Raw genomic sequence first — 70779 nt, forward strand, 5'->3', positions numbered from 1 at the left:
CATGCTGGTAGACTTGATTTCCGCAAATGGCAAGACGAAATATTCAGAGGATGATCAGGCGAGGCACTACGAACATTCCGAGCTGGCGTGCACCGTACGCTGCTGGCCGCCCGCGTCATGCGACGCCGCAGTCTCCATCGATTCGTTCGGTTCCAGGTATGCGCCATGCTCAGTGCCCTGGAGAACTACTACTGGAGGTACACGTCGGCGTCAGAGCTGGTCAACATGATACTCGCCTTCATCGAGACCAGAGCTGCGCAGGTGACACGCCTTATCATTATCGCCATAGTGACCCACCAGACCTTCATCTCGTGTATTTTCGCCAGAAGCCATTGCCTCTGGTTGAAAGCTGACACCGTTGTAGCATATCCATGTCGTATTCCTCGAAATGCGTTGTCTGTTCACTCAGCGTAGCCTAACCCAACAAACCGGCCTGTTTTGCCTATAGAATGCGCTCAGAATTGCGTGGGTGTCGGCAGCGCCAGTTCGGGCGGCACCCAGATGGAGGACGTGACACGTAGATGGAGTTGCGCCTATTTCCAATCGCCGACAATCCCGGGCCATCTGTGCATCACGTGGGGAACAGACGCACTCCTAATGCTATTCCAGACCGCCCAGATGACCGAGTGTGACTTGCCCGTGGTGATTTGTGCTGACGAGCCGGCCGGCCGTGGTCAGCCACGGCGGGGAACCGCGCCGACGTCAGGCGAGCGTGGGCCCCTTTGAACACCATTTGCATGGATGAAGGCCGCATCAGTCGCCGGAATATGATTGGATTTAGCTGGCGTGGGCCGTGGTAATGTGATGCGGCTGTGACGTCAGAGACAGCGGTCACGTGGCGGTCTGTCGTAGCGCCGTGTGACCCCCGCCCGTCCCGCCAGCAGGTGTTCCAGTCGGGCGACTTCCTCGGCCTCTCGGAGTCCATGGTGCAGATGATCATGTCGCGCAACCTGGAGACGCCCGAGATTCGCAAGTTCGAGGTGATGCTGCAGTGGACCAAGCACAAGGTGCGCACCAAAGCGCCGAGCCGCGTGGACGCGCGCATCGAGTTCAAGTGCACGATGGAACGGCTGACGCGCGACCTCAAGCTGTACCGCATCTCGCCGCAGGAGCTCATCAAGATCGTGCTGCCCAGTAAGGCCATCAAGAACGAGCGCATCCTGGAGACGCTCATGTTCCAGGCCAACTCGGGCATGTACCGCATCCAGGACAGCTACCTGGAGGCGTGCCAGCAGAAGATGAGTCGTCAGGACTCCAAGTTCAGCAGCGAGTGGGGATCTTTCGACAACGGTTTGTAGCGGGCCTTGTCGGCCGCGCAGGTCGTCATACGCTTACGGACAGACAACTGGATGTAGTCCTGATCGTATTTTTCGTAGGGTGTGCGTGCGGCTGAGGGGCGCTGCTTTTGATGTGGTGGGAGCGGCTGTCTGCGCCGCGCGCCGGCGGTTGGCCTTCCGATGCCAGCCGACCCTCCGCCGCGGCGGGGTGCTCAGCGAGGTGCGACCCGGCCTGCGGCGAGGGCTGGCCCGCTGCCGGCGGTGGGCCCCTGCCGCCGCCCGGGCCGGCGCGCCACGCAAGCTCAGTGGTCTTATGTGCACACGGCGGCTTGGTTCTGTGAGCGGCCGGCCACCCGAGGCCTTCGTTTCGTTTTGGTGTACGATTGCGTTGCCGGTATGGTTTTTCGATCACGACATGTGTTTGTTTGCGCGGTCGACCGTGTGTTCTTCCGCGACGGTCTCGTGACGATTCCGCGCGTCTCATTGCCGCCGGCGTGCCGCGCGGCCACGTGAGCACTGGCCAGGCTGTGCCACGCTTTGCTTACCCGTTTGTGCGGCGTGTCCCGCTCGTTTCGCCTCTCGTTTGATGTGGCGCGTGACTCTCGTGCCAGTTCCCGACAGCCTCAACCATACTGCTCTGTGATCAATGTAGTGCTGGTGTAACCGATAGATAGCACTGGTGTGGTCCGCGCGGCGTGGCGGAACTCGTTGCCGGCGTCGGGCCTCGGGTGTCTCGTGGGTGGGGTCCGTCAGGCCGAGGCGGCACCGATTCACATCGCAATCTCGAGCTAAAAACTGCATCAGGAGACTAGGCCCACTGACAAAGTTGTATTTGAGCTAACCGACTGTGTAGAAAGCTGCGTCACACTCTCTGGATCAACTTGGTATCTTTTTTGGGGCTAAGTTTTCTCTTTACGCTCCGGTAATTCTGCAAAATTTTGGTCTTAACACTGGCCCCATGAATGGTGGGTACTTAAGCTTGTATTTTCATCGTGTCCATAGCGTCGCGATAAAAGACAAAGCGCAGAATTGACAGTATCTTCGGATTTCGTTTTCTTGGGAATGAAAAGCTACTTTATGTTTCATGTCCGCCTGTTTCCGGAAATGTGTCATGAAAAAACTTGTGGTGCCGACAGGCCCTTAACCATCATATCTTCGTAAAGTAAGGCTTTTAGTGCTGTTGATGTTCTGATGCCCGATTCACGGTTCAAAGTCTATGTAAATTTCCTGAATAAGGGGGATGGGGAACCTTGAGAGCCCCTTGACTGCGTGTCTGCGTGTCGAAGGCAGGCCCAGCCCTTTTAAACGTTCAGTCGAGTTGGACCCTGCTGGGCGGAATTTTGACGTTCCGTTTCCATTCAATCATGCCAACCTTCTACACATGGCAGTCCTGAGTATGTGCGCGCAGTGCCGACTAGGTTTTGCTCCTAGAGCATGCAGCTACATGGCATAACTCCTATCACTTTGACACCCATCGTCCGCAGATCGGCATCCAAAGGGTAGGTGCAACATTCCCCTCCGGCGAGTTTTCCGATCAACATTTAAAACCTGCGAACGAAAGTTAGCACGCTTTTGCATGGACGGTGTCTATCCTCAGTTTGGTCACTGGCAGCATGTCACGCTTCATTTTTACAACTTCCCTTTCTTCAACATCTTACGGAATACAAAACAAGTCATTAGCTTAAGCGCTCCTTTTAGTAATGCTGGCCTCAGAATTTTCATTGCGATGAGACACTATTTACAAGGTCACCATATCTTACGCTATCTCGTGCAATTATGCTGAAGGTACTCGTAGTCCACCTCGGAAGGCACGTAAATATGCGCATTCTTAAAAAACGTTGGTTCTGAAAACAGATGTTCCCGCAAATCCCGCCGCGTTATTTCACAAATATCAGTCAGTAATATAAATGGCGTGTTTAAAAAGAAGAAACCACTGCGGGGGTCTAAATTAATGGCAACCCGATTTAAAAGACCTGTCTTGCGAGCAGGCATCGGTAGCGTCCAGAGCTTGTAACCCTTAGAAAATGAACTGATAAGTTCATCGCTACGTCACAAATCATCAGTCATGTAGAAAACGATTTTTCGTGGTTTGTAGGTTATGCGCCATGGTGCAGCCCTCCAACGTTTCATTATTTTGCACATGGCATGTTGGCATCGTGCAGAAAACATCGAACTACCCCCCCCCCCCCCTCCCCTCCTCCTGTATCTGAGGAAGCTCCGCCCTTGTCCGCAATATGAACAAATAACAAAGTCGCCCCTGTCGAAAGCAACAATAGTTCTTGCAGATGCGTTCGGCGCGGGGTTCACCGGGTCAGATGTCAGTACTGGATCTCTACTGCCACTCTCCCCGCTTCACTCAGCTCCAGTCTCAGTCACTCTCTGCTCTGGGTATGGTCTTTTAAAGTAGACATTCCGGCCTAGTGAGCGACACATTCGACGCACCCCAGCGCACAGGTCTGAGATAGGCCGGCAAAATCGTACCTACTCTGCCTACGGCACGTCATATCCCGAAGCGACCAGACTCGTCACTCGTAATCAAACCGCTGGCCGAGCCGGCCTCGCCCCGCCCGGTCTCTCACGTCCCGCGGCGAGCCCCGACCGTGACTCGGACGCGTGTCGGGAGCAGAGCGGCGCACGACCCGGCCGAGTCCCCGCACGGCCTCGCCGCCACCAGTGCGCCGTCTGCTCAAGACACGCGTCCGGGACAGCCGCCTCCCAGTGGCGCGGGGGCGCGGGCGCCGCGTCAGTGCCCGTGGGCGGACGCGTGGGCGTGTGGGCACGCCTGAGACGTGGGGTTGGCGTGGCATGTACGTGGACCAGTGTATTGTTATGTCTATTTTTGTAAGTGGTACCGGAAGATGTTAATCCAGCCGGCAAGGACGTGCAATGTTTTTACAGAATAAAACAACTATTAAGGACTGAGTTTGCGGAGATGGCAGTTTCCATTACGGATTTTACGTTGTGCTGATGACGGCTTGTTTGCTGTCGAACATCTCGCGTAACACACTTCCTTCAAATCATACGACGTTGGGAGACTCCAGGACAAAGGGGCCCCAAAATCACAATCATCCATCCTGTATCTGAACTCTGCATATAGACTCGATGGGTGGATGCAAGTCCCAAATACAAGTGGGTAATTTGTATACTTCTTCGACCGACGGCCACCAAGCTTAGTCTCTCGCGTTCCCGGAGATCAAACTGCAGACCTGTCTTTGGCAAGTTTCGGCACATATCAAGCGTTTGGATATTCTGTAAGTGAACTCGGCGTTTCGAGACGGTGTTCATGGCTGCCCGTGACCATGTCTCCTAATGTCAAGCAAACCAGTGCTTGCCTGCTAACGTCGTTTAGCCAACACCTAGCATTTCGCCCGTCAATATTTTTCCCAACGTAAAATTCGAAATGCCGAAGACCAGGCGCTAGTGTTTTTGCTCATACCAAAAAGTACTATGGTTTGAAAACCTATGCATTATGGTTTGCGTTCTAACACCTCTTCGCAACTGGCAAATTTGCAACAGATAAGTACGAGGCAATCGTCATTCTTCGCCGCTCTAAGTCTCATATGACATGGAGCTGACCATCTCGGCCTGAAAATGTATCATATCGCACCAATTCCACGCGCAAATTCGCAGCCCTCAAACGCCATGGATCACAATAGGTAACCTGCTTTCTAATCTATTTAGCATGGGTCGCGGACCAATGCTGCAGCGGGTCTCGGGAAAAGGGGAGATGTAATGTCGCAGGCAGCAGGTCACGCCGGCTAATGTCAGTCCCATGGGGCAGACCAGCTCGCGCCGCATGACGCAGTGGTCGATTTGAACTCAAGTGTTAAACAAGCCCTCCTCTTGCCACGCTAATTCAGAACGGGTGTCCACCACCAGCGGGTGGACAGAGACCAGACGATGGAGCTCCTCATTTAAGACAGACCATCACAGCAGCCAAGGCGGACCGCGACGACAAACCATGTGCACGATGTAGGTAATGTACCGGCTACTTCACGAAGCACCACGGAACCGTCCGACCGACCGGAGCGCCGATAATGGACCGAAAAGAAGCCAATATCACATCCTCCCAAAACCGATCTCGCATATACGAACGGTGTGGCTTGGCGCACGAAACATGCCAATCACGAAACTGCGCGAGCATGTAGCTCTGTATGTAGTGACCAGCTCCCTCACCAAACATGGTCCTCACAATGTTCTGGCTCTTGTTCAAGGCGGTATCATTGCAACTGATTATTTCATTGGCTAAAACTGCCCGGCCAGCCTGGCACAAGTGTGTACTTTTCCAAACAATGCCGTTCGTGACTTAGCGCGCGGAAGCCACGTCAGCGAATCTACGTCTGTTAGCTTCCTACAAACAGCGAAATTTCCAATGCACGAACCAAACCAGATAGCATGCGTCGCCAAATGTATGGCTCCATCTACTTGGTTTTTTGTATCACCTGCATGAGAGTACTAATAACCCTCAAATATTTTGTATAACACCTTGCTCGTCCCACGTTCTACCTTCGACGTCCAACAAGGCATCTTACTGGTTGTTTCGGAATGTAACCGGTCCCCACCAGTTGTTTAACCCGACCCCACTACACACGCCCCACAGGCAAATTAGTAGCCCCCCACCGACGTTAAACACATGAAACGTCTGCAGCGGCAGCAAACTGGGGCTACGTCGTAGATCATTTCAACTTATATATACGAATTATCTTGACCTTGTGTACCTTTCAGGATCACCGCTCTGAACCCATTACGCAGTGTGAGTTTCAAGGGAAATGCAATTTCACCGCAGAGCTCGATTCCAAACCCATCCCCTTTGGCGTTGCAGGTAATTGCACGAGAAACCACCTCCGACTCGCGTCAGCAGGCTTCAGCCAATGCCAAGCGCCGCTCGTCGTAATAAACGTCCCCGTATCCTTGCCAGCCTCTCGCAATGCATGCTTTTCCCCGTTCTCCATTTCCACCGCTGCAGTGAATACCTCCGCCGCGCCGACACGTGATTACATGCGGCCGCCCGTCCCGTCCCGCCGGCCCATCTCCTCCGTCCCTCCTCCCCCTTCCCCCCCCCCCCCCCCCAACCCTGAGCAGCCTCGTCGGCGACGAGTGGACGTTCGGTCCGGCCGGGAGAGCGCCGTCGCTGGCACAAACACCGCCGCTCCTTACACCAAGGCCATGTATTACGAGCGCCACAAGCCCCCGAGCGGATAAATGGGCAGTGGCTGACGCCATCCGCACCGCTCACAGCTTCAAGTGGCTCAGCTTCTCGCTGACTTGGATCTGCGTCTTGGTCAGCTGCGACAGGTACACGACCATCAGCAGGTCCTGCGGGAGGGAGAGCGCGGCGGGTCACTGCCAGTGGTGCGCAGGGCGGATGGAGGGGAAGGCGGGGAGGGGGGGGGGGGGGAGCAACGACTCTCGAGAGGACAAGCACCGATACCAATCACACTTGTGGCTGTGCCGAAACGCCGCCCAGCACGCAGCCCATTGCGACACGCCGACACGTGCAGTGCTATTCGTGCATCTTGTTCGCCCACCATGACCAGAACACTGGAGCGGCGAACGGCGGGGCGGTTTTGTGTTGCTGTGATCGACGCGGTTCCCTGGTGACAACCAGCTCAACGTGTGAACAAAAACCCCGCGCTGCATGACCACAGCAACACGCAACAAGCAGCCCTCCGTAACTGCTGTGCCGCACCAACAAAGCCAGCCGCTGAGTGTGTGGGCTCACCTTGATGTTAGAGTTGAGCATCTCGTCGAACTCTTCCTGGGACATCTTTGGCACCGAGTGGACCATGTCGAGCAGCTGTCGACCGACCGTCGCGTCCGGCGGCGTCTTGCCCGACAGCACGTCGTCCACGTACACTGCGGCCATCAGGGCGCGTCATACAGAGGGCGGATCACGCGTCACACAGCGGACGGACCATGTCACACAGCGGACAAACCGCGCGTCACACAGCGGACGGGTCACGCGTCACACAGCGGACGGACCGCGCTTCACACAGCGGACGGACCGCGTTACACAGCGGACAAACCGCGCGTCACACAGCGGACAGACCACGCGTCACACAGTGGACGGACCGCGCGTCACACAGCGGACGGACCGCGTCACAAAGCGGACAAACCGCGCGTCACACAGCGGACGGACCACGCACCACACAGCGTACAAACCACGCATCACACAGCGGACGAACCACGAGTCACACAGCGGACGAACCACGCGGCGTCACACAGCGGACGAACCACGCGTCACACAGCGGCGGCCACGACAATCCCCGCGCAGACATCTTCCAGGCGGCGGCCAACGCAGGCGCGGCACTGCAAGCGTTCCACAGAATTCCAGCTGCCTACCGAAGTTGAAATAAGACAAATCGTAAGGACGTTCTATGCAGAGTGCTTGAGAGATACCTGTCAGACATGGGGCGATGCAAGCCTGCCACTGAACAGGCCGCACGTCCAGCGCACTTCCGGTCCTGTACTGAAGCTGACGATGACAGTTCAAGAGAAGTCTCACATTCAAATCAGAGGATGGTGTGCGGGCAAGTCCACCCACAAACTGCAGCAGAACATAGTTCGTGGGGCGATTATTGACCTTGTGACCTAAGCTTACTGTTGTTATTCCGTCAGCCAGCGGCCATCCGCAGCCGACAAACGCCCAGAATGTCCTTATTCTGAAAGACCGCCGGCAAAACTACTTTCACGTAGTTTTGCAAATGTCAAGGAGTCGATAGATGATAAGAATAGGATCAACACCGACAGTGTGCGTGCCATTTCCAGGAAGCGTTCTTTTGCCTCGTCGCGTGGAAGTCATTGCCAGGTTATAACTTGAAACAAAAGCCCGGCACCACAGGGTATCGGGCTTTCATTTTTTGCACATACGTTTGCCATTTCAGCTTATTTGATCTTAGGATCTTGGGATGCTGGGTTCGAGTCCCAACGTGTGCTACATATTGATCCCCAGTGCATGTGAACAGGTGGTGTTTTAAGCACACGATGACAGAGCATTATGAATATGTGGCTCTGTTTCGATACACGGCCGAACAAATGCAAGACATCCATGATACCCACGTCCTTCCGTTCTACCTCCATGCCTCGTGACAAAAGAGATTACCAAGAGTGCACCGCATCTCTAGCCCAGACGCGACAGGTTTGGCGGCAGTGTTCGACCGTTCGTAGAAGAGCCCTCAGCTGGTCTCCATCACGTGTTCGGCCGGTCGGGTTTGGAATCAAGTGATTATTCTTTCCACTGCGCTCTTGTCGAGGAACAGAGCGGCTCGACTCTAGAGCGGCCTGTGGTGCCTTCAAGGACAATGTGGAGGAGCTCTGGCGCTTGGTAAATAATAATTTCACCTGGCTCCGGGGCGATAAGGAACATTCTCCAGACTTCCGCAAATAGCTTCTCGGTTTGTTGGATACACTGCGTGCGTTGTGCAAAAGTTGTCTGAAGTACGATGCCAGGTGACTGGTCCGAGGAACAGGATTTCCTTTCCTTTTTGTGATCGATGATACGCCGGCGTCAGCGACCGCGCACCAATCAATACACTTTCTCATCCACGGCAATTACTGAAGCGAGTTACAACACAAAAAAACATGACCTGCAGTGGATTCCTCTCTCTTCCAAGATTCTTCGACTCCTCGGTGGCACTCAAGTCCAGCGAGATGTACGCAATGCCGGTTCTTGTAAACGAACCGAAAAGGCTAAGGCAGATGACGCAGGCCGCGTCAAGTTCCAGCCTCCGTAAATCCACCGCACGGGTGTAACGACCCCAGCGTCGCTTCTCTGGCTGCACTACGTCACACTGGCAGCCGTGGCGAAGAGTCTCCCACGGCCGGCTCTTGAACTCCCGCCACGTCTCCGAAGACCCCGCCGTTCAGACCAGTCGGGCCACGGCGTGAGGGAGTGAACGAAGAAAGGAATAAACTGTCGCGACATGTCGTCCAGAGCCTGCGCCGTAGCCCAGCTGCAGCGGTTCCCCCGCCCATGGTCGAGCCACGCCCGTCACGTCTTTGAAACGAAATATTCCACCGCCCGACGCTTTAAAATATCACCCGTGTTACCGAAGACATGGGCGGGAGAACATCGTTCTGCATATTGCGGGCCAAACATCTACGGGAGGGAGCTATCGAAATTAACGCCCCATACCACTGCATCTTTTGAGGGCTTGCTAGCCAGCTGTGCCGACAACACACCAGGCATGCTAACACCGCAGACCTCAGTGATGTAGAACGGGAGCTGTACGTGTGTTGCGCTCATGTGGTTCATCCAAAACATCTACACAAGGCCTGCAGAATGACAGGCACGCGTTTTCTTATTTTTTTACACTTTATGGGCCGTTACATATTCCTTAATCCTCCAGGGCTCATCTTGAATTCGTCAAACCCTGAAAAACTACTTCGGTCAGTTATTTCTGATGAACAGGCGATTTTTGGAGGAGAGAGGGGGAGGAGAGGCTGTGTAAAAACAGTGCTCTTGATGATGAGCAGACCGTGAGATATTGGGACCCGTCAAAATCATTGTTATTAAGCCCTACAATGTCGTTAAACAAGCACTTCCGGGCATCTTGCGCGCCGCTGACTCAGCAGAGCAGCTGCGATCCCATGTTGCCACGAAGCTGTGACTTGCACGAGAGGACAAATTCCTCTGGGGCATCTGGCGAGCCGCGGCTAACACAGGTCGTGCCGCGATCGAGGTCCTAACGCAGGCGTTTGGTCACGATCAAAACGCAAGTTTTGTAGCTTGAAATGGGGTTGCAAAAACAACCCTGGACATGGCGTCAACATGCCTCCCCCAACGCAAGAAAAGGGCCAATCAACTAAGGAAGAGGGGCGGATTAAGTGATAATGCAACGTTGCACGAAACGGCACCTGATCGAGCAACCTTACAGGATGTTCGAGGAGACTGAAATAACTGAAATATACACCTGAAACGGTTCCAGAAGGCTTAATGAAAAATCATTCCCCTGTTCTTAAAACTTCATGGTACCACGCTCAGTGGCTGAAGATATTTTGTTCATTAGACGTGTCACTCGCCAGGCCGCGCCCGGAAACCGCAGCTCCAAAAAACTCCATAACAACATTATCCGCCCGGCCTGCGGCTTCCCCAAGTACACCGGAGTAGTGACAGCCTTCGGAGGCCGGTCGGACGAGGTCCTGCGCGCCGGCGTTCGGAATCCTGCCTCGCTCCGACACCGGACCACTTCTCGACGGGACCTCCCCCTCCCCGGCGAGACCCCTGCCCCCCTCCCTGGCGAGCCCCATACCCTCCCCGGCGAGACCCCTGCCCCCTCCCTGGCGAGCCCCATACCCTCCCCGGCGAGACCCCATACGTCTCACCGGCCAGGTGGTCGATCATCTCCTCGATGTTGCGGACGGCGTTGGTGAACTGGCTGAGGTCGGTCTGCGGCTCGAACGTCTTGGTCTTGCTGTATTTAGTGTTCTGGGCCGTGTTGATGCCGACCAGCTCGGCGCCGTGGGCCACCAGCTCCACCGGCACCGGGCTGAACATGGTGCCTCCCGTACCGCCCGGCACCCCCATCGGGTTACTGCCCGGCAACGGCGGTCCACAGTCAGCACAGCACTGGCACAGCTGGCAATGTGCGCGAAGGACAGCAGACGATATCAAACATAACTAATGTTCGCGCGGATGTGCTGATATCCGTATATTTTTTTGCGTAGGTCGTACAAACATGCTAGACAAATTACTGACATTTTAAGCTTAAGTTCGTTCCGAATACACGGCATATATATATATATATATATATATATATATATATATATATATATATAAACTGACTAGAACGCCAGTCCAGCCCATCTACGCCGACACTCGACTGTGCAGGGCTGCGGTCCGGGCCCCGATAGCCCGCGCTGTGACGGCCGAGGCCAGCTCGCACCTGATGTACGCCTTCCAGCCCATCCGGCCGTTGCTCATGACAGTGTCGAGCGTGAGGTGGATGGGCGTCGGACACTTGGCCTGCTTCGAGTAGTAGGTGTGAATGAGCACCGAGTGGTCGGTGACCTCCGGCCCGGTGGCGAACCAGCCGACCATCACCTCCAGCGGCGCCACCTGCTGGTGCAGCTCGTACATCTCGCTGGCAAAGTCCATCTTGATGAACAGCTGGTGGCAGACAGGGTGACATGGTGGGGCTGAGGCACGTGTGGTGGATCGGGAGCATGCCACAGTCAGCGGCATAGGATAGTTTAGCAATGACATGACAAAGCATGGTCACTTAGCAGTATAGCATGTCCAGATAGCACCATGACGGGACATGGTGCCCGGCACACCGAGATAGTGGCATGGGCATAATAGCTGAGTAACTAGCATCAAGGGACCCTATGTGGGGGCCCAGGTTTGAATCCTGGTTGCACTACAACCCTTGAGGGCATGATATAGTCCCATGCATGACAATCAAACATATGACCCTGAACAGAACAGCTGAAAGCCTGCTATAGCTTCAAGGTGGAGTGGGGCAAACCAATAGGTTCATCACAACTTATATTATGTACAGAGTCACTACCACTCCATTGTGTACAGAGTAACTATGATCAAATCAAGTCAACCCTGGCATACACATAGAGTCAGCATACTAGGGAATAATGTAGCAAAGCTACACAGTTTAAGCCTGGATCACTCACTTCTTCTGATACTTCAGCATGTGGAACACAGAAGCAGTTTGTGACCTCGATATTGGTCTTCTCATATGTTCCTGAAAATACAAATGTTCATGTTTCACCTGCCAGCAAATAAACAGCATCCAGCACAGTCAACCGAGCAAGTGATGATCTTGATCAGCTTTCAATTAATCCAAATTTAAATACAAAGAGACTGAAGTGGGTTCCCAGGATAACTCAGAAATTATTTAAAACAAACAAAAAATCCGGGATCTTTCATTAGGTCACCAATGCCTCAACCAGTCAGGCTCTCCTAGAATGTAAGATATTCTTTTGGTGCAATGGGTCTAGTTCAATGTGTTTCTAACCAGCTGCATGAAACCCTCTGTACCTCACATGACCTTAAAAATAAGTGTTACAATGAATTTCAATATCTTTAAGTATCCTGCTCCATATTGCTGTTATTTTCTGCAACAATATATGACAGAATCTACTGCATGGTAGTGCCTAACCCATATGTGTGAGGGTTTTACTTAACATTGATCATACTCAACACACCACACAGAATGGTTCTTTACATATTTAACTGTAAATAAACATTTAACCATACATATGGTTCCTTACATATTTAACTAGACAGTAAAGACAGTTACCAAAAATGGTGGGGGTGCAACCAATCTGAAGTATCACAACATACTTCAATACTTACATATTATGCCAAACATGTCTGGGATAACAGTGACATGGAGCCCACAATGCACAAGCATGTACATTGTGAATCTGCACACTCAGAGCTCAGTGCATAGTCAGCACCGGTCAGGGTGTACTTTCTTACCTAACGTTAGAAAAAATCATTGTACACCATTCGTCGTGTTTAAGGCAGGACATATCGTAAATGATCTCAAAACAGGTAGAATCATGCTCCTACCTTCGAATTTCAATAACTTCGATGGCGGGGTCCCGAGCGCCGCGCGCACCGCACCGCCTGGACTCCCCAGCGCCGTTTCTGCGTTGCCGTTGCGTAAATACAATATTTCTGCTTACCAAGAACTCTACAAAATGTAGGGGACCAAGGTAAGCCATTCGTCGTGATAAGGCAGGACATATCGTAAATAATCACAAAACAGGTAGATTCATGATCTTACCTTCAATTTTTTATAATTACGATGGCGAGCTCCCGAGCGCCGCACACACACAGCACCCGCGACACCGGCGCCATTACTGCGCGGGTCACAACATTACTGCGCATCAAGCAGCATCAAGAGCCATAAAAATGTACCGGGCCAAGGTGACAAGAATCCATGAAATTTGATCCTCGAGGCCAACGGGACCATGGGTTGCAGGGGGATTGGGTGGGGAATGTAAAGCAAAATGAGAACATGGCAGCTAAATACAAGCTCACTATATGGCACCTATATATGGCATGGAACATGGACGCCAATGGGATGCTGGGTTCAAGGGGATATAGGGTGGGGAGGTTAGGTTAGGCTAGGTTAGGTTAGGTTAGGTTAGGTTAGGTTAGGTTAGGTTAGGTTAGGTTAGGTAGGTTAGGTTAGGATAGGATAGGATAGGATAGGATAGGTTAGGTTAGGTTAGGTTAGGTTTAGTTAGGTTAGGTTAGGTTAGGGTAGGTTAGGGTAGGTTAAGTCAGGTTAGATTAGCTTATCTTAGCTTAGGTTCTGGTCTATTCTCAGTTAGGTTAGGTTAGGTTAGGTTAGGTTAGGTTAGGTTAGGTTAGGTTAGGCTAGTTTAGGATATGTTCTGGACTATTCTGGCCTGTGTGTTTCATAAATGTACCTAAACTCGATAAGAAACGATTTTGGTTGCTTTACTATTGTTATCTTGGTCCCGTACATGTTTTATGGTTCTTGATAAGCAGAAATATTGTGCTTTTGCAACAACTCAGAAACGGCGCTTGGGAGTCAAGGCGGTGCGGTGCGGTGCGTGCGGCGCTCGGGAGCTCGCTATCGTATTTATCAAAATTCGAGGGTAGGAGCATGATTCTACCTATTTTGAAATTATTTATGATATGTTCCACCTTAAACACGACGAATGGTTTACCTTGGTCCCGTACATTTCGTAGAGTTCCTGGTAAGCAGAAATATTGTATTTACGCAACGGCAACGCAGAAACGGCGCCGGGGAGTCCAGGCGGTGCGGTGCGCGCGGCGCTCGGGAGCCCGCCATCAAAGTTATTGAAATTCGAAGGTAGGAGCATGATTCTACCTGTTTTGAGATTATTTACAATATGTGCCGCCTTAAACACGACGAATGGTGTGCAATGATTTTTTCTAATGTTAGATAGGAAAGTACACCTACACCCCAAAATGCTCCAAACATATTTTTACCCAGCATTGGTCTCATTCAGTTTGATGGGTTTCATGCTAATCAATACAAACAAGGATGCAGCAATGATAATGACTTGAGCATGGCCTACAGATAAAAACAAAGCCCTGTTCTCCACATTGTGAGAATAGTACAACTTCAGCACACCCATTGTCACAGGTAATTCTTATGCAAACTGAGCACCACACACCCCATCAAAACGTTCCCAGCTCGTAAAAGTCAGTGTGCAAATCAAACTCAAGCTCACTGCCAATCTTTGGCTCACAGAGTACTCACTAGATAAGTATCAGGATCGGGACTATATGCAATGGATGTTATGCTCTTAAGTACCGCCGTCTCCATGACTCTTCTTTGATCTCAATCTTTGGTTCACAGAGTACTCACTAGATGAGTATCAGGATTGGGACTATATGCACAGGATGTTATGCTCTTAAGTACCGCCATCTCCACAACTCTTGATTTCAAGAACCAACAAGGTAGAACACAACTAAACACACATTCACGTACCGAGCAGAGTGCCAATAATTCGGGCCTTGTCTTGCGTTCTTCTTTCATACGCATCCACAATCTGGAATAGCACCGTCGGGTGCACCTTGACAGTCAAATCTAGCGACATGACTCCCTTGAAGAAAACCTCAGGTCCAAGGAAAGCCTGTGGGATGGAGGTTAGACTGTCCAGCCGGTAACGCGCACACTAACACTTGATACTCCCACAGCTCCAACCCTTCCCCACGTATATCGCCCCTCAAGCTGGTTCAATCTTCCCACCCGGCCAGATGGCCGTGCGCTAGGGCGTGCGTTTTAAACGCCACAAATGCCGCAAGCATATGAGCAATCCTGGCCTGGTCTCCAAAGAAACGTTGAGCCAAATTGAAGCTAGCTCTCTTATCCATAGGAGTTTACCACTTCGCCCTCGTTCTCTTGTGGTGAACGAACTAAAAAACGGCAATGAGGTCAGAAAAAGCGTTTAGATGATTAATTGCATCAGACGAATGATAATAAAAGCGAACACTAAGTAATGTGACGCCACAAGACCGGGACACCGCAATCCACTCGTTTAACATTTGCATAACACTTCGGACACTGGCTGATGAAGTAGTGTACCTAACCAGGACCAAGGGGCGTCACTTTATGTGTTTTCAGGGGGCCTACACGCCCCCCCCCCCAATGCCGCCATGAACCCCCTTCCATAGCTCCTCTGTGCCCCCTCAATGCATATGAGTACAACGAGAATATCGGGCCGTATAACTACAGAACTTACGACACTTCCATCCCGATGGCTCAGTTCGTTAGAGCGCCTGCTCTCTGGTATACCCACCCGAGGCGGGCTGACTTCGAGTCGCTTAAGGCGCTCGCCACGTGCATTTGATAGCTATGTGCCCTGCGGCTGGTGCCAGCGGCCGCGCTGAAGATCAGTTGGCACCAGGCGGCAGGACGGACCTTGCCGAGCTCCTTTCCCCGTAATACACTCCTCATTTTCGCGGCGTATAGGTCAGAAACTAGAGGGACTAAGGTCTCACAAAGAGTAACGGCCGTGGATAGAATCGAAAGGCCTTCAAGATGCTATATCAGTTGAACACCACATTAAATGTAAACACTCCCTTTAACATGCGCTCGGTTGGTGGGGGGGGGGGGGGTCAAATTGACCCCCCCGAAGACTTTTCCGGAATGGTTTCCGAACGGCACGGCGAAGCCGCACTACATTTTGCACAGCAGTAGACAATTGAATAGCGAATCGTTTGGCATCACAAATTTAGATGTACCTTGTAAGGTCGCTGACCTATAGCAGGTCAAAGTCAGACCATGGTTTCAGCGAAGGCAATTTCTAGGTAATCCTTCAACCTGATCCAACAACGGAATGTTAGACGAAACCATGCATCTCTGGGATGCTTTCTTAGGCAACACAACAGTTGAATGAACAAATTATATTGACCTTAAGTCAGGTATGAAGGTCAGACCAAGGTCAAAACCAATATATTTGGTGACCAGGGATTGCTGTATGAGATAGTTTCTGATGCTCATTTCGAGTTTATTGTTAGCAGGAACCGCATAATACATCTTTCATGGACTTCTTAGAGGTCAGAATAAGTCATTGACCTGAAATGACTCAGGTCAACATTTTGTTTTGGGAACATACCGCCTGGTGTAATCTTCGTCGCTTAGTCAAATGCAAAACTCAAAACGCAATTTTGTATTATTTAGGTCACCTTGACTTCAAAAGGTCAAGCAAGGTCACTGACCTTGAATGAGAATGTGACCTTTGCTTAGAAACGGTTATCTAGGTTCTGCGGTCACTTTTAAACCAGCCTGGAACTTGACCTTGTTTGACTTTTTTGACCCGAATGTTATGACCTAGGAACCTGAAACTTTGGCTTGAGTGAGTTAACGTACAGGTCAACACACCTTGGTGTCTCTAGCTTACTTAGTTCCCGAGATCCCACTGGGGTCAAATTGACCCCCTCGCCACCCGAGCGAAGGGTATCTAGGCGGCCGCCCGGGAGCGTGTTAAGCTTTCGCCACCAAATTCTGCCGTCGACCTGGCATTGTGTGATAGGATAGTAGAGGTCAGGTCTCGCACAACAAGCACTGCTTAGCGTGAGGGGTGACCTAGATAAGAGTTAATACATGCCCGACGCGTGTTTATGTTGTTCCCCAACAATGGAAGGTGTTTTCTTATGTCTTATATTATTTTATAATCGTGGCTGCGATGGCTATACGACACAATCAGCGACAGCGGTCCTCACCAGTTAACCGTTGCTGCTAGAATTCATTTTTGAAATTGGAAGTCGTTCCTGCGCAGGAAAGCAGCTTTGAATCGACGCGACATTAAAGTTTTTTTTCGTTTGAGTACCGAAGACGCAATTGCAGGTGGCTGAAATCATCTTATTTATAATGTTTCCAAAAAGGGGTTTTGCCGCCACATTTTGCCCATACAGAACATGCTTTCACATTTTCCCTTTCAAAAACACCATGTTCTGGTCAACAGAGAAATTGGCTTCAAGTAAAAATGTGCTGAGGTAGGGCTAGTAGCCTGTCATTTTCACTTGCTTCTGTTCCCTCGCAATCCCAAGTAGTTTTTCAAACAATGCAGGCTCACGGATGCCCTTAAAGCGATAACCGATATGCACTTACCACGAACATTTTCCCTGTGGTAGTGTTAAACAAACCGTCTATGCCGTCTGTGATAGAGAGAAGCCAGCGGATCAACAGCGGTTTCAGAACAATTTCTCTTTGCCAGCTGAATACAGTATTGCCCCAAAATAGGAGAGGAGAGATAATCCAAGAGTTCACCAATGTTGAGAGCACAGTTGTCACTAGTCACGCCTCACCAATATATGTGTCCCTGTACAACTGATACCTACGACTTCCGTGTCATTGCATATCAGCATGTCCCACTACTTTCAGCACTTCAACCGCCCTCACGATGTTCTCTTTTTGCGCCAGTTTCCCGCATCACTATCCTCTCCCCCAGACGTACCAACAACACAAACACCGAGAAAGGCCGCTGTTCCGTCATTTCAGCTGCTTGATTTTAGAGCACAAATCAGCTAACAAAGAAACTTGTGCTTGCCTCCACTCCATCGGAACAGATTTCGGCCAAGATTCACAACGCATGAAATTGATATCAAATTGGACGCGAGCAGTGCAGCGAACATTCAGTCAACTACCATTCCGAATCGAGACATTGGCCGGCTCGGCAATCGACTTCGACCAACTCCATTCCGGCGACAGCTCAGGACATAAACTGTCCAATGGTCCACGTAAAAATCAGCAGGCGGATATTTTATTGAAGGGGTATCAGCAGCAGTAAGGCCTGCTATCCCTTTCTGTACTTACTAAAGCAAGGATGATTCTGATCAATATGCTTGCCTTGAGCACGACTCCGATCTGTTAATTATGCGAGGAAGCCATACCTTGACTCGAGTGTAATTTTGCTGAATCCGGATTCAACTCAATCTCCAGCAGGCTTAACATTAAACACGCGGAGAAACGCCAATTAGATCCAGCTCTATTTTTAGTGCAATGTCAAATACCACTTCCCTCGTTTCCGCGGCACGTTATCATAGCTCGTTGAAAACAACGCTTTTTCCAGTATTTATTGTGACAGCGTGCATGGCATGGACAGACTCATACCGTCCATGCCATCCTCCCCGACCTTTGCTCCGGGTTTCAGATGTCAGGTGCCATCGGCGCGGGTATGTTAATGAGCTCAAACGATAATACAGTGCAAATGGAGCGATGAAGCCGACGGTGTCCTCCCACCGTTCCCCTTGCGTCCTTATATCAGGTCGGCCACTGAAAACAGGACAGTGGCGTTAGATGCAGCACGTTACCTGCATCTAACGTGCTGCACGTTAGATTGCAGCACGTTACCTTCGGTACGTGAGGCGAATCAAGAGCCTATCACATCCACCATATCTATAATGCAGGTCGCTTTATGACGCATGCTTATTTCATAACAGTACGGCAATGCCATCACACACGTGAAAGGAAAATGACGAATTTTGCCCGAGCTACCGCGCATTTGGACCAAGTTCCCAAGAAAACACTCAACATCTAGCATAAGCCCCCATGCTCAAGGAGCGGCGGCGAAGCCCGTCCCCGCTGTAAACGTGCCAATATGACATATAATGTCCGGGCACTCATGTTCCAACCGTCGTCAGCTTACCATTTCTGCCTTAACGTGTCTAAGACCTACAAAAGGACTGATAATAAAAAACATGCACAGGAGAGTCCCCCCCCCCCCCACCCCACGCACGTACCGCCAACAAACCCGCTACCCCCATTCGCGTCCCCCGCACGAAGCAAGCACCAACAAAACATCGATTTGCTGAGCTCATTTGGCGACCCCCCGTCACTACCAGGCTGTGAATTTGCCCCACGCCGGTCAGAGCGCACTGTCGCAGCCGGCGCGGCGGCCCGCTCGGTCGTCGTGACACAGACCGATGCGCGGCCGGTCGCCCGGCGACGCCCTCTCGCCCGCCACCCACCGTTCATGGGCATCTCGTCGATCTGCGTTGAGTAGTACTGCTCGATGTCGCGCAGGATGCGGATGTCGTCCGCCTTGACGAAGTTGATGGCCACGCCCTTGCGGCCGAAGCGTCCCGAGCGGCCGATCCGGTGGATATAGAGCTCGCGGTTGTTGGGCAGGTCGTAGTTGATGACGAGCGACACCTGCTGCACGTCGATGCCGCGCGCCCAGACGTCCGTGGTGATCAGCACCCGGCTGTGACCTGGAGTCAGGGGGCGGGTGAGCACCCCATGGTAGCTTGTGGTCAGTAAGAGTGTTACGAGCTAATGAGGCCAGTCCACCGCACGCTATGCTGCAGCCCCAGCTGGTGGTCACCCCCATAATGAGTCGCCTCGCGTGAGCAGCAGCATACCAGGACGCGAACGGCCCGACCGAGGGCGTCACAATGCCGCAGCGACACAGGCCCACTCGGGCGGCCCGGCGTCCGACGCCGCACCTGCTCGGAACTCCTTCATGATGGCCTCGCGCTCCTTCTGCGGCATGTCGCCGTGCATGGAGGTGACGGTGAAGTTGGCCTCCCGCATCTTCTCCGTCAGCCAGTCCACCTGCGGACAGCGCCGGCGCGGCCAGCTGTCAACAGCGGCTCAGGACGCGCGGGTGTCACCGGGAGGCGCCTCCGGGGACCGATCCAAGCCAGGTGACATAGAGCGTCTAGGGAGACGGCAGGAGCTCGGCACAATTGCGTTAATCATGTAAACGCTGGTTAAAGCTCACGAATCGCGTTACATAAATCGCCTGACTCTCATGATCCTGTCGCCCAAGCACCATCTTCAAAAACACGTAAAAGTTAATACACGAGAAAAGGGTAGCTCGGCGTATCTTCCATATTTCAACATCTCAATAATATCCATTCATCTTACAGACCCACCTTGCACGTGCCCACATGTATGCTGACCTCTACATCAGTGCTCTATCAGACAAAGTATTGCATCACCGCACCTTCCGTGTATACATCTCCAAAACCCATCAAAATATAGGCTACACTCAGAACGGCACTAACAACGTGACAGTGTATCACACAGTGCATCCGCCTGCACCTAAACCGGTTCACATGCGCATCTGAAGGCCCTGCCTTCCATGCCTCTTCCCCACGGGTCCCGCCCCCGGCCACGTGGCTGACCTTTCGCTTCGTGTTGCAGAAGATGACGGCCTGGGTGATGGTCAGCGTGTCGTACAGGTCGCAGAGGGTGTCGAACTTCCACTCCTCGCGCTCGACGGCCACGAAGAACTGCTTGATGCCCTCCAGCGTCAGCTCATCACGCTTCACCAGGATGCGGATGGGGTCCGTCATGAACTTGCTGGTCATCTCCAGGATCTCGTGCGGCAGCGTGGCCGACAGCAGCACCACCTGGCGGCGAGCGCGGGAATTCTCATCGGACGCAATCCCCGGAATGGGGTAGGTCGGACGCCGAAACCCTGTCAGCGCACAGCACTGCATTGTCAGCATGAAATGGCCCAACTTGTACGCAGCTGTATGCACAGCTGGGCTACATTGTGAGACCGCACCAATCGATGCTGGCATTCAAGTGAAGCAAGCCACAAAGGCAAGCTTTGGTGTTCGCACGCCATGGCACTTCACCGCAGTTCAACACCACCCCGCGGCGAAACAACCCTTACAAAGCGCGCCCCCGGACCCCATGCTGACCTGCGTGGCCGGCGGCAGGTAACGGTACACGTCGTAGATCTGCTCCTTGAAGCCCTTGTTGAGCATCTCGTCTGACTCGTCTAGCACGAGCATCTTGATGGAGCGGGTGCGCAGCGTGCGGCGGCGGATCATGTCTGGCGGCCGTCAGCGCCCGCGGTCAGCCGAGGGGCCGACGCGGCCCCAGTCAAGACCAGGGCAGGCGGGCGACCATATGGCCACCGACAGCCGGCTTTGGCGTGGAGGGATCAACAGTAACCCCGCACGGGGTGTCCGTGGGTGGCTTGGGGCCATGAACATACCCAGCCATCAGCGTCTTTGGAAGCGCAGACCAGGAGCGAGCACCTACACCAAACCATACCCCACGAATAAGGCAGCGTAGCCGAGAGAGCGAAAATGACCCTGACTAGGATAACGGTAGTCACCGCGCGTAACTAAGTCAGATTAGTATCAAAGCACCCTTATCCTCAGCTGTCATCCCCACTGACAAGCGATGCAGCACACTGCAGCATAACCCACCTGGCAGCCGGCGGGTATGACATGGGCGCGACGACACGCACCTGAGTGTAACGTGTGACATCCGACCGCCAGACGACGCACAGATACGGCAGATACCATTTCACGCAGGCTTCTATTGAGCATATACAATATCAGGCACTCCGCAATCACATAGGTGCAATCCCGAGCAGCAGCATCCCCAGAATTTCTCAATGGAGGGGGCGGCGAGATGTCGACTCGGCGAAACGTGGCCCGAGCTGCACACCGGGCCCAGAGGCGAATTTTCACATTACATCGACAATGTACTCTCCTGATTAACAAGAAGGCGAGGGGAGGCAGGCGGCGCAGCGCATGGCCCTCACAGCAGTGGACAGCCTGGAAGCCGTGGCCACAACACCGGCCTGTCCGGTGGCGCCGACGGCGGGAGAGCGCGGCTTACCGAAGACACGGCCGGGCGTGCCGGAGACCACGTGCTGGCCGTAGTCAAGCTTGCGGATGTCCTCGCCGAGGCTGGTGCCGCCGATGCACGAGTGACACTGCACGTTCATGTAGTCGCCCAGCGCCAGGATCACCTGCAGCGGGCCCGGACTGGTGTCAGTCGGAGGGGACGGTCGCAGCCGGAGCGGGACTGCTCGCGTCACCAGTGCGGCACTAGCAGTGGGAATCTGTGGTGATGGGCCTTCTGTGGTGGTGATAGGGAATACACGGGATACGTTTTCAAGACATGAATACATTGCAACGGAATGAGCGGAAATAAATGGAATGAGATGAGTCACCCAGAAGCTGGCCTGCCACGAGGGATCACTTGAATTTCAATAAAGAATTCAGTACCAACAGTGGCACAAAACAACAGCAGTAGCACCCAGTGTGAAGGAAGTCATCCCATTCGCCCACAAATCACAGCGCGCCCCCATCTCTCATCTAATGCGTGGAGGCGCGTCTCACCTTTTGGATCTGGACGGCCAGCTCGCGGGTGGGTGACAGGATGAGCACCTGGGTCTCCCGCAGCGTGGTGTCCAGGCTCTGCAGCACCGAGATGGAGAAGGTGGCTGTCTTGCCGGTGCCCGACTGCGCCTGCGCGATCACGTCGCGGCCCTTCTGGATGGGGCGGATGGCGCGCTGCTGGATGGCGGAGGGCCGCTCAAACCCTGTGGGCACCGGTGTCCTGCGGCTTCAGACTTGAAACAGACCTAACCTTCAGATCCAGTTGACAGAAAGGCCAATGACACCAACACAACAAAGGCATTGTGGCTGTGGGGTGGTGCATAGCGCAGCTGAAGGCACAGGCACTGTCTAAAGTGCGCAATTTTACACAGTGCATCCGAGGTGATGTTAAATTACTTCAGAGGAGAGTCCTCAATTGGAGCTGGTCAGTGGTGCACAGTGGTGTACATGGATCTCTTAGATAGACCAAAGGCATTGGTGTTGTGCACACATATATTTAGGTCTGGCATGCATAATCCTATCAGGTTCCATGCATGACAATGTGGATGGTGCCATCATTTGGGACCAAGTACTGTCACAGGGAATACAAAAAATATTTATGAAAGGAGCTTGCATTTACCATCACCAAGCTGACTTGAGATCAGACGTAGTGGGGCTACATTCTGTGATTTAAATTGGGACCATATGTGGATAGTCAGCACATGCTTACAGATAAGACAAAATTAATTGACCAACTAGAATGACAACTTCCATCACCAAAATGCAAACCCTAATTACCAGCTGAATCAGCAGGCCGAAACGGACGTTTTTTTTCACCAGACGACTGAGTCACCACCAATGGTGCCGGTAAAAATATGGTACTATAAACCGATCAGACATCAGGACCTTAAGTTCTAATTACATGTGGAAGGGCATGAGCAACGCCCAGAACGAATTAAATAGTAACCACAAGCAGCAGTTTGTCGCCATCTGTAGCTTCATTGGTATCAGCTCCTAGCAATTCCAAACCACGTGTGGTGGCATGGAGGTCCAAGTCGCTATGTACATGCTCGAGGGGCACATCCAGGAAAATCAAACATGGCGGCAGGGAGCATCTAAGTGAGAACTCATCGCGTGGGGGTGGACAACTCGCTATTTGACTTCTGGCCTTGGTGGTCCGCGGCTGGTGGCAGCGGTTGTTTAATGTCAGGCAGATCGAAGGGCAGGGGGACTGTGCCCAGCATTACGGTGATAAGTTCTGCCCTACAATTATGACTTCACAAGAGGAGGGAAGAGTCCTAGAGCATACACAACAATTTTGCTTTTGGTGAGCTCTGATCTGAAAATAATTGAGTCAGGAATGCTTTTAACACAATTATAACAACAGTAAAACATGCAACCCAACCGCCATATGGACAGCTGTATGGGCTGCAGTTGGGGGTTATCGGGCTTCAGGCTCAAAATAGCCCAGGTCTGTTTTAGGACCTGGGCAAGGGGCTCTGAAGGTCCCCTGTTCGGCACTAATGTACGTGACCGGCCAGACCCTTCCGTTGTGCCCTCCTGGACCAGTTTTTGTCATTAATAATATTTCCATATCATGTCATGCAAGAGGAATTAGGCCAATGCAAGTGGCTCTCAAGTGACATTCAGGGCCACCTTCCTGTTCCTCCTCAGCAAAATGTGCCTCTAGTCAACTAGGAGCTTCCTGCCAACACAGGCTCCTCTGTTAAGCACTCTGCACCTTGATACAGGGAGCCACCTTGTTTCAGGGGCCCAGCCAATGCGGAAGGCATTCAAAACCATTGCAGACACAGGCCATATCCCTGGTTCGTTAATCGGCCCCCAGCATCCAGGCCCACCCTGAGCCAACTGCCCAGCATTGGTAGTCTCAGACCTACATAAATGTATTTGTCACCCCGAACAAAAAGTGCCTCTGGCTGACCTTTGAGGGTCAGGCCTTCACCAGGGCTTTGTCCCTGGCCAGCCTTTCAGCCAGTGGGGCCATTTAAAGTTTGTACTCTGGATCCTGATGGCCACTCGGAGCCTAGCAGGAGGATGCACATCCTGTGCCTGCCCCCCACAAGCTGGCTGCACCCTGGATGTTAAGGCATCATAAAACTCAATGCTAGTCAACATCTGGCTCTCAGAACTGCATCTGTGTCCCAAAGCATTCACAAGTTGATGCCAGTTTGGTTAAAAATATGGTCATTTTTGCTCTTAGCCTGAATGCCTTAAATTCTGGTTCCAATTTTCAATGTCCTTCTTTATCTTGGTAATTTATTTTACCTATTTGGTATTACTTCAGCAAGCCTGGTGAAGTCTTTCTGGACACTTCCTTCATGTATTTGGAGACTTCAGTAGACATTACAGTCAATAACTTCATTAAACAGGTGACAAAAATGTATACATTGCAGGCAATAACCGAAGTGGTGATAAAAGGTTTATTTTGGTTATGGCTCACCCAATTTGATAAGTCCATTCTGGATATTTTCAAGTCTTTTTCATGGTTGGTTCATAGGAAGCTCTTAAAAATTTGCACACCACACACAAAATAACCTGTAAATGTCATTGCATAGAAGAACATTCCAAGCAAATATAACCCCACACCTTTTAGGAAAGGAAAGTAAGCTAAAAATTCAGCACAATTTGGCTTGACCTGAGTTTGGAGCATACGCTCTCCATGCCCAGTGCACAGACATCATGTAAGTATTTAGAGCAGTGGATGAATTATTGTGGACTGGGCCTGTGATGTGTTGCAAATGTCACCTTTTTTGTCAAATATTTTACAATATCTTAGTTAGTACTATGGCATGGTGAGCAGGGCAGTGTGAAAGATAACAAAAATATTGCACACCTAAACGACATTTACCAGGTAAATATGCAGCTCAATGACGACGAAACAGCATTTCACAATCAAGTGACTGTCCAGGCCGTGACTGCCTTACCGTAGGCATAGATTCCCCGAAGGAGATCCTCGCGAAGATTCATATTATCGAATGTCGGCACCACCTCAACATCTTCGCTTGTTTCGAACTCTACATTCGACAGGTCTTCAATATCTTGATTTTTCCTCCCGATTCTGGCGGCGTCCATAATGCGTGCGCTGGAGAACGGTTCGGAAGCAGCAAAGGATCCAGCGCGTCAAAATGCAGCACAAGGCTGCTTCAATGTCTCAGGTCGCTCGATTTCGTCGTCACACCCCCGAAGCTAGTGTCCTCTATCGAGTGTATTATTTTATGCAATACAACCGACGCATTCCAAAGCATGTTCGGCTTTAAAAAGTATTGAACCCTTTAAAATATTCTGTTCAGAATACTTGAAGTATATTGTTTTCAAAAAGTGTAGTTTTAGCAATACACCATGACGTAATGTTGCCGTTTCGCCGCAGCGTGGAATTGTTTACGTGGTGCCAGGCGCTGGCATTGAGCCACGGATGTGAGCAGACGGCGTGAGGGGGAGGGAGGCGCCGTGGGGTAGTTTCGCGCTGTCTTCAGGACAGGTTGAGGCCATTGGTATTTTGTGTCTGTTCAGGTAAGGCTGATCTCAGATCAGAGTGATCGTATTTCGTGCAATATAAGTCAGTGCTGGCGCTGTGCAACGATCTTTGCCAATCTGTGAACACACCGGCGTCCCGCCCAACCACTTAAGCGTAAGTCAATGATGGGAATGTGAAATTGCGCCAGAGCTGTAAGCTTGCTGCCTACATTTCCCATCTTCCTTTCCTGCATCCCTACGCCAGTTTAAGTCAGTCATATAGTAATATTATCAAGGAAAATGGACTGCTCCATGCAGTTGTATTATCGAGACGAATGAATTCTCCCTCCGGAATAGTGTTGTAAATGTGTGCATGTACTGAGTGTGGCTCTGGGATATTTTCCAACTTGTAATGGGTAGTTTCATCCTGTTCTGCCATTTCTTCATATGGAAGTATTGCTGCAGAGTTTTACCTAAGCATAGACTACATAGGAATATTTCAGCTCAGCAGTGGTGTTGCGGTGACAGCTTTTGAATCCATGGCATTACAGCCAAAAACTGCATGCAGAAATGTGAATAGCATGGCAGAGTTTCATGAAAAAATTGTGGCTTGGTTTGAGCATGACAAAATCAAATGATTGTGCGGACAATCTATAGAAATACATAGGTTTTTAGGGCTTTTGGAAATTCCAAGTGGTGATGGTTGCGAGATGGGACTCCTAAATTTCAAAATCTCAATCCCTCATTGTGGACAGACGCTAATGTGCCCTGCAACATTTTTATCGGAATCCATGTGTCTCATAAAGCTATTTAGTATCCATGTATATACCATATGTTTGAGAAGACTGTCTGTACCAAATACTTTTGCGAGGGTGTATTCCAAAACAGGGGGAGGAGTATTGATTGAGTGCTCATAATTGATAGGTAGTTACTTAATTCATAAGTAATTCCTTTGTGTGAATGTACAACCCATACTGACATGTGAATGAGTGGAAGTAGCTTAATAGATGGTTCTAGCAGGCTGTCAGTAGCTGAATTAGGCTTTGACTACTTAAGGCCTTCCCATGCATGATTTATCCTTGGTTTTTACGTAACACCATGTTTCATGCCTGGTCTGCACCACCTGGCCTGCTTCTTTTCATTTGTTTCTTTCCAGCTGGGAGTGCTACAACTTGATTTTATTATTTCTGGTGTTAATGTGCAGTTTATTGCATAGCTGGGATGGTGGGAGGGGGCATTCCCAGTTACCTGTTTTAGGGTGAGGGTATAGAAAAAGGAATATGCCTATGTAATATAAGTAGTATACAGCTGACTGCTCACATGGCTTCTGCGGTCACTGACACTTGATAAAAGTGTGGGTGCCAACATTTTTGTGGTTGGCAGCACAGCAGGCAGCCACAGCAGCAAAGACTGCACTTTCCTATGTTTGCTTTTGCTTTCAAATGCATCATAGTTTGACATGCCAGTGGCAAAGCACAGGCCTACCGACCGACATGTCAACGACGCAGAACGCTACAGCGAGCGTTACAGGCAGCTGGTCACATCTTTTACTGCAAGGAAGCATGCCGAGTCAAAAGTGTACAGATTTCATGAGCTTCGCCTCTTTCTGCTACCACCACTTACATCTCAGTATTTGTGTTGTAACATGTCACTTGAGTGGCATTACGATTTAGACATCGTGTACAAGTTATTGTTTTTCCGTTTAACCGTTTACGGCGTGGTTCGATTCCCCGCGGTCGCGCGCCGTTTCAGCCAGGTGATAGGTAATATTGCCATGCAGTTCCAGTAACATCATAAAGTCCCAATCACATACAGTCATTCACTGTGAGGTTAAGCGACATACAAAATGCAACTCCTGCTGGTTGTGTTGTGCGTAAGTTGACGATAGCTTGCCAGCCGGGATGTGTTGTGCCTGACTGATGGTATTAAGCAGTCAATTTTAACTCGTTTTTCCGATCTACTCAGAAATAGTATGGGAAGGATCCACCAGTCTCTGGGGAAAGATGAACTTTTGCCATGAGCAAACACATCGGCCTATGTCCAGCCGTTCACGATGCGCAGAGGACGATAGTTAACGACTCGAAAATATGGACCTTTGAATAAAGTGGCCGAAATACGGGTACTTCTGCGAAAGGAGGTACCAGGTTCCAGGGCTCCAAGTTCTAGTCCCGCAGTGAGACGTGGCACTCCCGTGCCGAAATCCTGAATCCGCCTCTAGAGGTGCGTCCGAAGCACTGTGGATCGGTTTTTGTCGCTTCCACTTCGCTTCATAGTCTCAGCTACGTGCCGTATAATGTTGCTCGTCCAACTTGCATTATCTAGCAGTTGTTCTCAGGGGTGGTCGTATGGATCCGAAATCCACGGGGTGGGTCGGTGCGCATGCATTTTCCAACAGCTCCCCACGGTCCCCAGACTTGGCTAGCCGGGGCCGCGGATTGTTGATCGATCGACGGCCAGCCGGCGGGCTGGAAACCAACCCTGACCACACTGGGGCACCGAAGCGTGACACGCATCACGATGTGTTCACTTCGTGCTAGTTCAGGGATATACAGCAGCGCAGGCAGCACTATTTCCTCGTTGGTAAGCACTCGTGTCCAACGCGTGAGGGGTGCAGCCATCACTGAACCGAGTCAGATGGCGAGCACATGGTGGCACTGAAAGCAGACCACTGCAGCCTCGAGGAGGGTGTGCGCTGGATGAGAAGCTGGGGTGGTTACGAGCTCGTGGCGCCGGGCGATTCGCGACATGTTAGAGCGCCTCGCGATCAGTAGATGGCATGGACCGGAGCTCGCCGAGCCGCTGTGACACGGCCCGGTGGATGCATCTGACCAACATGCTGACCCGTCGTTTTGCCACCGCCTCAACTAGTCGGCTAAATGTGAAAAGGAAACGAAGTCGTGTTCTAAATGGAGACGATGGCCGTGTTCTCGTAACCTGATTGTGTTGCTATCATCAGAACTGCCCGCGGATAATGCCCTTCCAAAGCCACGTATGCGGTCCACTCTTTTAGTAATGAATGACACCAGATTGTGGATGCTTAGGACTGAGGACTTAACCCCACCATAACCTATTGAAATTTGTGGCAGCAAGAAGCTTCGGTCCCACAGCTGCCTTCAAACGTAAGCCAACGATGGATGGAAACAAAGGTGTGTAAAGGCATTTATGCCTTGCATCTGGCTTGCAACAGCTAGTTTAGAAACGCATCGCCTTGAGTTTGGCGTACAGTCTTGCCCCGGTAACTGCGACACGCCCCGGGCGGCGACTGTGCCCTGTGACCCAGCCCGCCCGCTGGCAGGTGCAGGCCGCCCCCCGCGCAGCCGCCTGGCCATGTCGGCCCCGGAGTCAGCGCCGCCTGAGCTGGACTGGGCCAGCCTGCACGACAGCTGGATCGGCCGCCTGGCCTTCAACCTGATCGGCTACTGCACCATCATCGTCCCCGGCTACCTGCTCATCAAGTACTTCAAGAGCGGCGACTACGAGCAGCGGGCGGGTGAGTGACGAGGCCGCGGGGGCCGTCTGGCAGAGGCCGCGTCCGTACTACGCGGTGGCCTCCGACGCAGCGTGCTGACTTGGGCCGCTGGCTTTGTTATAGTCGAGCTCGCTCGCACCCTGCCGGTGTTTGGCAGTCGGTGTTTGTTGCTCTAGAGGCATGGGCCGGCCGAACAGCCCGTGGGTAGCCACTGATTTTGCTTCGAAGCTTTGCTTTGCTTTGCTCCGAGAGAGGCTGAAGGGTTTTGTTTCGATTGCGGTAACTGGGTCGGAGACCTGACGGTGGCAGGCTGCCTACGCTTGTCCGATCACTGCGTTTTGTTATTACAGCTGGCTTGTGCCAAAGGCTTGAGCCTGGCTTATGGGGGTTGTGCCAGAGGCTCAAAAAACATCCGACCATATTCCTGTCTTGCAAAGGCCCGCAGGCAAAGATACCACATCAATTAGAGTGTCACTCCCTCGATAGTGAGCTCAGGGGGAAAAACAAGCTGTGGAGCCCGTGCGTTACGTGCAAAAGCACTACGCCAGGCGCTTCGTGCAGTGCAATTAAAAGTGGACTAGAAACCCCACGTATTTTGTATCTGCATTTCCACGTGGCGGGTTATCATTGGCTCCACTTAAAACATTGTCTTCTGGCCTGGTTTGTGCCTTAGGTGTTAAGATATAACGTGGTAACTGTCATATGCCGTTCAGGTGCGAGTAGTATTTAAAATATGGGGGTTCGGCTTGATAACTACCGATGCTGTTTGCTTGGCTTTTCAGTCGGACATTGCACATCTCTTTTTTCACATGTAACCTCAAGCTGAAACTAGCCGCAACACCCCCGTTGATCACCTAGGTCTCCTCTCCTCGCTCGGCGCGTGCTGCCCAGCGTTCGTGCGTCGCCGCCGACCCCTCGCCTGCCCCGGCGGGCGGGAGCGGTCGTCCGTTGTGCCGCTGCTGACCGGCCGCGTCGCTGGCAGGCGAGCGCGGCTGCCTGGACGCGGCCGTGCGCTCCTGCGTGCACGGTAGCGACGGCGCGTTTGGCGCTCTGCCCACCACGGACCCGAGCACGGCCGGCGGCGGGCCGCGCGAGCGCTCGCCACTGCGACAGGCGCTCGTGCTCATGTTCTGCGTGGCCGGACTGCTCGGCTCCTACCTCAGCTGGGGCGTGCTGCAGGAGAAGATCATGACCAAGGTGCGGGGCGGGTTCGGCTTCAGCTGACGGCTGGGCGTGTCGGCTCTGTGGGAGCGGGTGGAGGGTGCGGTAGCAGCCTGCCCACTCCATTATGTCGGGATCTGTGCCGGTGTGAAGTGATGACGCTTTGCCAAGGCGTATAACGCTGCTGAAGTGAAGAAGCGTTCTGATAAGTATTGGGAGTAATTGAGGTACAATGCACACCGCGTACTGTTTGGCTAACACCTTTCGTCATCCGACACCGTTCTTGCCTGTCAGACCAGTGTATCATTTGACGCCACTCTTGCCTCCGCGACAGTTCTGCTTTCTGAGACTGCTCTCCGTTGAGGCATCCGTGTTCACTATGACCTCGTTATCACGCCGAGAACACTGTGGTTTTGTACCACTCCGCACACTGAGATACTCCAGTGCAATGACGTCACGCCGTTCATTGGGACCGCTGCGTCATGCCACCACTTCGTCCACTTAGACTGATGTGTTCTCCTACACCACTCCGTCTCCTGGACGTGCTTTTTTCCGCGTGCATTGTTCTCACCACTAACGCTTCGCTGTTCACTGACACCATTATGTCTCCTAAAACAGCTAGCAAAGGCGACTTTGTCGCCTGACACCACTGTCCGCCGTATCGTTGGCGCTCTCTCACGGCGCTCCGACTCCTGGCACGGCTTTGTTCGCTGACGCCACTCTCCGCTGACACCGTACGGTCCGTAGACACCACTGTCCACTGACACCGTGCAGTCCGTGGACACCAGGTTGACCGCCGACACCACCGTCCGCTGACACTGTACGGCCCGTTGACACCAGTCTGTCCGCTGACACCACTGTCCGCTGACACCAGTCTGTCCGGAGACACCACTGTCCGTTGACACCGTGCGGTCCGTTGACACCAGGTTGGCCGCTGATACCACTGTCCGCCGACACCGTGCAGTCTGCTGACACCAGCCTGTCCGCTGACACCACTGTCCGCTGGCGCCACCGTCCGTTGACATCAGTCTGTCCGCCGACACCACCATGTCCTGTGACGCCGCCTCCCTCCGCCGCAGGAGTACGACAACGGTACCCCAGAACGGGGCCGATTCTCCGACTCGCAGTTCCTCGTGTTCGTGAACCGGGTGTTTGCGCTGCTTCTGTCGGCCCTCTACCTGCTGGTGGTGCGCCACCAGCGGCACCGCGCGCCCCTCTACAAGTACTCGTACTGCAGCTTCTCCAACATCATGTCGTCCTGGTGCCAGTACGAGGCGCTGAAGTTTGTCAGCTTCCCCACACAGGTGTGTGTGGAGAGATGATCACCGAGGACTTGGGGAATTTGCCTACACCACACTACCTGTCACTCGTGCACCCGTGAGCGTCACGGGCAGCTGAGTGTTTGGACATCATCATGGACGAAATCATGGCTGAATGCCGACAGTATGCGGTGGGCTTGATGCGACGAGCACCTTAGGGGCAGCCCAGTGTGTTGCCATCCGCAGATGCTGAATATGTGACGCGAAAGTTCCATCTCAGTGCGTCCTCTATCTCGCCCTCCTGCTACCCGAGGGTGATCTGCCGCGGGGCCAGGGGTGAGCCGACCAGGCCGCGGGCAGCAGCAGGCCTCTGCCCTGCTCCGGCGCCCGTCCTCACACGCAGCCTGCGGCCAGCGCACGGCGTGGGGACCGAACGCCGTCTGATGCGGACGTGTGGGCAGGCGCCGCGTACCATTTGTGCTGCAGAGAACACTGGCCATCCTTTGGCGAGGGGCCCGCAGTGCGCCGGCACTAGGGCAAACATTTGGCGGACGGCTTTGAACGTAAACTGATTCCGCCTCGCGGGTGAAGGGTATGGCTAACGTAGACGCATGCGCAGCAACCGAAGCTGTGAGGTAAACATTTGGTTAAAGCTTGACTCTGCAACGCGCGTCTTGCCGCCAGCGACCTTCGGCTTGCCTGGACCGGTCTCGTTTCACCAGGGAACCTCACCTCGTGTCAGGCTTTCTGCGTGGTTGAGGCGTGGTGTTAACGCTATGGATGGGAAATGTTTGCGTGCGCTCGTCGCCAACGGTGTCCGCATGCTCCGGGCGCAAGGTCGTGTGTTGTTCCGGCCGTTGTCAAATGAGTGTTGATCCTGTGGAGGATCACTGGATTAGCCTCAGCCACGCGGTCGTCTTATGGAGTGGGTTTATGCTGATGGGGTGAAGTGGAGATCAGATCGGAAGACTAAGATGGAATCCAGATGCTTAAGTGAGGGTTTTGGGGCTACATTTTGTATATTGCTGAGCATCCAACCCGAGCAATGAATCTCACTGATCTGAATCACTGAATCTCAAGACCGATTGGCGATATCTTAGCTTTTTTTTAAAGATACGCTGATGTTTGATTGTCGTTTGATCTGCTCATGTAGTGTCGTGTATCCATTGAACTGCTGTGCTCGTGCAATTCTGGCCCCGATGACCATACTGCATGCTCTGCTGTCGTGGCACCTGATCCCACTGATATGTTCACCGCGTACCCGATCACAGTTGTAATTGTGTTGTTCCAGGTGCTGGCGAAGGCTTCGAAGATCATTCCCGTCATGCTAATGGGTAAAGTTGTGAGCAAGAACAAGTACGAATACTTTGAGTACGTTGTAGCGATTCTCATCTCCATCGGCATGACATTCTTCCTGATGGGAGCAACTGAAGAGAAGAACAGTAAGTGTTCAGTGTTGGCTGCGGCGAAGGGGCACCGCGTTTAAGAGAGGACCGCGCCGGAGGGTGTTACGAGCGGAGCTTGGGGCGCCAGCTGCCCTGCAGACGGAGCTTGGGGCGCCAGCTTCCCTGCAGACGGAGCTTGGTGCGCCAGCTGCCCTGCAGACGGAGCTTGGGGCGCCAGCTGCCTTGCAGACGGAGCTTGGGGCGCCAGCTTCCCTGCAGACGGAGCTTGGGGCGCCAGCTGCCCTGCAGACGGAGCTTGGGACGCCAGCTGCCCTGCGGACGGAGCTCGGGGCGCCAGCAGCCCTGCAGACGCGCACCCGTTCGTGATCGCGTCGTGGTCTGCTGCTGCAACCGGGCACTCAAAGCATTGTGATAACGATTACACGCTGCTCCCAGCGGTCCGATCGTGTCGTGACAGCGGTACTGATACGGTTACAGCGGTACTGATACGGTACGACGGTACTGATACGGGCGTGGAGTCGTCGACGAGAGCGGCTCGCCATTTGTGACAACATGCAGCCGGCGGTTAAGTGGTTCCACTTGATCTACACGGCTAGACAGGACATGGCCATAATGGCGAACCATTTGACCTGACCTGACCTACATGTTGTCAGCCCTGAACCAGCGCAACGTCTGTCCGACTCCTTGTTGCCAGGCCTGACCTGACAAACCGCTCGCAATGTTCAGTTTCACTTGACCCCCCGCTAATTTCACTTGACTTGGCTTTCCGCAGGTCATTTTCACCTGCATCACATGTTCGACTGGCCTTGCCAAACGTACGGCGAAGTAGATCCCACATGTTGATTGCTGACCTGACCTGACCTGACCCCGTGACACGTGACACGACCCCGTCTGACCCATGCTTTGCTGCCTTGCGCTTTCAGAGGGCACAGTGACGACGTTCAGTGGCATACTTATCCTGATCGGCTACATGGTGTTCGATTCGTTCACGAGCAACTGGCAGAACGCGCTGTACAAGGAGTACAGCGTGTCCAGTGTGCAGATGATGTGCGGTGTCAACCTCTTCTCCTGCCTCTTCACCACCGTCTCGCTGCTGCAGCAGAACGGCTTCGTCAGCAGCGCCCACTTCATGGTGAAGGTCAGAGCCCATCGCATGATGAACTTCAGCACAGGGACAGGCGTGAGAGAGCTGTGCGGACAGAGAGACAGACGTGAGAGAGCTGTGCGGACAGAGAGACAGACGTGAGAGAACTGTGCGGACAGAGGGGGGTCGATGTCTGCCAGTTTGGCTATGTGTAGAGTGTGATAGTTTGGTTTTAACACGACGATGTGATCGATGGTGCGTGCGTTGCTGTTCTGACGGAGCGTTGTTTTGGCGAAGTGCCGGGATTGTTGGGATGGTATGGTTGGGGAAGGCACGGATCTGGATCTGGGTGCCGCGACGTTGGTGGGGATTGATCCCAACCATGACCTAATATCGGGGTACCATATACCCTGGCCCCGATCTGAACCCACTTCTGATCCTGATACTGATCCTGATCCTGACCTTATCATGACCTTATGATCAGTTAACCCCTGCCTGGCCATGGCAGTTCAGGACTTGCTACCACCTAGTCTGACACCGCACGTCAAAAAGGCGGACCGGCCGCCCCTCGCCGTCGCTCCCCTCCCCTCCGTCGTGCACAAACCGCCCTCGCCGTCGTTCCCTCCCCTCCGTCGTGCACAAGCCACCCCTCGCCGTCGCTCCCCTCCCCTCCGTCGTGCACGAGCCGCCTCTCGCCGTCGCTCCCGTCCCCTCCGTCGTGCACGAGCCGCCCCTCGCCGTCGCTCCCCTCCCCTCCGTCGTGCACAAACCGCCCTCGCCGTCGTTCCCTCCCCTCCGTCGTGCACAAGCCACCCCTCGCCGTCGCTCCCCTCCCCTCCGTCGTGCACGAGCCGCCCCTCGCCGTCGCTCCCCTCCCCTCCATCGTGCACAAGCCACCCCTCGCCGTCGCTCCCCCCCCCCTCCGTCGTGCACAAGCCACCCCTCGCCGTCGCTTCCCCCCCCCCCCTCCGTCGTGCACAAGTCGTCACGAGGCCGTCTGAGTCAGCCCCATGGGACTGCGGCGGGTCGGCGTCCGGCTGTTGCTCGGACTGTCCGGCTCGCTGCCCGACCCCGGCGGCGGCGCGTGGCTGACCGACCCTCCGGCTGTCGGCAGTACCCCACCTTCATGTTCGACTGCATGATGCTCTCGGTGTTCTCGGCCGCCGGCCAGATGTTCATCTACTACACCATCTCCCAGTTCGGCGCCGTCGTCTTCACCATCATTATGACGATGCGGCAGGTTGGTCGGCGGGGTTGGGTGGGCCGGGCGGCTGGGGTCCAGGCTGGCGCCGCGGTGACCTCGGGGGGTCCGCTCGCGCAAGGCGTCACAGTGGGTTTGATAACCCGTTCAGGGGCCGGGGGCCTGACTCCAAGTGGTGCAGCCTTGATGTACGCACCGTTAACGGGAGGCCGGTGGCTGAGCATTAGCCAGAGTTGGCTCGGTTCTGCCCCGGACTCTTGTATCACGCAATGCAAGGTGCCCGCGGAATCGGTGTACTGACGCGCATAATTGGTCAGGAAGGGGTTTTCATGACACAGGCCTGAAACGTCAGCTGTGTCCCGTCTCACGGCTTGTGGAGCGATTACACGGGATAGGGTAAGACATCCGCGGTAGCGTCAGGACCGGCACAGCAGTACCGATTTGCGTGGTAGCCGATGTGAACGGTTGTCATTAATACACGAAGCGCTTTCATATAAATTGCTGAACCATTCATCAACTGTGTTACCTACAAAGGTCACAAGTGTCGCCGCATCCGGTTGGAAAGCAGAAAGGTGGCAGTTGCCTTAGTGGCCTGGGCTGACTTTTCACTCTCCCACGCGCTTTGCGAAAAAAACGCAGAAAAAGCGATAATACGCGATTATTGTTTCAGCTAGCCCGTCCCTGTTCTCACCCTGGCTAAACTTAACTGCCCTCCGTCACGTTCCAGGGGCTGGCTATCCTGATCTCGTGCCTGCTCTACCAGCACGCCATCTCGCCGACGGGCGTGGTCGGCATCCTCATCGTCTTCTCCGCCATATTCTTCCGCATCTTCAGCTCGTTCCGGCTGCGGCAGCGGCGAGCCGGCCAGGCGCCGTCGCAGGGCGCCGCCAAAGTATGACGCCGTCCGTGCCGGAGCGGTGTGGGGCGCCTGGCTGACACACCCGCCGCTTCTGGACGCCGCGGGCCGCGGCAGCGCTCCGGCTGGCAGCGCCGGGGTGGCCGAGGCCGGCCCGCTGACCTCGGCCGCCGCTTCTTTGGGACTCTGTGGGGTGTGGGCCCTGTCCTTCGGTAGGTACCCTGGCTGCCGCGGCGCGGCCGGCACGGTACGGATGCTGTGGACCGTGGCAGGAGGACGGTCGCCGCCAGGTGACGCCCATTCCCAGCGGAGGGGACGTGGGTACCGGCACGAGGCTTGTGCCTTCGGGTGGCAAGTGCCATTGGTTTGGCGGTGGTGGTGCTGCAGGGATGGCTGTCTTTCTTAGTAGCGTGGCGTTTTTGGTTGGGGACGTTTTCTGTTAGCCATTTTCACAATGATCCTCGCGGTCGCAGAGATTAGTGCGACACGGCTCAAGGTATCAAGGAATTCTGTGGAGGACGTACTGCACTGGTGAAGCAGTGTAAACAGTGTAAGCAGCGTATTAGCTTTTTTAAAGTTTCTGCTTCAATGTAGCCAGACGCTGGCATCGAACGGTCAAATTTGCATTGTAGGTGGTTCAGAAGGCCACCTGCTTAAGGAAAATCCCTGAGTTACGTTTAATCCCAGCGGGTTAAGTTGAATTATTTGTAAGAGATGTACCTTTTTAAATTTGGTTCGAACTATTTAATTGGATGGATTTCTTGGATGCCTGAATGTTATAGAGGAAATCCAATACTTGCATGGGATAAGATCATTTGGCCATCTAGCAGATGCTACTGAGTTGCCAGGGGATCGGACTGACAGAGCACAAAGCATATTCTGGTGCGTGACGTTGAATACCAACGACTCGGTATCATTGTGCAGAAGCATGTAGATCAATAGGGCGGTCCGCACCTCGGACCGCTTTGAAGTGTGAACAAAGGGAATAGTACCCCAGCATTCTCACCACTGAGTCTGTGTTTTGAGTTAAGAGCCTGTTGCTTAGAAACCCCACGCGAGCTCCAAAAGAAGTGGCTTAAGTTTTATGCCTCACAACACACCACGAGGATCGAAATGCCATGGCCCAATTTTTACCGGACGCTTGTGTAAAATCAAATGAGGCTGCCAAAGGCGTCTCCTGTTGACTCCAGTGCAATACTGTCCAACTGGGGCACATTTTATCTCCTTGTCGGCTTCAGGTAGTTGAGCTGGCCAATACGTTCAGCTGAGCTCGTCGCACACGCAGCTAAATTTACCGAAAGCAGCGCCGGATGTCGCACAGCAGACGCCCTCGCTGGCATCTCCCGTACGCGAGGTGTGTCTGACGCACGGTCTGCGTGGCATGCCAGCCTTTTTCCAAGCAAGCGCACCACGGAAGGGAGGCTTTGTGATACACTGCAATCACAGAAAGACCATCGGCAATAACCGGCGTGGTTCTTACGAAGCAAGTCGGACGTTTATGTAATCTGCTTTGCGCGCGTACGTACAGGAGCACGCTCATGTTAGCACTGCTTTTATTGTTGTTTTAAGCACAGGACAAGGTAACAGGCTTCCGTATCCAGCATGCGTTACGGGTCTCGGGGGGGGGGGGGGGGGGAGGGGCAGATGTCTTGACGTTCCGTTCTCATCGACTGCTTGTGTGGTCTGTCATGTTGCCTGGGAGTCCTTTGCTGCACCCGTGCCCAGAAACCATGTTGTGTCACAAAAGTGTGTGAGTGTGGCCGGCTGGCGTTTATGTGCGATGAACCTGATGAGAGACGCTCGGGACTCCAAGTTCACCAATTTAGCAACACTGCCTTACAGCGTGGGCTTTGGCCCGCATGCCCCGGGTGGGGCAGGGTACAAACCCATCAGGCTCCTGAATCTGAACACCGCACCGATAGGCGATGCATTAAGACGCCTTCAAATATATCAATATCCCCCGCCTTCTAAATTCCACCCGCAGCAGAACTGCCGCCCGGGGTCCACGGGCTGTGCCGGCAATCGGCTGGACGGGACGTCATCTGTTGTCCAACGCGAGAACTGACGCTGTGCATATTGCCCGGCTCCTGTGGCGGGCGATCAGACATTCTTCTGAACTTGATACGCGGTCCATTCTTTGATAACTGGACTGGATGTTCATCCCACTTACGTGGGAAGCGGTTCTGCTTAAAGCTCCGGCAGGGGCGCATGTACACTACGCTGTTGAGGAGTGTGCCTGCTTTTTCCTGGACATGAACAATTTCCCATATTTTACCCCAAGCTTCGTGTATGACAAACGAGCTGAAGGAGTACCGTCATCGTCGTCGGAGGGGCTCAGTAATGGCGAATTAACACCGAGATGGGACTATGACCACGTCTGGCTCTAACAGCGGCCGACTCAGCACCCCGCGTTCGTGACCAGCGCCGGCGCTGGTGGTGACAGCGCCGTGGAAGCCTCGTCTTCGATGCTTGGATGGATAAGCGGCTCCGTCTGCTGAACGTTGCTGCTTTTCCTTGGTATTAACTGTGTTCGCTATTTGCAAGAATTTTCATTGTTGCTGTCATGAAATGTGAAATCGTTATTTTTTATGAAACTGTTTTTATGTTTTTCAAGCCTTTGTGACCAAGAACGTTATTTTTTGTGAGATGCTCAGTTGAAATGCTCAACCCGAAGCTATGAACAAATAGTGTAAATTTGCTAATTATATTATTTTGATAAATGTTACCGCCCAGTCTTGGCAGTTGCCTTAATAGCTTAAATTATCATGCTGCATGCTGTTCACGCTGACCTCCACTCTGGGGCTGATCACACAATTCATGTTGCTCCGCCTGTCCCGGCGTCGGAGATCCATCGACGAAGCCCGTCGCCTTAACGCGTCCGCTTGTACTGACGCGGTCTGGAGACTCCTGGGTCGCTTAGAGACCTCCGGCCTCCGCGGCCGGCTTCGCGGCGAGCGCTGTGCACCGCGTGTCCGCTGCCTCGTCGTCCGGCCGGTCGGGCGGCTCGGGCTGCCTGCATGCTGAGCCCCGCCGCGCGTCCGGGCCGCGCCGTCCCTCCGCCGTGCGGACGACGGCGCGCCGCCTGCCACTGCCGTCCTGTTTCACGCTGTGAGGACGGGCAGCGGCGCGGCTGCTTAGCGAGGAGCCGGCGGCCGGACTCTCCGGGCCGCCGGCGGGCGGGTTCTCCAGCGCCTGGTCGTACTACGGGTGGTTTGTTGGCGTGTTCGGCTGACTGGCTGCGGGTGTTGCTTCGGCCCGGGGCTTGTGTGCACGCTTGGCTGGGATCGTCGCCGTGTTGGGCTTGGCCGGTGTGGTTTGGGGAAAGCCGTGGTCCGGTGTTGCACCTTGGGGAGGGGTCAGACGTTATCAGGATGGAGGCGGCAGGTGGTTGCCCCGCGCCGACTCGCGTTGTCGTTATATTGGCGCTTGCGCCCCGCGTCGAACCCCACGCCACGGCCGTCGACTGGCTCTCTTATCGTGATCTCGATGTTGGCGTTGTTTCTCGCATTGTCTGATGCATCTGGCATCAGACCCCAACTTACTGTCCTCTCTCGGCGCGTGCTAGTCGCCGTCTGTACTCGAGCTGGGGCCGGCTCCGGCCAGCCGCACGTGAACTGTTACGACGCATTGTCCGTTTCAGACTCCCCTAAGGGGCATTACTATTCTGTCCGCCAAAGAAGTCAAACACTGCTAGTTTGAGGATCTGCGTCCGCCTTCCGGTGTTGTCGCCCGTGTGATGTTTCATATGACACTGTGTGAGGGGAGTAGCGGATCCCGACGTTGTGAGAGGCTACGGCGCAAGTCTTTTTGGGTACTGTTGGCGCCTGCACAGAAGCATTTTGTGGACATGGGTGTGTTGGTTAGCTTTAGGAATTGTATGTGCATTTTGCACTCGTTATTGTAATAAAGCGATCCATTTTAATGGCGGCTTTTGCTTATGGCATCGCGGAGAGGCGCCTTCAAAGCAGGCACTTCAGGCCAGCCGAACGAAGTGCATCAGGCAGCTGAAGCATTAATCCGCATACATCAGTGCTTAAACTTCTCGCGTACCTTTTCGCGGAGTGAAACGACAAAAGTTAAACAGGCTTTATGCATGCTCATCGCGGAATACCGCATACCTTTAATTCCCTGGAAGCGCCGCTCTGGGAGCGGCGAGTCGGGCCGAGGACGTGGACAGTAGGTGCCGCCCAGTCCTCCCTGTGACAGGCGCCCCGTCACGCCGCTGGGAGCGGCGAGTCGGGCCGAGGACGTGGGCGGTGGGTGCCGCCCAGTCCTCCCTGTGACAGGCGCCCCGTCACGCCGCTGGGAGCGGCGAGTCGGGCCGAGGACGTGGACAGTGGGTGCCGCCCAGTCCTCCCTGTGACAGGCGCCCCGTCACGCCGCTGGGAGCGGCGAGTCGGGCCGAGGACGTGGGCGGTGGGTGCCGCCCCAGTCCTCCCTGTGACAGGTGCCCCGCCACGCCGCTGGGAGCGGCGAGTCGGGCCGAGGACGTGGACAGTAGGTGCCGCCCAGTCCTCCCTGTGACAGGCGCCCCGTCACGCCGCTGGGAGCGGCGAGTCGGGCCGAGGACGTGGACAGTGGGTGCCGCCCAGTCCTCCCTGTGACAGGCGCCCCGTCACGCCGCTGGGAGCGGCGAGTCGGGCCGAGGACGTGGGCGGTGGGTGCCGCCCAGTCCTCCCTGTGACAGGCGCCCCGTCACGCCGCTGGGAGCGGCGAGTCGGGCCGAGGACGTGGACAGTGGGTGCCGCCCAGTCCTCCCTGTGACAGGTGCCCCGTCACGCTCCGGTACACTCGGGATGATGGTGCGCGCCCCCGGCGGGGCGGGGGTCGGACGTGACCTCGAGGAAGCGGTGGCCGGCAGAGGAGAGGCGAGAGTCAATTCAATTCAGTTCACGTATCTTATCTTGTCGACTGTATTTTATCTCGAGTCGACTGAAAGGCGGTTCGGTTGGCAGTGGCTGGCAGCCAGCAGCCCGCGCCGGCCCTCCGCCGTGAAGTACACCGAGCAAGCGACCGGCGGGGGACGGGGTGGACCCGACACAGGAAACCGCGGCCGCCGATCCTGCCGAGGCCCTGCGACTTCTGCAGGAGGGGAGCCCAGTAGAGCCGACGCCGACGTCCGCGTACTGACGGCGGCGCAATATCGACGTCTGGGAAAGATCCCGCAGCTGGGGTAGAGCGCTGAGGCCTGACCTGAATCCGAGCCCGCATCGACGCTGCTTGGTATTGGAAACGCTTGTTCACCAAGCCGCCGTTCTGTGGTATATCAAGCCCGCGTAGAAGTCTGAACTCCGATCTCAACGCTATTTGCTCTTAATGTCCAGAACCAAACCAGCGGAAAAATAAACGTATTGAATTAATGTGAACTATTGGCTAGTGAAACTTTGTGAGACCCGACCGTTACAACTAGCTAGACCCCTACCGCTGCCGCACGTCTGGATGTCATTCATGCATACAGGCTGTTCGGAAGTCCCGCAACTTGTTAGATGACCGCAGACCGCACGCTCGCAGCCGCAGCGGAGCCGTGCGTGGCCGAGCCGAGTGCCCCCCCCCCCCCCCCCCCCCAGCGGCGCGAGCATCCTCTGGCCTCTGCACGGCATCCGACGGACGCCGCCGCCCGAGACCGGCCGGGCCAACTTCCGGCGAACAGCGTCATGCGCGCTGCTGGCGGCCGCTTCCTAGAGGCGGGCCCGCGCACACTGCCCGACACCGCTTCCCGGAGGCCGGCCCGCTCGCAGCGCGGGCCCGCCTTCCGGCGCGGCACCGCCAGAACGCACCACGGCGCCTTGTTCCGGTGCAGTGGCGGTGCATTTCGGGGGTGTCCGCCCCGCCGAGCTCTTGCCACGAGCGTATGAAGAGGGCGCCGGCTGGGGCCGACGCCTATGCGCCTTTCGTGCGAGTTTGACACCAGCCCTGCGGTGGCGCATGGGCAATCGGACTGACAAAGGGCACTACCACACTAGGAAGCTACACCAAAGAACACTGCACTGCCCGGCCGGACCGCTGCACTGACAGAGCGCTGAGGGGGGGGGGGGGGGGGGGCGCTGGTCGGCGCATCTCCTGGACGTTTGTGGCTGGGCCGAGGCGGATGCGCAGCAGCAGAGCGTCAGCATCAGGTGACGTGCATGGTTTGCTGAGTGGTGAGCGGGAGACGGGCGGGCAAACGGTGCTGTGACCTTGGATTTGCCCAGGAACGGTAGGACTTTTCGTCTTTTCAGTTTTGGTTTCCCAAAATCACTCCAGGTTTTACATTATCTACGCGGTTTGGTTATTTGTGTCTTTGGTACAAGGCACCTCCATATTTTTCACATTTTTAGTGAAGCTTTCATGACGTTCAGTTTTAAAGTGGCATTGTTTCCACGAGTCCTTAAGCATAGCTGACGTGGACAGCTTGGTGCCCCACTTCTAATCAATTTTTTTCCGGATTCGCCTCGTACATCTCACATGCATCACAAATCATTTAATGTGGTCAATATTAATTTAACGGAACGAATTACAACTCACTTCAGTCAAGCATCGGCCAGATACAGCCAAAGGATGGTAGACGAAACACCAGACAGTCCGTGGTCCGTCGTGACGTACCCCAAAAGTCTTGGATCTGGATCAAAAGTCTCTTCTGAGTAACATGGAGTTGAGGCGCATCATGCTTAATCTGTCGTTAGGTAAATGTACAGTTTCAAAACGCTTGCCGTGATGGTATTGAATGTAACTGTCGAAACAACCCCCGGGTCAAATATAATTCGTGCGTGAAAAAGATAACATTATAAAGCTAGATAAATGCATAATGCATTTGGATGGAACATGAAATTTAACCAGCTACATACAAATGAAGCTGGCGGAATGTTGAACATGGCCGATATCCAACGTTAACATCCTTATGACGTGGAATGAGATGAAGCATAGGCATCGCCGTAGTCAAATGGCGCTCCGGGTCAGCAGGTGCAAACAAAGCTAGGTAATATCAAAACGGTGACGTGATCTCTGATATTGAAGAACAGCGGAATGGATGACTCACAGCTGGTGACACAGCCGCGTTTCATTGTGCTCGTGTTGCATGTCCGTATTGACAACAACTGTGGTGGCCTTTCAAGCAAGTGTGTTAACAAATGCAGCAGTGCCTTCTCTGGCTTTAAGGTTAGGTGCTTCAGTGGCATGGTAGGTCCAAGTGACCTAATGGAGAGATGTCCGTTACAATCCGAACCCAAATTTTGCTCATCTCGGTTTCAGCCTGGTTGTTATTTCAAGCCACCTATGGACAAACATGTCATAGAAAGCGCGAGCATCGACACCGGAAACGCTGTCTGTCCAGACTCGTGACGGATGTTCGTGACGTGTGTGATAGAGTGGTGCGAACTGCACGGTGCCGCTGGTCCGAACCAAACCGCTTCTCAAGCGTCCTTTTATCAGAATCAAAACGAATATGAGGCTGACCATTCTCCGAAAGATCCTCGGCGGCAGCTAAAATTGGGTCGACCGCAGCTGAGTTGAAGTGCAATTTTGATGCTGGATGAGTGTACAATAGGGCAGCTGTACCACGCACCGGACTTTGATGCTGGATGAGTCTACAATGGAGTAGCTGTACCACGCACCGGACTTTGATGCTGGATGAGTCTACAATAGAGTAGCTGCACCACGCACCGGACTTTGATGCTGGATGAGTCTACAATAGAGTAGCTGTACCACGCACCGGACTTTGATGCTGGATGAGTGTACAATAGGGCAGCTGTACCACGCACCGGACTTTGATGCTGGATGAGTCTACAATAGAGTAGCTGTACCACGCACCGGACTGATGCTGGATGAGTCTACAATAGAGTAGCTGTACCACGCACCGGACTTTGATGCTGGATGAGTCTACAATAGAGTAGCTGTACCACGCACCGGACTTCTTTTACACGTCTCAAAATTGTCACTGCGCTGACTGGTGGTCAATGAGTGTTGATGTAGTGTTCCCTCGTCCAGCTCCACGGCCGCTGATGACCTAGCTGAACGCAACAGCTTGACACGGCGCGTGATATTTTAGCACGCCTAGCGAAACAAACGCAGTATTACTTCACAGGCTATATCGCACCACCTCAGTCCTCGATCCACACCCGTTTCCCCCTCCCCGCCCCCGGTCCAGTCCAGCACACCCCGCCCCGCTGGTCACCAGTGCGCTGGCGGCCGCTCATGGCTTAGTGTGGCCGTGCTCCCCTGCAGCACGCTGCGCTGCCGAGCATGCCCGCAGGCTCCGTCCACGTGCCGCGGAACACGGTACGGCCTTGAACCCCGTACAGTCTCGGACACACACTCGAATACTGCAGTTCACCACACTTGATGTCAAATTATCAACATAGATACCTCATTTCCCCGACTTACTGCACATAGGCCACTGCCTTGCTCACCTTAAATATCTATTGTGTAAAAGAAACTTTGTAACTTTTTCTATCACAAACGAAAAGCTCGCGGTATTTCATATGGATAAAGAAACGTAACCCTCGACTGGAGGAAACTTTTTTTGACTAACATCGTTGGCGAGAAGAAAGAGTTCAGCATCCCTTGCCATCTGTCTTCCGCATGGGTGGCGTCACGTACTTTGAATTAGGGGAGCACGATTTTCCAGAAGGCCTCCTGAACAAAATGGGACCTTCTCACAGGGTGCATTCTGCGCGATGTCATATTCGGCGGGGAGGGCCACCGAGGAGGTGTTTCGGCGGGGAGGGGCACCGAGGAGGTGTTTCCCCTCATCAAACTGTTACATGTATTCGGGGGCACATCTAGTGGGGCACTGGAGGAGTGCCCCCCCCCCCCTCTTCCGATCGAAAAATAAATACCCCAGAGGGGCTGCTATGGGATACCGAGGGCACCCTTCTAAAGGGGCGCTGATAAGGAGATGCCCCGCACAGACCGGAACGGTACAGGTTGCTTAATAATCAGAAATATTTTAATGTGCCCCAAACCTTGGAGAAAGATGAAAAGAGGTCCCGTTAGAGACTTTTTAGAGGGCCATATTGGTTCCTATGTCCCAAGTCTAGACGGATGCCCTAGCGAATAAAAGAACGCCGCAAGACAAAGGCCTGGAAGGGCGCCTTCCGAGGATTCAATGGGGAAGGACGGCCGTAATCCTTGCCTAAATTTGCCGTTTTTCATGGCGCGAACTGATAACGGGATGGGAGGGAGGGGGTTGATGCGACCCGTCAAGGCGCTTCGAAATTTGCATGTGCCTGGGTGGCCGGTTGGATGCCCTTTGCTCGGGTTGAGGTCAGTTAGCCCCCCCCCCCCCCCTCCTGAGATCACATATACTAAGAGAGCTAGCGACATCAAATTCATAGGGCGTGCTAACCTGTATCTGAACTACCTTATGTCAAATTTTAATATTCCTATGCGATGATCTTAGCGTCAAATAAGGTCAAGCAAGGTCAAGCTCCAGGTTGTTCGCCAAAGGGCCTCTAGAACCTAGATAATAGTTCTAAGCAAAAGGTACCATGCTCACTAAAGGTCAGTGATCTTTTAGACATTGTGGAGGTCACGGAGACCAAACCATATAACGACGCTTTGAGTTTTGCATTTGGATAAACGACAAATATTACGCTGGGCAGTATGTTCCTAAAAAAATTGTTGACCTTGGTCACTCTATATTTGTGACCTATTCTGACCTTTAAGACGTTTATGGGAGGTGTATAATGCGGTTCCTGTTATCAATAAACTCGAAATGAGCACCAGGAACTAACACATACCACAAACGTTAGAGTATTAAAACAGGTTGGTTTTGACCTTGGTCTGATCTTCATACTTGACCCCAGACCAATGTAATTTGTTCATTCCATTGTTTGCTGCTTAAGAAAGTATTTCAGGGTTGTATGGCTTCGTCTAACACTCCGCTGTTGCATCAGATTGAACGATTCCCTAGAAAATTGCCTTCGCTGAAACCATGGCCTGATTTTGACCTGCCATAGGTCAGTGACCTTACAAGATACATTTAAATTGTTATGCCAGACGATTCGCTATTCAGTTGTCTACAGCTTTGCAAAATTTTGAACGGCTAGGCCGCGCCGTTCGGAAATCATTAGGGACAAACTTTGGGTGGTCAATTTGACCCCCACCCGAGCGCTTGTTAACAAAGATAAAGCATGTGTTTGTTGCATCAACCCCCAATCAGGGCGAGGGTTAGCAGTAAAGGGCCTCTCCAACAACTGGAGAGCCGCCCCGATGGCTCAAAGGGTACCCCAGAAGTACGACGATGCGTCCCGACGGCAAGAAGAACGCCCTTAAGAGAAAGGTAGCTCGAAGCATGGATGGGCGCCCGAAAGGCTCAAAGTACGCCGCTGACGTTAGCAATATGGCCAATGATCGGGTCTCATTCTCCCTCTTAAATCAAAAGGGCGTCCAATATCCTGATGGGGTACTCCCGCGAGGGTTTATAGGGCGTCCCATACCCTGACGGGGTACTCCCGCGAGGGTTTATAGGGCGTCCCTGTGGCTTGGAATGATGTCCTGAAGTCAAGAAAAATGTCCTAATGAATAAAAGGGAGCACCAAACCATGGAGGGGAGGCCCTGAGGACCCAAAAGATGTTCCTGCGGTCCAAAAGTATGCTTCGAGGTCTAGAAGAATGTGGTTCACAGCCTGGGTACCCCACAACCTAGAGGCTCGTCCCCATGGCCAGTTGGTCCCCCTGACGTATAAAGGCATGTCCCGAGAGTGAAAATAATGCATGTAAGAACAAAACGGCGTCCAAATCCCGGGAGTATCACAGAGCCCCAACAGCGTCGCTAAGATCTGAAAATGTGGCCCGATGTCTAGAAGGACGCTTCAAATAATGTGCCCGAGTGCCCGAGAACATAGAACATAAGAACGTCCAAACAAAAAGACGTTAAATCTTAGGGGCGGCACTCGGGGTTCAAAAGGTGTTCTTGCGGTTTGAAAACATTCCCAAGGTTTCAATGAGCGGACAAAACCTGAATGACTTTCGCTAGCATCTGACAACGGCCCATTGGGCTGTTTTCATGTGTTAGGGAAAACGCCACGAGGGCCCGAAAACGACATGAGGGCGATACAGACAGAGGCCCTCAACAACAAAAAGGTGCCATGGAGGCCTTGAGTTATCCTGGTATTTTGAATGGACGCCCACTGTATTTGAAGAATACTTCAGTTCTTGGGAACAACGGTGAGCTTTCGGGTCAGAATAACTTTGCTGTTAGGTAACATACACATAACAAGCACACAGTTATATTTGGGAGAACAAGGTTGTTTCCAATCAAGCAGGCATAATGTCTTATCTTGATGGCACGATGCGTTAATTGATGATGCATACATCCTGATAACACACACACACACACACACACACACACACACACACACACACACACACACACACACACACACACACACACACACACACACACACACACACACACACACACACACACACACACGCACGCACGCACGCACGCACGCACGCACGCACGCACGCACGCACGCATGCACGCACGCACGCACGCATGCACGCACACACACACACACACACACACACACATACACATATATATATATATATATATATATATATATATATATATATATATATACACAAATATATTGCTACATGCATAAGGCTAATTCCAGCAGCACTTCGAATTCAGCCGCTTTATTTACATCGTGGTCCTGACTAACGCAGATGAGAAATGACCTGGTGACCGCACCGACCACCACAGCGCTCATTAAATAGGCAGCGTCCCTTCCTGGTCACACAACTCCCCCGTCAATATCGCTGCAGTCGGCGCGGCCCCGCCCCGGCCGCACAGCATACAAACTAGCGTCGGCCGCATAGATCCCTGATCTAATAAACCCCCCGCTGAAAGCATGCCCATGCAATGAATCCCGGGAACGGCCGCGACCTTTCTGCCCGCCGCGGCCGTTGCCCGGCCGCGGGTCCGGCCTGTGGGATGAGGAGGGATAGGAGTGCACCACAGATGTGATCGCTCGAGCGGGGAGGGCGACCAGAATCGGTGCAGTGCCCAGCCTGGCATCTGAGGCGCACCTTTCGGGCGTGGGATTCTGAGGACCTGTAAATATACCGGCCGGTATGCCAACTTTTACATTGCACTCTCCGGATAAAAGATCCGGCATTTTTACACACGCTTGAGTAAATCGGAGAACCAAATGTGTCACGTTTTCACCAGAGACAGACATTTACACCCAAGCGTCTCCGTCTGCGCCGGCCGGACCTCCGCGCGTCTCGCGCGCAGCAGCCCGATTAGTCAGCCGTCTTCTTTGTATGGGTGAAGCCTCGCATCCCTGGAGAGACTTCGGCTTTAAGGAAATCCTAGTCCATATCTCGGCGGGCCAGCCCATACTTTTAGGGAGAGTTTGGCCACCGGTGGGTGCCAGCTCTGCCACCAGTTAGTGCTGTCTCAAAGCATCAAGTTTTCTTGTTATACATCCCAGTGTTAACTCTCTCAGGCTAATGGTTGTTTGCTGACACCTAGCTTGGTTCGGCCGCATTTCACAAGCGCCTCTTTTTGACACGCACGGAAAAGGAGAGATAAATCGCAAAACACCTCGTTAATCGTCAGGCATATGAAAAGGCAAAAGCCGCATCATGGAAGCGATGCTGTTTCATCATCATGAATTAGTGTGCGTTTCACGTTGGTGTTTTTCTTCCCCGGGCCAAGACATAATGAAAACAAGCGTGAAATGGTGACAAGGAAGTATGTAATGCAATCAATTATAGAATGATGAAACAGAAACACCTCCAAAGAATATAGTCACAAACATTTCGATGCTGCAAGCAGCATACCTTGGGGTTTGACTTCTATCATATTTTCGTGCGTTTCAGATTTGGTACAAAATTATGTCCCTGCATATTAACTCCTTCCCTGATCCGCCGCTTTTAAAAATGTGGATTGAAAGCCGGAGGGAGGGTGCGGTCATGCAACGCCCTGGCTTTTCTAAACGAGAGAAGATAAAGGCTCGCAGAAAAATCAGCGGATTGGTCTCAACGATATCTCGCGTTGGGAAATATGTTTGATGTTGCCTTGTCAATTATTGACCACACTACTAGGCCAGGTCCAAGGTAGAATTGTCCTTAAAGTCTGACGTTGTCAGGTGAACGTGGACATCTATACACCATACCCTGGCGCGGGGCAAAGTTTACGCAGGTGTGTTCCTTGTTCAATTCTGACTACAGATTAACGCAGTTTTATCCATTTTGAGCATATTTATATTGTGCAGGGCTCCGCAGCATCAGCACGCCGCGAATGGTTCCCCGGACCGTCGACTGCCGACCGTGCTTCACAGAAGCCAGAAGTGCTAGGGACACGTTTTGATGTCAAAAACGTGCAATGGATGCCCAAAGGATGCCAAAAATTTGGGCGTGGTTGCACGACATGCTGAGGGGAGACAACCTCAGAAAAGCTCAGCGGGCTCGCATCAACTCACAGCGTACCTTCCCTATAAGGGCGAGCGTTAATCAGCGCCCTAACTTTCGAAAGAATCCCCTTTTCCGAATGCACTCCCCGATGATGTCCAGTCTTTTCAAAATGTTTTTAGTCGGTGGATGATCTCCCAGGTATGGAAAATGACCTGAAGGCGGATGAGGCCATGGAAATGCAGACTGCCCCAGGCACCGCGTCAGCTCGGCGCTGCGCATTGCCACGAAAACATGACACCATATTTATCATCGGTGTCTTTGTCACACAATGACGTGGGGCGAACAGTGTCAGGTGGACCTATTACCTCTCAGAGGTCGGTTGTGGTACGGTTCACATCGCTGAGTTTTTCTGGGGGGGTTCTTTGACCAGACATTGTGTGTGTCTGTTAAAATTAAACGCACATGCTGTCTTTAATCCAGTTATGCACACAAGCTGTTCGCTGAGAACGAAACGTGATGATAAACGGTTATCCGAGGTCACCGACCTTGCTTGACCTCGGGACTGCAGGGCTTGATCTACTTAATTCACTGCGACCCCGTGGGGCCTCATTTGACCCACCTGCGTAGTCGTAATAATGTTACGTTTGCATGCGGTGACCCTTCTGACCTTTATCCCTTTTGTTCGCCTCACCCCTATAGCCAGACGCGACGCGATACCCAGGAGAACCGTTGCCTCTCAAAATGATTAAAACAGTCGAGATTTTGTTGCTGGTCAAGCCAGGTCAGTAACCGAGGTTGCTGACCTGGCTTGATCCTTGAGAAGTCACAGGTGAACAGATGAACCTTTAGCATGGTCCAGTCCGTTAACTGAAACTAGGCCCAAATCCATGATAAATTACGAAGTCTGAACATTACGCACCCGGAAAAGCTGAGAAAAGGGTCGATAGCTCTTGCGACCCTCCGAGTCTAACTAGATATCTCCGTGACCTGGCATGACCCAAGTTCGTAACTAAGCTCAAGACGTGAGGAATTAAATCTTGCCCACCCCTGAGCGGTCGCAACGCGCTACCACGCGCCGGTTCCCCTATGCATCGGAAAGATTCGACGGAATCGATTTGGACCCCCGCTAGGGCGAGCGTTATCATTGCAGACGCATCGCCGAGAATGTTACTCGGGCCACCGCCGATATCCAGCATACACTTGCCCAACCCCATTTTGCGTTGCGTGTGACCTCCACCACTCAACGTTCGACCCGTGCGTGGCCGGAAGTGCCCGAGCCGAAAAGCGGACCGCGGCGCTGCACTCGGGTATGTGACCCCACTGATACGGAAGCCGCTTGGGCAACGCTGCAGAAGCGCGCGGTGACCGGTTTGGTGGCAATGGCCGCTCGAAAGCAATCTTTGACTGGTCGGTGTCTTTCGCAGTTTTCCCTTGGCTGGCCTTGGTTCCTGTTTGCCCTTGGGTGCTGTGAAGTTGAATGTCTGGGGTGTGGTGTTTTTTTAGAGCTTTGTGTTGGCTGTACTGCTCCTACAAATGACTTGCACTCACGGATTGGCCGGAAGTTTACTTGGTGTGTGTACAGCGATTGAAAAGAAGCATAAAATACGCATACCAATGCCTGCAAGACAAGCTAGAGGATTTATTATTATGACACCGCGTACGGCTTTCTCAGTTCATTCTTTGTAGTGTAGATTATTTCATGACTTCTGCCTCGACTCGTGTACGGCTCGTTGGTATACAGGCTATTCTCTGCTGCAAACATGTAGTTCTGCAGCCCTCAGTGCACCTGCAGCTCTTTTTGCGCATGCCCGTGACGTTTCAGGAAGTATCTGCTCACAGCGCACCGGGAGGCAGGCTTGGGTGGTTGAAGACGCAAGTGATAGTCGCCGGGATGGGAGCAGCGCTCGGCACATTGGCGAAGAAAGAATAGTCTGGATGGGAGCAACGCTCGGCACATTGGCGAAGAAAGAATAGTCTGGATGGGAGCAACGCTCGGCACATTGGCGAAGAAAGAATAGTCTGGATGGGAGCAACGCTCGGCACATTGGCGAAGAAAGAATAGTCTGGATGGGAGCAACGCTCGGCACATTGGTGAAGAAAGAAGCTTTGCGCTTTAAGCTAAGCAAGCACTGTTTGCCCTTGCTGAAGCTTTATTAGTCGCAGAAACTATCGATGAATTTAAGAGAATATTTTGTGCGATTGCATGCCGACACCAGACAAATTTACGACGCGATGTACGACATAAGCTGCTAGTCTACTGGCAAATATATGAATATGCTGCTGCGTGATTTAACAACGACTTTGTCAAGACGCATATATTTCTGCAAGAGAACATCACGAATAGGCACCTGCGACGTTCTCGCAAAGCAGAGTTGAACCGGAGGCTTCAAGTGGACAACACGTGCCTGCCTTAGCGTGCCATAAAAACGAGGCATATCTCACGAGCTCGAAGCGGTCTAGATAAGCAGCAGAGGTCAGCCATGCCACCAGCGGATGGACCCGCGGTTTTTTCATTGGTTTTCGAGGGCTTAACGCTCCGTACCGGACTGTAATAAAACTGCGTGATGTCGGCGGCATGTAACATGTACAAGTGCAGCGTTGTCTAGAAAATGGCACGCTACGTGGTTAATATGTCGTCTAGGCTTGACAGTGTCACACTGATATATCATACGACATCATGGAAATAATGTAGGACTGCACATTTGGTGCTTCCATCCATCCATAACGCAATTTGAGTATCGCTACTACACCCTTTCATGGTTCCTAAATTGCACGTTCGTAATATTGAGGAACATTGTAATATTTCCTGTTCTGCAACGCCTTTGATATTAATCGCCCAAAAAACATCTGTCATATCCCAGCAGCAATCAGGATTTTAATAAAAAGGAACAGCCTCACGTGGGGGACTTCCGTTGGGTTCGGAAAGTTTCAATCGATTGCGATCTGGCTTCAGAACGCTTGGGCACGCTCGAGGGTCCCGCCAATACCCGTCCCACCCCTGCCCATCGAGCATGCCAAATATATGTCAAAGGGCTTTCCAATGCATTACTGGGCAACGGGAGCTCGGAAACTTGAATATTGTGCCATCGAGTGCCACACTAATCCTATCATCGTCCAATTTCATCCACTCGTTGAACCAAAAATCTCATAAGCTTTGGTTAATGAAGCGTTATGAGAAATACTTCAGCTATGCGTCATGAGACATGCACAATGGAGCTCCACAGAAAAGACGATTCCTTTAGTGGCGAGTATCTGTCTTGTGATAGCAATTTCCGGGAAAAGTTAGCCGCATTTTGAAGTCGGATCTCTGTATCGCACGACGTTGTTTATATGCACGGCGTTGTCGATCATGGAACCACTGTGTAATATATTTAAAACCCGCAGTTATCTCCGCGTGATGCATAAAAAATCACATCTGTCGTAGTGGAAGAGCTGAGATGAGCACAACCAACAAATAACTGCCTTAAATAACATCACAGCATAGTATTTAAACCAGCTGTCCTCGTACGAGAGATAGATCATTACGAGTGACAGCGCGTACCAGGATCGTCATCGAATGCTGGGTTTTACATTTACAACCACTGTTCCTGTCCCCGCGCAACTGTCGCTAGGAAGAAACTCGGATCTTTAAAAAGGTTGTGAAGGTTCCGCTCACAAATCATAAGACCAAGAGTGGTTTTCTGCAAGATGGCAATCCCTTACACATTGTAATGCTTCTTCCCTCCCCCTTTAGTTAACATGGAAGGCCACAAAATCCCGCTGTGATCTCACAATACCCATAGTTGTGGGTCCGGCAGTTGAACCTTCCACGAAGTTCTCGTCACCGAGTCCACCAGGGGTGCTAGGGTACCCTTTTTGCTCTTTTGAGATTTAAATACCTGGCTGGTAAAATCTAAATGGCGATCGATTGCCCCGATCGATCTCGCCGAGGACATGCCTGATATATGTCACGATCTGTCGGTTGATCGATAGATCGCCATTGCGATGCGCCATTTGTATCTGCGAATGGTATCTAACGTCACACACAAAAAAAACACCCACACTTGGCATCACTTCAGAAATCTCCAGCAACTGTGACAATCTCGTGTAACTTTGTGCCACAAACGAACGGTCAGAGGCAAGAATCATGCAGTAATGCTAACACATGTTAAGGGTCGTAGTAAGGTCAGGTCAATGTCACAGGTCACGGTCAGGCCATAACACTAGATATTGCTTTTTTCTCTTTCTGTTTAATGACCTACAGCAGTCCTTAGTTTGAAATGTGTTTGCCACAATAATTTACTCGTTAAAATCAAGGCAATAATTCCTTCTTGTCAGAACCTTATATGACAACCTCACGTGAGCGTTGTTGGTGACCTTGAGCAACCACATATGGCATGAACGATCCAGATTGACACGCGGCCAGCAGTCTATGAGTTACGTGGACATATTCGAGACAAAGAAGGAGTTTCTTCCGACAGACTTCAAAACAGCTAGCTGTGTGAGCCGTTCCTGATGGCCTTACTGACCAAGCACATGTCCTCGACCCACCACTTGCAGCTCTGGCCTCCAGTTACGCCAGTGCTATGCAGCTCTGGCGTCCAGTGACGCCAGTGCTATGCAGCTCTGGCGTCCAGTGACGCCAGTGCTATGCAGCTCTGGCGTCCAGTGATGCCAGTCCCATGCAGCTCTGACGTCCAGTGATGCCAGTCCTATGCAGCTCTGGCGTCCAGTGATGCCAGTCCTATGTCGCTCTGGCGCCCAGTGATATCAGTCCTATGCAGCTCTGCCGTCCAGTGATGTCAGTCCTATGTCGCTCTGGCGTCCAGCGACGCCAGTCCTATGCAGCTCTGACGTCCAGTGATGTCAGTTCTATGCAGCTCTGCGCAGTCTGCCCGACGCCACTTTCCCGCACGACCCTGGCGCGTGCAGTCATCAGTTAGCGGGGGCTGTGGCTGTCCTTGCCCAACGATTGCGAGAAAAAACACAGGTCCAGTGAGAGACTTGAATGACGTGCCGGTCCGGGCTTCGGCGCGCCACGCGCAGGAACCGGCCCTGGAACGTGCACCGTCAGCATGACTGCAGATTATCCCCTGGCGGCGAGGTGTCGCGCGCCGCTGGAGAGAGGCACACGAATGTGCGCCCGCTCCGTCGCTGGAAACGGCGCCGCTGCGGCCGCTGCCTGACGTAACCCCGGCGGCCAGATACGGCGACGTCATCCTGACAGGCGACTCGGCTCTGGGCGGTGCACAGCTCTCCCAGCTCCGCTCTGGGCGGCGCACAGCTCCCCCAGCTCCGTTCTGGCCGGCGCACAGCTCCCCCAGCTCCGCTCTGGCCGGCGCACAGCTACCCCAGCTCCGTTCTGGCCGGCGCGCAGCTCTCCCAGCTCCGCTCTGGCCGGCGCGCAGCTCCCTCAGCTCCGTTCTGCCCGGCGCGCAGCTCCCTCAGCTCCGTTCTGCCCGGCGCCCAGCTCCCCCAGCTCCGTTCTGCCCGGCGCGCAGCTCCCTCAGCTCCGTTCTGCCCGGCGCGCAGCTCCCTCAGCTCCGTTCTGCCCGGCGCGCAGCTTCCTCAGCTCCGTTCTGCCCGGCGCGCAGCTTCCTCAGTTCCGTTCTGCCCGGCGCGCAGCTTCCTCAGCTCCGCTCCGGGTGGCGCGCAGCTTCCTCAGCGCCAAATGTGCGGGAGGAGAATGACCTGGGAACGCGGTCAAACCCGGCTTCATTGGCTGTCAATGAGGCGCGCCTCTACTTTTGATGCTGTCGAGGTTTAGGCGCTGTCTTTTCCTGGTCACATGTCCTCGGCACAAGGACGGATGGGATGTGCGTCACACGTCGACGGCACAAGTACGCATGGGATGTGCGTCACATGTCCTCGGCACACGTACGGATGGGATGTGCGTCACATGTCGATGGCACAAGGGCGGATGGGATGTGCGTCACATGTCGACGGCACAAGGACGGATGGGATGTGCGTTACATGTCGACGGCACAAGGACGGATGGGATGTGTGTCGCCAGGCTTGCTGGTTAACGCGGTTAGGCGGGCACCCACCCAGAGTAACCACCCAACCGAACAATCTAATGGTCTTGCCGAGTTCAATCTACGGTGTCCTCCCACACGGGCCAACTGCCGCGCGAAGTCATTTCTGCGCAGCAGACCAGCGAGCAGAGCTGACTCAAGAAATCATGTTAAGGAGCGTACAGTTCCTATCAAGTACAATACACCTCGAGCACAACAGAAATTATATTTAATTGCATCACGTTTAATTGAACAGTTACTGACTGGTTATGTCACTCGGCTGACGAGCAGTTTGCTCAATTCCAACAATTCTTCATTCAAGTTGCGTGAGGAACGTTGAAAGTAAGGTCAAAACGTCTGGCAAAAACAAGACGTGTTCGTGGATTGCCGGCCTTGCCTTTCATTCACATTTCGACGCGTTTGGCATTGCGTACCGTAATGGATGACCATCTAATCAGAACATCAGCACGTGCAGCATAGGCGAGTTTTGCTTGTGCAGTATCTGTCTTACGATTTAGGGCAAACTAGCGCTGGGCGAGCTGCGAGAAAATGACCATTTCCGAGGCCAGATAGATACCAGATACGTACCAGTTACCAGATACCTACCAGTTAAATACCATGCTCATTTGGCACCGCATACAACTGGATACCCGTATCAATTGGCATATTTCCTGTTGGTTCCTTAGGGAAGCATTTTGTTTGATTGTTGATTTTTTTGGAGAGCCTGCCAAAAGGGTGCATGTTCACATCGCTAGCTAATGCATCAGTGCGACATTTACCGCTTTGCTGCGGTGCGGGCGACCGCGTATTTTAATGGAGACCTTTTCCAAGGCGGCTGTTGAAAACCGGCCGATATTGCGGCGGATCCGACACGTCGAAGTGGCGCTGTGCAGCTGCTCCGACCTGATCTTATTTTCCGCTCAGCTGGCCGTCTCGGGGACCGAGCCAAATGAGTCAGGATCAGCGTTCGCGATTGAAGGCGAAGTTAGCCAGCGACACGTCCTATGACAGATGATTGATTCAAATATCCTGACAGGTGTTCCGAACTCCCGCGAATCTCACCGGCTGACGGAACTACTCCTGAAGCGCTGGGCGAGCTGCGAGAAAACGACCATTTCCGAGGCCAAGCGCAGCTGATCAAAATGCGCCGTCGGTGATGCCACATGACAACCTATGACTGTTCTGGTAAAATATGTGGACCTTCGGCATTGCGAGGCTCCACCACCACGCTCAAACTTCTCTCAGTGGAAATTAATGATGATGCATGCTGCGAGATTCACTTTGCTCCAGCCGAAATGGCCTAATTAGCAGCTCTCGGGGTCCTCCGATCCTGCTGAACTTGGTAACCAAATATTGTAAGTTGGTTGAGACTTGCTTGTTTGCCAAGGAAACTATTGTTCACTATGTCTCACCCGGTCGCTCCCAAGACAGCCGTTTATTTACCAACGACGAAACAAGCCGTCTACGTCAAACGAATGCATGGGTTACTTTCATGTTATTCTACAGATGACAGATGGATGGGCAAAATCTAATGTGTTTGGCGTCTATCACGTGTTATCTTTTGTCAGTTGAATTACATCCAGCCAGCGTGGCTTGATCGACCGATCTAACCCGCTCTGCATTCAGTTTGGCGCCCGTCCTGTAAGGCGCTTCCTGCTGGTAGCATTTCTTTCTCTGGCAAGGCCGGGGAACCAATAGAACGTCATGACGTATGCCAGCATTCTGTGCCAGCTAAATTAGCTCGGCTTAGGTTAGCTTTGAACATGCATTTGTTTCGCGTGCAGCTTAGAGGTCTTTTGGTAACATGTTACATGAAAAAGCGTGCAGTAATTAGACCAGTAATTGGAAAAAGCGAGTGCAGAAATTAGACAGGCCCCAATGGATCAGACAACCTCAAAGGTTTTCCTCACTCCCTAGAGACCAATACTGTGCTACATTTGTTCCACTGAGCTGATCCTGAGCTGTGCTGACGATGAACTAAAGGATGCCCCCAATGCTGAACTCACATACCACCCTCACTTCCGCAGCATGGGCAGTCGATTTGCGACCCCTGCCCTACGCCCAGCCGAGGCCCAAGTTGCTCCGACGCAACCTCAGAGACCAAAGCCGTTACAGTCGGCCACGATCGCTGTGATTAATGCTAAATCTGTTTACACGGTCCGGCCCACGCGCGGAAATGGGCTGCGAGATGGCAGAGCCGGGCTCACCCGGAGGCGCTCGCGGGATGGCCTTGCGAAAGAAAGTTTAACCGCGTGAATTCTCCGACCGGCGACGTAACGCAGAGCGCGCCGCCAAAACACTGACTCGCCCAGTGAAGTTATCCCGCCGCGTCAAAGTGCATTATCAGCAAAGATTGCAAGCGTCGTTGCCGTGGCAACCGTACACAGAGCATCGGTTCCTGCCGCGATCCGGTTCTGGTATCGCACTTACAGATTAAGTTATTATTCCATTGCATGTAGAAGGTTTTTCTGTTTGGCCTTCGTCACATTTTGCTTGTGTGGAAAGCATATCGCTCAATGCAGTTGTCTTTCAGCCGCCGCCATATTTGGCATGGTCCCGATATTGCCACAGGGTAGGGGCTGCTGACCTTTCACCCAGATCAGCGACAGTGATGGTCCTGATATTGCCACAGGGTAGGGGCTGCTGACCTTTCACCCAGATCAGCGACAGGGGATGAGCCATCAACCCTGACGTTGGGGCTGCTGACCTTTCACCCAGATCAGCGACAGGGGATGAGGCATCAACCCTGACGCTGCACGGAAAGAAATGAGGTAATAATTGCGTTTATTCATGGTTTCAGAGGAACAGCCGCCACGGATCCGCGCATATTGCAGGATATTGTGCTGTTCTACGTTAAAATGTACGTAACGATACTGATCGAACAAAGCATGACGTGAGCGTAAACAATGCGCTCTCTGAGCTCCGTCGACGATTTCATGAAGCAGCTTCTTGCCTCGTATGCACTTCTTCGGACGTGTTTGCAGCATTGGGAGCAACGTCCGGGCCTTTGGAAGTTTTCCAGCAACAAGCTCCGCTTAGCTGGGTGGGCTCCCTGAACATCCAGCTCAAAACCCAGCACGAAAATGACTAAGTAACTGCCCCTGCGACTTGTGTGACTGTACAACCCTTACTAACACTGTGAAGGAGTGGTTGTAGCTTATTGGGTGGCTATAGTGGGCTGTCATTAGCTGACTCTGGCTAATGACTCCTTTAAGCCTTCTCATGTATGATTTTTCCCTGCCTACTACCTAACACAATTCCTCCGGGTCTGCACCACCCCTACGCTTGCTTCTTTACGTTTGCTTCCTCTTCCTAGCTGGGAGTGCCGCGACTTGATTTTATGTTTTCTGGTGTTAACGCACAGTTTATTGCGTCGCTGGGATTGAGGGAAGGGGACACCTGGTTACCTGCTTTTGGGTAACGACATATAAAAAAAACGCTTGCTGTGCGTTGGCCTGGCAGACAGAATGGGCGGTACGCACAGCCTCGAGGAGCTTGCCGCCCGTTTGGTGCGCTCCCATGTCCAGCGAGGCTCTGTGCCGATGTTGGCTGTACACCGGGACGACTCATCTCGATGACAACACTGCTGTTCATAAATCTGGCTGCTCACTGACAGCACCGGGCGCTGCTGGGAATCCTACCTAAGGCTCGCTGTCAGTTTGAACGGGGCTCCCAGGCCAGGGTAGCTCGGTGGTGACGTCCGGTGGACACCTCAAGACCTCACAGCGGCGGCAGAGCGGGGCGCCGTTCTTGGAACGTGTAGCTGCTCATTGATCGCGAGCATCCCAGGCACCAGACACGACATAATGAATCATGTCCGTTAATGCTCGGCATCAAGCGGATATCAAGGCATCGGGCTTGAACTGATGCCAAACGAAGCGACGTGGCAGACGTTAATGTATGTGTGTGTGTGTGTGTGTGTGTGTGTGTGTGTGGTGTGTGTGTGTGTGTGTGTGTGGTGTGTGTGTTTGTGTGTGTGGTGTGTGTGTGTGTGTGTGTGTGTGTGTGTGTGTGTGTGTGTGTGTGTGTGTGTGTGTGGTGTGTGTGTGTGTGTGTGTGTGTGGTGTGTTGTGTGTGTGTGTGTGTGTGTGTGTGTGTGTGTGTTTGTGTGTGTGTGTGTCCGCCACCTCATTAGGATCACCTGCAAGCCAAACGGTACGGAATTTTTCCAATGGAATTTTCACACGACCAGGGCCCGCTGGCAGAGCGCGTCTGGGTCTCGTCAAAATTCTACATTACGCACAAATGCGCGCGTGGCGAGCAAAAACAGGGCACAAAAATCCGGTAGGCTTAACACAGACGACGCCAATTTCGCGATGACCGGCCGACGGCCCGACACGCTTCGTTTCCCGGAGCCATATCTCGATAACCAGGGCTCGCATCGGCATAAAACGTACACACCCAGATGGACAATTGCATGGGTCATCGGACTGGTGTCAGTTTATGGCGCCATGTGACACGTGCACATGAAGTGAAAGATAAAATTGACCGTTTTTGACGGGTTTTTACGTTATGGTCAAATCTCGACACCCAATACGCGTACACGCGTGAATATTGTTTCGCAACATTCACAATTGAAGCGGCTACACTTTCATTGTTCATTGTGAGTTTGTGCAACGCATCGTTGCGCTGCACATTGCAAGACAAATTGCAAGCCGCCAAGTTTTAAAAGTCGGCACCAAATGCATGCCGCTACCGCAAAAACCGCCCGGATTGGAGAGTCAAAACTGACATCAGCGAGTGGCCCGATTCATTGCCACTCTTTACCACCCTTTGGTTGATCACGTTTTGACATGCGTCGCTCGCAAATTAGCCTAGACTAATGCTCTGCATGACGGGTGTTTGCGATGTGCGGCTAGTCTTTCAATTTCCTCTGGACTCAAGACCAATCTGATCACTTTGTAAAAATATCAAAACGGGAGATATCATTGGGAAGTTTGACCATGGCTGAAATATGACGCACAATTGACGTTTTTCCAGCGATAGTTGGCCTAACTGGCGTATAAGCGTGCTTGCGGGAAATGGGTATGAGGCCTTCGCATTTTAGTCATAGCCAGATTGCTGAAACGTTCACCGATAACGATTAATAAGATGTCGGGTAGGTATAAACTATTCTTTAATTGTAACAGCGAACTATTTGTTTTATCGGCAGATGATTGAACTTGCACCGTGGACAGAAATATGTTGGAAGCCCTGTCCGATCTGTGCTTTGAATATTCAGTTTGGTTTTTCAAATGGTCTGGGTCAATCTCACTGTGACAGTGACTTTGCTGGAATAATATCTCTGTTGCCAGTTGCGCATCTACTGGTGGGACGGAGTGGGGACCTCCACTTTTCACTTGTCATTTTGCCCGTGCTGTGTTTCCCATGGACGCATGCTAGTCATGTTTTCCCTTTCAAAACGTTATTCCCAGGTCAACTTGTCCCCTCTTCCCAACTTGGGCACCAACTTAGGCCCCCCCCCCCCCTCCAATCTGAGAAGAGGCTGGGCGAAATCTGAAGAGTCACCCATTTGTTGGAGTGTCTTGAGGGTAGCCTTTGTTGTTTTCAGTGCTTAGCCCCCCCCCCCCAACTTAACAGGGACGCAGCCTTCCAAAACTGTGTACCGCGCGGCCCGTGACCATGCCTCTTCCACGTTTTGCGCCATATTTCGGCCCCTAGACCAGCTAGAGGCGGAAATCCAACTGCGAAAGATGAAAAATGATTTTTTTCATTTTGTTTTCATTAGCTCAGCGAAGCAAGCGTGCAAACACTTGTCATCTACTATTACACTAAAGGAGCAAAGTGTGTGTGTGTATGTGTGTGTGTGTGTGTGTGTGTGTGTGTGTGTGTGTGTGTGTGTGTGTGTGTGTGTGTGTGTGTGTGTGTGTGTGTGTGTGTGTGTGTCCGCCACTTCATTGGGATCACCTGCAAGCTGAACGGTAAGGAACTTTTTAATGAAATTTTCACACGACCAATGCCTACTGGTATAGCTCGCCTGAGTCACGCCAAAATTCCGAATTTCACAAAAATGAGCTCGTGGTGAGCGAAAAAGGCGCAAAACCCCAAGTGGCTTAACACGGACGGCGCCAATTTCGCGACGATCGGCCGATGGCCCGACACGCTTCGTTTCCCGGAGCCGTATCTCGGTAACCATGGGTCGCAACGACATGAAACTCGATCGACCCAGATAGACAACTGGAGAAAACACCCAGATTGCATGGGCCATCGGACTGGTGTAAGTTCGTGGCGCCACGTGGTACGTGGCACGTGCACGGGTCGGCATCCACAATCGAAGCGGCTCCACTTCCAGAGTGCAGCGCAACTTTGCGGGGCGCATCGTTTCGCTGAAAATTGCATGACAAGTTGCAAGCAGGCAGGTTTTAAAAGCTGGTGCCAAACACAAGTCGCTACCGTCAAAGTTAACCTATAATTTAGCTTTAAAACTACATCGGCGTGCTGGCCGATTCATTACCGCTATTGTCATCCATTTGTTAATAATGTTTTTGCAATGGTTTTCCCCCAAATGAGCCCAGACTAATGGGTCGCATGGTGGTTATTTACGCCGCGACGGAACTGCGGCGTCCGGTGTCACGACCGACGCCGGAGGTTTCTGCGAGGTTAAATGGCCGTCTGATCACGTGACTGGCTGCCGTAATCAACTGCCTCCGATCGATTATGCCATGTCGCATCGATATCTCGACAACGCCAGGTCGGAGCGACTCGAGAGTGGCAAGAGAACATGTGCCATGCAAAATACTACAGCTACATGTATCACGTGACACGTGCTCAAGGATGAATTTTGCTCTCTTCCACGGGTTTACACGTTTTGCACCAAATATCTGCACCCGGGACACGGACACACTTCGGAGTGGCACGCTTCGATAAGGAATGGAAGGAATGAGATGGTGGGGATTGGTCACACGTGCTACGTGTCATGGCGTCGGTGTGTTGAAATATGATTTTGTTTTTTCGATGTATTTACACTTTTTGCGATATCCCGGCACCCAAGGCACGAAACGCTTCGAGAGTGCCATGCTTCGATAGGCAATCTAATGGGTAATCACGTGATGTAAGATGTGATGTCGCACGCACCATGTTCCACGTGCTCACTAGCTGTAAGCATGCACTTTGCTGATTTCGTCGATTTTTACGTTTTACGCCACATTTCCGCACAAAGAGCATGAAGTTACACGAGAATGGTATGCCGCGGCAGGGAATGAAATCGCCTGTCGTATGTTCCCTCGTGTACGCCCGCACGGGTTATGTGTCGCACTCACACGCCCCAGAATATTGAATTTTGTATTTTTGACAGGTTTTAAAGTTTTGTGGTACATCGCAGCACCCAGGGCACGGAGCCGCTGGGGAGTGGCACGCATTGGTAGGGAGTCAAACAGACAATCACGTTGCATGATTTGTCACGTCGCACGTCCTGCATGTAACGCGTGCTCGAGCCAGCGAGATAATTTTGGCCGTTACCAGCCGTTTTTCACATTTCACGCCACGTCTATGCCACCAGGGCACCTAGAACCTTGATTTAAACTGCAAAAGATGGGCAATGAAAATTTATACATTTTTTCATTGTTGCGCTAATGAAAAACGTCAAAAATTTAATTATGTACTATTATCGCCTGGTCTTTTTCAAGTTTTGCGTCATATCTCGGTAACGAGGGCAGGTAGAGGCGTCAATCGAATTGTGAACACCCATAATTGAAATTTCTTGTGCTTTGGCTCGGGTGGATTGATATATAGTTTTGGCTAAGTATGATGAATTTCGATTTTTCCACAGTTCTACACGTTTTGTGCCACATCTCTGCACCCAGAGCACGGAAACACTCGGGAGTACATACTCGGGAAGAAGTATGCATTCTTGGGGAATCGAACGGACAATCACGTGGTATAGATTGTAGCGCCACGTGTGCGCGAGCCAGAAAAATCGATTTGGCCTCTATCGACCGTTTTTCACAGTTCAATGCAAGGCAATACTGTTTAACACGACGGCAGCGCGTGCTGCCATCATTCAAAGGCGGACAGTTGATGGAAGAGGCAAAAATCAGCGGTCACGTCCCATGACCAATCACCGGTCCCACCGAACGGGGTCGCCTGTGTTGCAGATAGCGTAGGCGAAATGTGCTCTCTCCTGTCGGCGGTCACCAGAGGCCGCCAGTACCGCGTGGCCTGTGGTCATGCCTTTGTACGTTTTGCGCCATATTTTGGCATCCAGAGCGGCTACAGCCACGAATCAAAACTGCAAAAGATAGATAATTCAAAAGTCTACTATTTTGCCTTGAGCGTAAGGAAACAAGCGTGCAAATGCTTGTCTTCTAGTATCACACTAAAGGAGCAATGCGTATGTGTCCGCCAACGATTCTTTGGGATCACGCGCAGTCTAAAGGGTGATAAATTTTTTAATGAAATTTTCAGACCACCGTGGGTTGATGCCAGAGCGCGGCAGTGTCACGTCATATTTCATCACTTCACAAAAATGAGCCCGCGGCGAGCAAAAGGTCGCCCAGTCCCTATAGGTTTATCACAGGTGACGTAATTTTCGCGACCACCGGATGACGGCATTACCTGCGTCCCCACCCCGGAGCCATTTCTTGATAATTAAGAATTGCAGCGACATGAAACTTGCACAGCCAGGTAGATAACAAAATGAGCCATCGGACTGGCTTAAATCTAAGGCACCACATGGTGCGCGGTATGCGCACAGCTGCTAGAAAGATATAATTGACCATTTTTGGCGGGTTTCTACGTTTTAGGTTATGTCCCTGCATGCAGGGCAGGCAGAGGCGTGCATTTTATTTCCCCAACATTCACAATTGAAGCAGCTTTACTTTCAGCGCGCATCGCGAGTTCGCGCAACACCGTTGCGTTGAAAATTGCGATACAAGTTACAAACGACAAAAGTTTAAAGGTTATCGCCGAATACAGGCCGCCACCATCAAACTATTTATAATTTAGCGTAGAAGACTACCTGATTGAGCCTAGACTAATGGGCTGCATGGCGGCTTTTTACGCCGCGACCAAGGCCATGTAGTAAGGTATAATCATCCGGGGATTTTTCCAGCACCTTCCCTTCACTATTACTGTGACGTCATAAAGTCGCATCCTGGCATCACCTCTCCGCCTGCATTATCTTCGCGTCTGCTACACCGGTGCACCAACTAACAAATGCATCTGGTGATCGCCCCAAGGTGCTTTAAGGAGTTTTATCAGGAAGTATGAAAGGGGGATGTTTTTGCCACTCTGGGTGCATAACAGCTAACATAGGCCTAGGAACCGAGAGCCTGTGTGCCATGGCACTCCCACTTGCTGAGGATGCCAAACATCGAGTCTATGACGATGTATTGAATTTGGCCAGCCTCCAGCTGCTTAAATGCGGGATGGCGAGCCTGCCCAAGGTCCAGCCACTGCTAAAGGGGGAACTGGCCGGCACCAGAATCATCATCCGAACTGTCGCGCTGAACCTCAGCACTATATATGACTCGCCGGGTTGCACTGGTGTGTGATGGAGCCAATTTGAGACGACGGAGGTGGTGTGCTGCCTGGTAGAACATAGGGCATTGAGGACATTGCACATTGCATCAATTATGACACGAAGCCTCCGAAGGTCGTGCCGCGCGGCGTTAATCAAGAAAATATCCGCTACGCCATGCAGCCAGTTCATCGAACACGCGTATGACTCATAATTCACTGTATCTTACTAAAACGATGCTTGCGCCCAGCATACACTTCATCGTGCACACTTGGCGAGGACACAGAGCAAACAGGGGGGGGGGGGGGGGGGCGGAGAACACAAGCATATATTTTTCAGCTTAAATCTAGGGTTATGCGACATGAATACCAGCCTGAAACAACCCAAACGTTTATCTGCGAAGGAACCGTTTGTGCCTCAAACAGACACATAAGCATGCAAGAAAAGATGGCTTGACGATGCTCACTTAAGGTCACTTACTTTTATTCACATAAGCACAACGATGTTCACTTAACGCTGTCCACCTGATGTCGCACCTGTTTGGCTGCGCGCCTGGCAGCAGTCAGTTCAGCCACAGCCTGATTAAGCCATGCGAGACGCAAATGGATGCGAGTCGTCACCAGCCTCCGAGCGATCCAATTGTCCACCGCAGAACTTTCTCAGCAGGAGCTTTGTGAGGCGGTCGACGATACCAACGCCTCAGTCCATGCCGCGGCCCATCACCAGCTGAAATACGATCTTGAAAGCCTCGACAACGCTCGTCCAGGCCGGCAACGGTACCATCAGACAGACCACCTTGGCTAATCGCGTGTATCCACCTGTCTGACACACAGCTGGATGGTGTCTCTCGGGTCGACGGTCCCATACTTGGATCGAGGTGTTTGCACTTTGCACCGCCACGAAGCCGGCAACGAGGGTCAGCGCCCCGTGCTGGATGATGACCTCGTCCATCTCTTCGCCGCGGCGGGGGCCATTTTCGGTCTTCTCGCCGTCACCGCCATGGAGCATGTCTTCCCCCGACTCGTTGACCCCGCCGTCCTCACCGAACCCGCTCGGGACGGGCACTGGAGGCTCCACGACTGTTTGCTGGTAGGCGGCTTCCGCGTTGTCCGCATGCTCTGCGACCTCCATCACAGCTGGATCTTAGATCTGTGACACAACGAAACAGTCATTTCCACGTGCCTAACAGGCGCATTAATCAGACCGTATTACAAGTCACCAGTGTTGTTTCTCATTGCGGCAGCAAAACGTGTTGGACCCGGACATGCTCTTTTTTGGGTTATCTCATGCTTGTTTTCATACACAACTACTTTTTTGTGGTCCAGCGTGACATAATCCGAGCGGGTAAGAGGGACGGTCAATGGCCGACGAGTACTGCACTGCGTGCACCATTCTCATATATACCGCTCCTGGCCATAGCCACGGATTTGTCTGGATGGTCCCGTTTCATGGTCCATTTCAGTGCATCGGTTGCCCCAAAGGGTGGCGCCGCCATTACTGTTTTCCGACGCAAAAATACACGAGAACAGCGCGGCCCTACGAGCCCCCCCCCCCCCCCCCCTCTCCATTCGTCTCTGCGCGTGAGGATCAAGGTCTATGGTTTAGGCACACCAACATTTTTTTACTAGCATAGACAGCGACACGAACAGTCCAAACGTGGGTCATTAGTAATAAGGCTCGCATATAGGCGGGCGAACATGTACGGCACGCAGCTGAAAGAAATGTTCAAGGCACCAGGGCAAACCAATACTGGTAACTCATTGATGCGCTAGGTACTGTATTTATTAGCGGTTGGGGGGGTTTATTAGTCAGTTCACAGCGCACAGATGTGTTGTCAATGGGGCTGGGACTCGCTCGTGCAAACTTGCCCTCCCTCGTCGCTAACCCCGGCTCCACCCCTGACACTCACCCCCTTCGCCAGTGTAGCATAGATGGCTGTATCACTCGTGTGGTAGTCAGGCCCCACTTTGTAAACAAGATTATGGTTGGAAAATCTCGGTTTGATCTTGCATTGTGGTCTGCAAACTGCACAGATGGGCATAGATTGCGCATGCGTTACACTGTAAATCGGGTTGAAAGATCTCTGCATAAAACAGACGGTAACTTTCCTTCTCAAGCACACACATACTCACTTCGGCGTGCCGGCGATGTCCAGTTGCATCGAAAGAACAGCACTTGGTCGAAGACATTTAACATTGGGTTCGGGACTGGTCTTAACCAGAGGGCCAGGACAGTCATGATGTTGAAAATGATCAGATCAGATTACCGCATTATCCACATTTATAGTTAGTCCAAGAACAACGGTGCACTAATGTTTTCATGAGTTGGATCGTTTTTTAGAAATGTAAAAAACAAAAGTGCCTCCATTGCGCCGTTTAACATTCTTGCAAGAGGCTGCCTCACAGGATGACATCTTGCTGCAAAAAACCGCTTTTGATGCTCATTCTTGCGCAATACACTCACACCACTTCGAATTTCTCCCACCCGCGGCATAATAGCACGCACCGAGGCCACATAACAATACAAACTTGGTGCCACGCCGCACGATAATAGACAAGACCGACCACAGCATTTCTGCGTGACTGCTGTTTTCCAAACGACGCAGTCGACGTTGCCATGCAACGCCGCTGCTCAAGCCAGTGTGACTTTGAGACGTCACCGCCAAACGTTAAGGACCCGCCCGCATGACCAATTCCCCAAGCCGTGATGATGGCCCCCTGGCCGCGACGAAACAGGGCCGGCCGACGCCGGAGGTCGCTTCAAGGTTAAACGGCCGTCTGATCATGTGATTGGCTGCCGTAAATACCTGCTGGCCTCCGACCGATTACGTTATCTCACACCGATATCTCAACAACTGCGGGCCGGAGCGACCACAGACTGGCACAAAAACATGTGCAGCACAAAATGCTGCGGTCGCACATATCACGGGGCTCGCGCTCAAGGATGGACTTTGCTCTCTTCCGGGTATTTATACGTTTTGTGCCAATTCTCGGCACCCAGGACACGGACGCACCCGGGAGTGGCACGCTTCGATAAGGAAGGGAAGGTGCAAGATGACAATGATTGGCCACATGTGTCACGTGTCATGGTGGTTAGGTGTCGAAACATAAATTTGCCAATTTTCGACGAATTCAAACGTTTTTGCGATATCACGGCACTCAACGCACCAAGTGACTCACGAGTGCCATAGTTCGATAGGCAATGTAACGGGGAATCACGTGGTGTAAGACGTGACGTTGCATGTGCCACGTTGCACGTGCACACTAGCTGTGAATATCCACTTTGCTGATTTCGTAGGTTTTTAAGTTTTGCGCCTCACTTCCGCACTCAGAGCGTACAGACACGCGGGACTGGTATGCCGCCATAAGGAATCAACTGGCCAGTCATGTGTTTTACGTTCGCATATCCACAGGTTTCGTGTCACACCCACAAGCCCCAGAAAGTTTTAATTTCGTATTGTCATAGATTTGAAAGTGTCGTGACGCAGTGCAGTATCCATTGCACCCAGCCACTGAGGAGTGGCATGGGTTGATAGGCATTCGAACAGAAAATCACGTTGTATGAATTGTCATGTGGCATGTGCTGCGTGTCACGCATGCACGAGCCAGCAAGACAGATTCGGCCGTTACCGGCCGTTTGTTTTACGTTTCATGTCATAGCTTGGCAACCAGGCACCTAGAATCGTGAGTTAACCTGAAAAATGTGCATAATTTAATTTCCTACGTTTTACATTAGCGCAGCCAGGCAAGCGTGCCTTGTGTGTAGACGAAACACTTGTGTGCAGACGATTTTGGGGAGATTAGTCCAAGGTTACCCAGGCATCCATGACGCCATATTAACTCAATTAAAATCCTGTTGTTCTATTAGCCATGCGATGATCCAGGGCAATACAAATTTGAATTTCGAGTCGTTCATAGCTGGTATTTCATCAGTGCAATTTGCAGATAAAGCGGGCGCCAATGGGTTCTCAACAAACGTTGTGCAAGGTACGATGGTGTAAATAAATAATCACGTATTGACGGGCATATTGACCAAACAAAGAAATTGTGTTGTCTAGAGCGGCCTTTTCCACTTAAAAGTATGCCGACAGTTGTACACGAACTCATTTCGTCTTATCTGATGCTTGCTTCATTATCTTCAAATGCAGAAAATTCATTAACGACTCATTGTATAGCAATGGTTTGCACCAAATCATTGAGTTAAGCGATTTGGAGGCACTGATCCAAACAATCATATGTTAACTCCCGCCCATATAAAAGGGAGGGGGTGGATGTGATGCTTCCAAGGTCTTCTGAAAATATATTTGTGGCGTGTCATGCAATCGCAACACAATTTTCAGCACACAATGAGGCATTCACTACGCGCCTTTGGATACCAAAGACGTGTCCCTAACATGTCTGGTTTTAAAGCAGCAACGGTTTTCGAGGAGAGTGCGATCTGCCGCCTGCGCGGGCGGTGAGCGGCAACCGAAGGTGCCACAGGTGAGCGGCAACCGAAGGTGCCACAGGTGAGCGGCAACCGAAGGTGCCACAGAGCGTGCGTGGCAGGCCGCCACCGTAACATCAACGGAATCATGCACCATAAACATGTCAAACACATAACAACATAAAAATGTCCACCACTTTACTTGAGTTAAACAGAGAACGCGCCTGTTTCGGTTCTGTGTCGTTGCAATTCATGGCAGCGTACAGATAACAAAGTAGAGCGGAAGAGGGCTCGATTTTCGAAACAGTTTCACCTTTGACCTGGCATAATTTGATCAGTTTTTGGCCTAGAAACGCAAAATTTCCAAATTAAAGATCTTTTTCATACCGATATTTTTTAAAGTTCTGTTTTCTTTTAAGTTCTATTTATTTTAAGTTCTATTTGATGTATTATTTCACGAAGTGTTGATTACAATGAAATTGCTCGCATGACGGCACTGAAAGGAGAAACTTGTTTTAGCAGACCAGATCTTTTTCAGCACTGCCGATTGGGGAGACGGTTTGTGGGTAAGTTGTGGGCACACGCCAAAACTTCCAATTTTTTGAACGGTCATTTTAGTGTGGTTTTGAACACCTTCCTAGTACTTACTGCGCTATCCTGTAACAGCCAAGCTGAGTTTGTGCATCACCTCTGCCTCTTGGAGGAGTAAAAAAAGCGATTCATTTCATTGACATGACTTAATTATCTTACTTATTGCTAAAAATGGTACGGTAATGATGGTTCAAAACAATGACAATATTATTATATTTGTACATAACTTTGTTCTTGTCAGTGTGGCGTGGTTTGGCTCAAAATGCGCCATTACGGCACTGAACATTGCCAATGATTTAGGTTCGTATCCCGGCAGGTGTTTTACCTGAGGAATTGTGAGGAGCTGAGCCTCTTGCTGACATGTTTGTCATAGCTTATAGGCTGGTGGATTGCTTGAAAGCACTATCCACCAGGGAGGTTGAGTTCGTGTCCCATGAAAAGCAAGCCATATCATGTGTAGTTGCGTTGTGTCTTGATTCATGCAAGTCTTGCATTCTTTGGTAAATATTTGTACAATATGTATACCTATAACATAACATACCATGGAATTATCATGTGTATGAGGCAAGGAAGGAGGTCATTCCATGCTGGTTCTTTCAGTAACACGATTAATCGGAAATTCTCAAAACCATTCATGCTTTTGGTGCGGTCGTAGGCTAGTTGGCTAAAAGAAGAGAATACAGTTAAAATCCCCAAAAGATTATCGTAGACAGAATGTAATTGATTTTAAAAA

General features: G+C 52.3%; 4 protein-coding genes across 7 annotated transcripts in view; 2 read left to right on the forward strand and 2 right to left on the reverse strand.

Moving 5' to 3' along the window:
- The window catches only part of LOC119093570 (uncharacterized), a gene marked incomplete in the record, with an annotated part of 86059 nt that extends 84579 nt beyond the window's left edge, over positions 1 to 1480 (forward strand). The window contains 2 exon segments of the mRNA XM_037216538.1: positions 157 to 261; positions 885 to 1480. Of these exon segments, the coding sequence (XP_037072433.1) occupies positions 157 to 261; positions 885 to 1298 (519 nt within the window).
- A 4947-nt stretch (positions 1481 to 6427) lies between these two features.
- eIF3f1 (eukaryotic translation initiation factor 3 subunit f1) lies at positions 6428 to 15016 on the reverse strand. Its single transcript, XM_037216968.1, has 6 exons — positions 14732 to 15016; positions 11904 to 11974; positions 11162 to 11385; positions 10602 to 10810; positions 7000 to 7133; positions 6428 to 6593 (listed from the first exon to the last, which is right to left on the reverse strand). The coding sequence occupies exons 1-6, from the start codon at positions 14838 to 14840 to the stop codon at positions 6510 to 6512; spliced, it is 831 nt and encodes a 276-aa protein (XP_037072863.1). The 5' UTR covers positions 14841 to 15016; the 3' UTR covers positions 6428 to 6509.
- Positions 15017 to 18306: 3290 nt separating this feature from the next.
- Positions 18307 to 25447, reverse strand: LOC119093701 (eukaryotic initiation factor 4A-III). The gene is made up of 8 exons (XM_037216701.1): positions 25266 to 25447; positions 22342 to 22544; positions 21836 to 21968; positions 20902 to 21035; positions 20377 to 20604; positions 19693 to 19801; positions 19216 to 19458; positions 18307 to 18520 (listed from the first exon to the last, which is right to left on the reverse strand). Exons 1-8 carry the CDS (start codon positions 25411 to 25413, stop codon positions 18504 to 18506), a joined length of 1215 nt encoding a protein of 404 aa, XP_037072596.1. The 5' UTR covers positions 25414 to 25447; the 3' UTR covers positions 18307 to 18503.
- A 319-nt stretch (positions 25448 to 25766) lies between these two features.
- Positions 25767 to 37860, forward strand: sll (adenosine 3'-phospho 5'-phosphosulfate transporter 1). 4 transcript variants are annotated; one of them, XM_037216167.1, is made up of 8 exons: positions 25767 to 25969; positions 29090 to 29284; positions 30246 to 30460; positions 31504 to 31728; positions 32975 to 33125; positions 34013 to 34227; positions 35288 to 35413; positions 36102 to 37860. In XM_037216167.1, exons 2-8 carry the CDS (start codon positions 29122 to 29124, stop codon positions 36270 to 36272), a joined length of 1266 nt encoding a protein of 421 aa, XP_037072062.1. In that variant the 5' UTR covers positions 25767 to 25969; positions 29090 to 29121; the 3' UTR covers positions 36273 to 37860. The 4 variants fall into 4 exon arrangements, with proteins under 4 accessions (XP_037072062.1, XP_037072063.1, XP_037072061.1 ...); XM_037216168.1 differs by having other exon boundaries at positions 29096 to 29284; XM_037216166.1 differs by having other exon boundaries at positions 25767 to 25851.
- The last annotated feature ends 32919 nt before the right edge of the window (positions 37861 to 70779 follow it).

This window comes from Pollicipes pollicipes, unplaced genomic scaffold (assembly GCF_011947565.3).
Source record: "Pollicipes pollicipes isolate AB1234 unplaced genomic scaffold, Ppol_2.1 Scaffold_4002;HRSCAF=4701_pilon_pilon_pilon, whole genome shotgun sequence".
Classification (NCBI taxonomy): domain Eukaryota; kingdom Metazoa; phylum Arthropoda; class Thecostraca; order Pollicipedomorpha; family Pollicipedidae; genus Pollicipes; species Pollicipes pollicipes.

Coding starts and splice junctions, on each gene's coding strand:
- eIF3f1 (XM_037216968.1), bottom strand. CDS start 14,840: ATGTCGCTAGATTTGACTGTCAAGGTGCACCCGACGGTGCTATTCCAG. Junction 11,386..11,903: donor ATGCTGAAGTATCAGAAGAA/GTGAGTGATCCA, acceptor GTCTGCCACCAG/CTGTTCATCAAGATGGACTT. Junction 6,594..6,999: donor TGCTCAACTCTAACATCAAG/GTGAGCCCACAC, acceptor TCCCTCCCGCAG/GACCTGCTGATGGTCGTGTA.
- LOC119093701 (XM_037216701.1), bottom strand. CDS start 25,413: ATGGACGCCGCCAGAATCGGGAGGAAAAATCAAGATATTGAAGACCTG. Junction 21,036..21,835: donor CACGCCCGGCCGTGTCTTCG/GTAAGCCGCGCT, acceptor GACGGCCGCCAG/ACATGATCCGCCGCCGCACG. Junction 20,605..20,901: donor ACCTGCCGCCGGCCACGCAG/GTCAGCATGGGG, acceptor GCTCGCCGCCAG/GTGGTGCTGCTGTCGGCCAC.
- sll (XM_037216167.1), top strand. CDS start 29,122: ATGTCGGCCCCGGAGTCAGCGCCGCCTGAGCTGGACTGGGCCAGCCTG. Junction 29,285..30,245: donor CGACTACGAGCAGCGGGCGG/GTGAGTGACGAG, acceptor CGTCGCTGGCAG/GCGAGCGCGGCTGCCTGGAC. Junction 35,414..36,101: donor TCATTATGACGATGCGGCAG/GTTGGTCGGCGG, acceptor GTCACGTTCCAG/GGGCTGGCTATCCTGATCTC.